The sequence below is a fragment of the Capra hircus genome, chromosome 12, assembly GCF_001704415.2.
Source record: "Capra hircus breed San Clemente chromosome 12, ASM170441v1, whole genome shotgun sequence".
NCBI classification, from domain to species: Eukaryota; Metazoa; Chordata; class Mammalia; order Artiodactyla; family Bovidae; genus Capra; species Capra hircus.
Genome location: NC_030819.1, coordinates 39,397,490 through 39,469,578, shown reverse-complemented (window position 1 = coordinate 39,469,578; position 72,089 = coordinate 39,397,490).

Genomic DNA, 72,089 nt, shown 5'->3' with positions numbered 1-72,089 from the left:
TAAGAAGAAATTCTCTTCATCATTGGAAGAAAGAATACCTAAGCAGTTCCATAGCAGTGGACATAAGACTCTGCTCTTTGCTATATTTGTGTTTGAATTTGAATGATCAGTCACTTGAGGGTCCCTCTGACATAATCCAGTCATCACATTCCCATTTTACCCACAGTGGTTTCATGACAAGTTGTCAGATATACTCAGCACCTCTTACATCATCTTGTGATCCAGCAATGCTATCTAGAAGGAAATGGGATTAGCAAGCACAGCCTTTGAATCCATGCTGACTTTTAGTGTCACTTGCTATGTTGACTAACTATTCTAGAATACTAGTAGGGACAAACTGTGGGATTATGATTTATAGATTTTAAAATACATCCTTTTTTGTTACTACAATGAGACAATCTCCCACCCATAATCTTATAACTTCTTATTTTCTCAGGGATGATTGATGGTAACATTGAGAGCACTTCTACAAATTCTTTTGACCTCAGGAAATAATGGTTCGCTCCTACAACCAGATCAGATGAAGCATGATGTAGGAATGCAGAAGAATTTCATCCTAAAGTGGTTCTGCTGGAAGACCTATAAGACCTACTGTGTGGCAAGGCCTTCCCTCAAGCCTATCCAATGAGTTTATGACCTAAAATCTGCTTCAGGAAACATATCCTTCACTGCTTTTCCTCTAAATTCATCTCTCTGTCATCTTCTCTCCTCAATGTCTATGGAGAGATGGTTTTAATGGAATGTATTAGGACACCCATTAGGGTGCATGCCACATAACACTAAGATTAAATTTCAGACATAGGGACAGAAGTGTTCCCAGGTGTATGACAATATCTGGTTGAATACGTTAACATCTTAACATGGTTGATTATGTTAACATGACTTAAGAAAAAAATATGATCCATAAAAGTGGGAGAAAGCTGGTGAGCCCCAAATGAGAAAAGGCAGAGCAACAAATGAGCGTTAAGGTCACTCATGTTGAAACTGCCCAGGGCATCGAAAGACTTCACCACTTGGACTTCATCACCATGTTTCCTTTGGTATTATCATCCATACAGATCCTATTAAGAAAACTTAACACCAGCTTGACCTTGTTTTTGTCTCATGATCATGAAGTATACTTCTGATGATTTTGCTTTCCAGGTAGTAATTTTCTACCAAGAAAAGATCTTTTCCATATCTTCTGGTATGAGCCACTTCACCAAATCAAATTCTCAATATTGAGGACTTAACATGTATCATGCATGGTTCTAAGTGTTTTGTTTGTTTGCTTGTTTGTTTTGAGGTAAGCACGATGATATTTTATTATCTCTAAACTGTTAAGTTGGCTTAAGTGTATTATTTTTCAGAAAAGCCTCAATGTTATGCCTTATTATTTCAATCTACTCTTCTAAATACATGCTTCAAATGGATTATATAAAGTATATTTAAAGTTATCTAATGATGATTAGATTTTGTGTTTTTCTTATTGGTATTTATTTATTTTACATATCCATATATCTATTCTTTTTCAAATACTTTTCCCATTTAGGTTGTTACAAAGTGTTGAGCAGAGTTCCCTGTGCTATATAGTAGGTCCTTCTTGGTTATCCATTTTAAATATAGCAGCATGTACATCTCAATCCCTAACTCCCTAACTATTCCCTCCACCCTTGCCCCCTGGTAACCATAAATTATTCTCTCAGTCTGTAAGTCTGTTTCTGTATGAATTTGTTTAATCCTTGCAACAATCCTATGAAGTACTGGCAGCTACAACTCTTCCCCTCTTTCTGCTAATCTTTTGAAAATGCACACACCATTCTTTTAAGCAGAAGGTTCTGTCTTTTTTTGCGACCTCCTTGATTTCAGCTTGTCCAGTCTTCCTGATTCACAGGTGGGCCAATCCAACCCTTCAACAAGAGAGAACTGAAGAATCTATTCAGTTCACTACTGCTGCTGTTTCTGAACACAGGCAGTCTAACAGATCTTTTTCTGTAACTGCTTTAGGCCTCAGGCTATACCAGTTTATATTCATATTTACAGTTGTTTTCCTGTGAGAGTGATAGAACGCCAGGAGTTCTGAGTCTTAAGGGGCTCTAGTCTCACTCACACATGGTGCTAGATCTGCCCTCCCTCTCAACACGTATATACCTGGATTATGCTTGGGTCATTGGATTAAAGTTTTCCTTTGGAACCATCAATGTCTTCTCAATGCTTTAATCTTAGCCACCTTAGTTCTTTCCAGTGAAACTGAAAGTGTTACTTGCTCAGTCGTGTCCAACTCTCTGCGATCCCACGATAGCCCACCAGGATCCTCTGCCCATCCATGGAATTCTCCAGGGAAGAATACTGGAGTGGGCAGCCATTCCTTTCTCCAGGAGATCTTCCCAACCCAGGGATCAATCCAGGTCTCCCACATTGCAGACAGATTCTTTACCATCTGAGCCACCAGGGAAGCCCAGTGGGTTGCCCTAATTTTTAACTGCAGAGATTTAAAAAAAATGAGGTCTCAGTCTCTTATTTTATAGAAGGTTCTTGGACCCATGTTGCAAATTTGTTTTTCCTTTCTCATATTAGTGAATGAAGTGGTATTGTGTGGGATATACCTTTGTCAGGATACAGAGGACTCAGTTATACTTCATTCCAAGTAGAATGGACAAAATAGGACCTATAAGTAACCAGAAGGCCACATAGTATCACTTCTATGAAAAAGATAGATGATTTGCTAAGTCCTTCTTAACCAAAAATGTCTGGAGTTACTTATTAATTTTTATGTAAATTTGTGTACATCACCCTTATGGACATTCATTATATTTAATTAGTGTACATGTTTCAATTTTATCCTAAGATATGGATCCACTTTTTGTGCACTAGTTTGACTGTGTGGATCACAATAAACTGTGGAAAATTCTGAAAGAGATGGGAATACCAGACCACCGGACCTACCTCTTGAGAAACCTATATGCAGGTCAGGAAGCAACAGTTAGAATTGGATGTGGAACAACAGACTGCTTCCAAATAGGACAAGGAGTACGTCAAGGCTGTATTTTGTCAACCTGCTTATTTAACTTATATGCAGAGTACATCATGAGAAATGCTAGGCTGGAAGAATCACAAGCTGGAATCAAGATTGCTGGGAGAAATATCAATAACCTCAGATCCTCAGATATGCAGATGACATCATCCTTATGGCAGAAAGTGAAGAGGAACTAAAAAGCCTCTTGATGAAAGTGAAGGAGAGTGAAAAAGTTGGCTTAAAGCTCAACATTCAGAAAACAAGATCATGGCATCTGGTCCCATCACTTCATGGGAAATAGATGGGGAAACAGTATCAGACTGTATATTTTTGGGCTCCAAAATCACTGCAGATGGTGACTGCAGCCATGAAATTAAAAGACGCTTACTCCTTGGAAAGAAAGTTATGACCAACCTAGACAGCATATTAAAAAGCAGACATATATTATTTTGTCAACAAATGTTCGTCTACTCAAAGCTATGGTTTTTCCAGTGGTCATGTATGGATGTGAGAGTTGGACTGTGAAGAAAGCTGAGCACCGAAGAATTGATGCTTCTGAACTGTGGTGCTGGAGAAGACTCTTGTGAGTCCCTTGGACTGCAAGGAGATCCAACCAGTCCATCCTAAAGGAGATCAGTCCTGGGTGTTCATTGGAAGGACTGATATTGAATCTGAAACTCCAATACTTTGGCCACCTCATGTGAAGAGTTGACTCATTGGAAAAGACCCTGATGCTGGGAGGGATTGGGGGCAGGAGGAGAAGGGGACAACAGGATGAGATGGCTGGATGGCAACACCAACTCAATGCACATGACTCTGGGTGAATTCCAGGAGTTGGTGATGGACAGGGAGGCCTGGCGTGCTGCGATTCATGGGGTCACAAAGAGTCGGACATGACAGAGTGACTGAACTGAATTGAACTGATGACCAACATAATAGTCAGTCATAGGGCTTCCCTGGTGGCTCAGAAGTTAAAGGATCTGTCTGGAATGTGGGAGACCCAGGTTCGATCCCTGGGTCAGGAAGATCCCCTGGAGAAGGAAATGGCAACTCACTCCAGTACTCTTTCCTGGAGAATCCCATGGAGGGAGAAGCCTGGTAGGCTACAGTCCATGGGGTTGCAAAGAGTCGGATACGACTGAGCAATTTCACTTCACTTCACTTCACGACTGACATAGGCCAAGGTGAAGACCAAAGCTAGAATCAAGTTGAATTGAGTAGAACGTGTATACTTTAATTACATTTAGCTGCCCTCTAGAATGTTCTAGATTCTCTTCCTTCAAGTTTCTACACATGCTGCTCACTTTGTCCTGTCTCTCTTCCAAAAGGCAGAGTCTGTAGGTCTGGTTTCCTGCCAGTCACACTGAGGATTTTGGGAGGATAGTATCTCCTTCCTGGAGGAGGGGAACATGCATTTCTTTTCTGTACTTGGATCCCTCCTGCCTGGCATGTTATCTAGCACATGGTAAAGTGAAAGCGAAAGGGAAAGCGAAGTCATTGTTGACTCTTTGGGACCTCATGGACTGTAGCCCACCAGGCTCCTCCATCCATGGGATTCTCCAGGCAAGAATACTGCAGTGGGTTGCCATTTCCTTCTCCAGGGAATCTTCCCGACCCAGGGATCAAACCCAGGTCTCCCGCATTGCAGGCAGACTCTTTTAACCTCTGAGCCATCAGGGAAGCACATGGTAAGTGACAAATAAATGATGTTGAATGAGTTAATAATCTGCGAGCTGGCAACCAGACCTCCTCTATCCATGAGATTCTCCAAGCAAGAATACTGGAATGGTTGCCATGCCCACCTCCAGGGAATCTTCTCTACCGAGGGTCAAAACTGCATCTCTTGCATCTCCTGCAGTGCAGGCAGATTCTTTGCCACTGAACCACACGGAAGCCCTAATATATATAATACATAACACATTATCCAAGGTTAAACTCAAGTGCTAATGCCTATGTGAAGACATCTGTCACTAAACCATATGAACTTATTGATTATATCAGCACCCTTATCAAAAAATATCTTCTACAGCAATTTCTCTGCACTTCATTATAGATTATCTTTTATGTTTTTCTAATTACTACACGTGACCTAGCCACTGCTTCTTGATATCAGTGAGCATCTTTAATCACTAGCAAAATATTGCACATAGTAGGTGTTCCACAGATCCTTGGAACTGTATTAGTCAACTCAGTAAATATTTATTAAATAACCACTATACATCAGGCACTAAGAATACAGCAGAAAAGAATATGTATCTACCATTGCATTCTAACGGAAGATATTGAGAACAAAAAAGGAAACAAAATTTAAAAAAAAGTTAAAAAAAAGAATTTAAGTTTCAGTGTGTGGATTAAATCACTCTGCCTTTCAAGTACAAATAGAAGCCTTTTCAATTCATGTGTTATATTTGAAAAATCTTACCTCTTTTACTGCTATCTACAAAACCAACCTCTACTTTCACTATTTTTTAGGCAAAGATTAGTCCTTATTTGTGCAAGAAAACTTTCACGAGACTTAGAATTTTCAAACCAGAATGAAACGGAAATATTATATTTAAGAATTAATTATAATTGAATATATGCCAAAAGTACATAAAGAAAAAAAGCTCTGGCATGCTACTCTGCCAGAATAGAAATAGATTTTGGACTCACTTCAGTTTCGAGTAAATTAATGTCCAAAAGCACATGAGAGCAAATGTGCACATGTTTGTAATATCACCAAAGAGGCCAGGGTGCACATGAGCCCTAGAATTTCATCTTTCCCTCTCCTCCAGAAGGTTATCTTGCCCATGGTCTCTATATAATGCTTATGAATTAAGCGTGTGCAGCTTTATTGTTTTTTTTTTATGATAAGGAACATATTTTACCCTTTTTCTAGATAGTGGAAAGGAGGCATAATGTGTTTAGTTGATTTGCCTCCATAAGAGACCCTGTAGAGGGAAATTCATTGAACTGTTGATGTTTACCAGAAAAATCATAGGGGTGTGTGTGTGTATATACATACATATATATATGTACATATATACATATGTACAAGATATATACATATCTTCTTGTTGTTGTTCAGTCACTAAGTCATGTCTGGATCTTTGCAACGCAATAGACCTGTAGACTGCCAGGCTCTGTCACTGGGATTTCCCAGGCAAGAATATTGGAGTGGGTTGCCATTTCCTTCTCCAGGGGATCTTCCCAACCCAGGGATTGAACACACATTTCCTGCATTACAGGTGTATTCTTCACCACTGAGCCACTAGGGAAGCCCTATATATACTATATGTCTATATCTATATGTGTGTGTGTGTTTTTTAATCACATCTTTTTAGGTCATAACTATGTGTCAGGCACTGTGCTCAGCTCTCAGGATGCCGACATTAGATGTTACAATTCCTGCTCAGGAAGAGTTCACAGTCTAGCGAGGAGAACAAAACCCACAAATAATTCACCGTGGTGTTGGCTGAGATGTGCCATACTAGAAACATAAATACCTTCACATTCAAAAAACTTCAGATCTGAAAGAAACCTCAGCATCCAGTGATCACCTCCAAATCAAGTGAGAGAAAAGGGGCCCACATATCCCATTGGTTCCTCAAAGGCAGATGGAACCCAGGTCTCCTGAGACCAGGAAGATCTTAGTCTGGTTCTGGTTTCTCATCTTGCCATTTGCCAGAAAGTCAATTTGTTTTCTAAAACCAGCTGGTTTGCAGAATCAACAAATTAGTTAAATGTATAAAAAAAGCTTCAAGATATATTAAAAGAGTAACACAAATTAGTTAATATATCGCAAAGCATGATGATAAATATTGTCATTTGATATGTGAGATACATTACACTATCTATTATTCCTGTCTAATTTCTTGATTCCTTCCACTATTGCGGGTTATGCAATTTATTAAATTAACTTCAGGGTTTAGTTCATACTGAACCATCGCCAAATTCTGTGACAGAAGGAAAGATATAGGAGTAGCTGTATATAAAATTACTGTTGGATAAAACAAATGATTCTTCTTCCTGGTCATAAAAAAAATGCACACTCTTCTGGTGAATTGTCTCATTAAAAAAATGAGATTCTTATCATATGAATTTTATTTTCTCTATTCCTGTATATACATGTTAAAAAGGATTTTTTTTTCCTTTTAAAATCACCTGGATTGTCCGTAATCTTGTTTGAATGCTAGTAATTTGGATATAAATGCATATGCACATCGTATGTGTTTTCAAGATCCTCCTTTGTAGTTCTATAGGACTTTGTGTTATGCTTTATGAGAAATTTAGGACTAAATTGGACCATTTTTATAATATTATATTATTGCATTAGGTTTATTTTGCTAATGCTCCTTTGCAGAAAACACTGATACTTCCTGATACCTTCTATAATTATCTTTAAATGAAGACTATTTTAAGATGATTGTTTCAGATTTTAGCTATGCAGCTTCTTATGTATTTTTAAAGTATATATATGCAACACTTCAAAAGAGCCACACAAAGATAAATGTATGTGCAATAGCACTCATATCAGAAAGAACAACAAAAAAAATTTTAAACAAACAAGGAATATCACTTATTCAGGAAACACAAAATATTTCTTATCCAGTGATAGAGATTTTTATATTTACAAAGAAATGACACCTTAAAAGATAATGGTGTTTCAAAAAATGTTTTTTTAAGAAACTAAAGTAAAACTTCAGAAACTAATTTAATATCCTATTCATTTAAATCAAGTGTCTTCTCTTTCTGTGAGATATCTAGATATCTGGGGTAATTAAAATTACCTGGGGAATGGCCTTGATCTCCCCCCTCAGTATTCTATTTTACTTCAGATTACGTAGTCTTCCTCTCCACAATAAAATTGTTTCCTTCTGTCACTCCTTCTGGGTCACTGTCAGCTCCCTGTGGAATTATAAGATTAAAGGTGTCTAGGATGTGCTAGAAGATCCCAGGTTTTAAATCAATCTGATTTCCAGATGATTTCTTGTCTTAATCAGGCAATTACCATAGCAAATCTTCTCGAATTCTGTTTTCCTAAGCAATGGAATAATGGAGTCTTGAATCACTTTCATGGTGATTTCTACATGTCACCTTTATAGTGTTTCAGTAAACAGAAGTTTCCTTAAACACTGTCAGTGAGAGTATTGGTTAAACTTATTTTTTTTTCTCATCAATTCTAAGTTAAAATGCTTCCATTTATAAAACCCTTAAAACACTTGCTTCCAATCTCTATTTTCTGTTCACTGGGACAAAACAGCAGTCGTTTGAAAGCCACAGGCACCTCTGTAACTAAATCAACCTTATGATTAGAAGTCTAGTCTTCAGAAAGTGATATTTGAAGAGTAACAAAGATCAGTTTATCCGACTTGCATAAAACTGTTCAAGTATACTCTATTTATCATATTAAAAATGCATCATTAAAATTTAAAAGCAGGTGCAGTTGCTCAATAAGCTAATGGTATAGTCTGAAGACTCTAGTCAAGATTGTATTGTTGAATTCCCAGTTGGCTAAAGGAGAGTGAGGAGGAGGGAGGGGATGTGAATGACCTTGCACCAAGGTGGTAAGGCCCTCAGAGACTGCCGTGGGCTGGGGTTGAGCTCCACTCCGAGGATCTTTACAGCACTGCATCCTGACGGCTGAGAATAAAAGTGTCCTAAACACACAAGCTTGAAAATCGCTTCACCTTAGAGCCGAAACCTCTGTCTCTACGGGCATGTGAATGTGAGCACATATTTGTATTTATGGGGAGAATTTATGGGCTGTTTGCCTGTGTGCACCAATGATTCCAGGCTCATCAGAGAACATGTTGTAGAAAACAGCATGAAGAAATTTAACAAGAAAAAAAGAAAACGGATGGAAGAAAACTTAACCTTTGTGAGAGTCGTGTCAATCTATAAACTAGTAAATGATCACCTTTATTACAGGTTGGTTTATTCACCTCACATCATCTTGAAAAGAGCTAGACAAGGTTCCTGAAATCTATTAATTAGTTTCCTTTAGCAAATATTAACTCAGCGAAATCCTATTCTTTCATTAAATATGTTTAGAATTTTAAATTGAAATATCTACATCTGTATACCTAGTCCCTGAATAGATAAATCTAACTTACAAAATCATTCTTTAATATAATTTAATGGCAAGCTTTCTAGATTGTTCCCTATAATTTTTTTAGCATATTGTGCACATCTAAATTTACTATAGTTAGTGTGTCTACTCATTGGTAATGAGAACAATAAAACGAAAAATGTAATTTTCACCTAAAATCTTCTACAGGGGAGATGACCACAGAGTAAAAATTAAAACAGGAGAGATAAAAGAAAAATAGTCAGCAATTGCCTTTTTACTCCTTGGGACATTCTTTTTTAAGTGGTAGTTGTGACATAAAATAGCTGCTATGTCTGTATGAAGTCTTTGGGATGGCATTTTCCTTAACAAACATTTTTAATATTTTATGAGCAAGATGATCTGTTCTCTCATTTCTAATAAAATCCCATGGTATATATGTCCAATCTACGAAATAGAAAAGAATAGATCTACTTTCAATTTGTTTTGTTGTAGTAGAGCTGCTTTGGCCCTCAGTAATGTTCCTCAATTATTAAAAATAAGGAAACCATATCAAAATATTTACTAAATTACTGTTTAGCCAAACTGTCAGAAATATTATTTTTTTTACTTTAGGATAAATTAATCTATATTTAGAATCCACAATACTAGGGTAGTTTTCAGGGGCAAAAAATGTACCAGTCTATAATTCTTAAACTTATTATTTAAAGGAAGAATCTGTTTTTCCAGGTAAACCTAACACTGTTTCCTGGATTTGTTGTTTTAGTTTTCACTGGTGTAATAACTGCTCTCTTCCTTAACATCTATTATATTTCCTTAATCTTTTCACATTCTTTTTCTGGTTATTCTCTGTAAGTAATTATTTACTTGTCTTTATAAGCTGATCAATAACCAACTGTGAGATAATTCACAGGTCTTATGAAATATCTATCCATGTGTATACTTTTCAATGTAATAGACTGCTGAGATATGCAGCTTGAAAGATAATATTCAGCAGATACATTTTACATTAAAAATTAGCATTGCTGGTTTCTGACACTAAACATTCCAACTACAACCATAACAGCGTTTCCTCTTGCACCAACTTTGAATCCATCTATACCTGCATTGAAATAGCAAAATATTCCCCTAAAAATCATATATATTTTATGAAATATGCAGGTTTTTTTAAAAAAAGCAACATACTGCCAGATATGAAAAGTTACAGAGAGACTGTTTGATTCTAAAGAGATATTTTTGTTGGTTATTATACTTTGTCAGTTTGCTTGCATGCAAGAGACTTGGGTTCAGTCCCTGGGTTGGGAAGATCCCCTGAAGTAGGAAATGGTAACCCACTCCAGTATTCTCTCTTACAGAATTCTATGGACAGAAGAGCCTGGTAGGCTACAGTCCATGGGGTTGCAAAGCGTCAGACATGACTGAGTGACTAATACTTTCAATAGAAATTAAGTTCTCAAAGACTCATAATAATTGATGACTACTAATTGTACCCATTTGGGCAGATTATTTAACCATGAAAAAGCAAGATTTTCACAAAGGGGGATGGGCTGAATGAACTAAATCTCATGCATTCACTTACTATGTGTGCTTGATTAACAAATTCTGATTTAGCAATTTCATTTATTTGTCAGAAGATTCCTTTAATCATATGTAATCTCAGCAGGCAGAGAAGGCAATGGCACCCCACTAAGTACTCTTGCCTGGAAAATCCCATGGATGGAGGAGCCTGGTGGGCTGCAGTCCATGGGGTCGCTAAGAGTTGGACACGACTGAGCGACTTCACTTTCACTTTTCACTTTCATGCATTGGAGAAGGAAATGGCAACCCACTCCAGTGTTCTTGCCTGGAGAATCCCAGGGATGGGGGAGCCTGGTGGGCTACTGTCTATGGGGTCGCACAGAGTCAGACACGACTGAAGCGACTTAGCAGTAGCAGCAGTAGCAGCAATCTCAGCAGGTAAGAAGAGCTGGAAATTCTCAGCTGAGATTTTGAAGTGAAATTTTAAAGGGTCTATTTACAGAGGTATGGGCAAAGTTTAGAAAAATCTACAGTGACTTTTTCAGGTCTCCAAGATTAAAAACAGTGGGAATTCAGAAAGCCATTAATTTTACCACTAGGCTTGAAGGAGCAAGAAAAAATGATATAATCAGGTGTACAGTTAGAATGGTAGCTACCAGGACATGAGGAGGGAATGTCTCCCAGTAGGAACTTCCTCTTCTGCCCATCACCTCCTTCCTGGACTTCCCATTGGCTGGACCCCAGGGAAGCCAGGAAGAAGGGAGCCCAGGTGATATGGTCCACAGGGGTCAGGCTTCAATGGCAGGACAACTAAAAGCAGAGAATGGAGGGGTGGGGGGCAGTTGGCAACTGAGAATAGCCAGCATGGTGCTGAAGATAGGATATGAATAATGATCTCACAGATTAACCAGATAGTTGGCTATGTAAATAAATATCAGGTCAGAGATCATGTTAGAAGAAAGTAATGATGCAAAACAGGTGGGGATTCATTTCCATTGATTGAATCCATGTTAGTTTTACAGTGGATCAGAGCAACCAGAATTCAGGCATCCTGATTTGAGTTCTGTTAATAGGCACAGCAGGGGACTGAGCTGCAGTGTTCTATCATGAGGGCTGAATTACAAGTAACCAAATTTAACTATAAAAGATAATATGGGCCAATCTAAAAGCCTATACTCTGAACCCTTTAAAACATACATCATTATCCTTTCACTCAAAAATATTAAGGCATTTCTATATGCCAGGTACTGTGCTGGATTCTCACAGTGCCTAAAATATAAAGATATCCGTAGATTGAGGAGGCAGAGGATGCTTTGGGAGCACGTGGCACTGACACTGGCTCTCCAAGTATCAGAGATGTCATCTAGTGATAAGTGAAAACACAAGAGATGATTAGAAATTATTCTGCTAAAGGAGGGAAAGCCTTCCAGGAAGAAGTATCTGTGAAGGGCCAGAGATGAGAGGGACAAGGGTATGGTCAGAAAACTGAAAAAGTCCAGTTTGGAGGAATATCAAGCATTCAGAATAAGTGAGCACATATTTTCTGGAGCACTTAATGTGTGCCAGGCACTTCTCCTGATTTGTCCACTTGATTTTGAACATAATACTATGAGGAAGTACTACTGTCTGCATGTTGCAGCGGAAGAAGTGGAAGAATTGAGAGCGTGAGTCACACCGGTAGTAATACTCCTAGAAGTGATACAATCAATTTTGAAGACTAGAAAGATTCCTCTAACAGCAAGAGAGGCAGGGTAGCTGAGGCGTGTAAGACAGATTGTTGGATTGTCACTAGGTCTTGTCCTACTCTTTGTGACCTCATGGACTGCAGCGCAGCAGGCTCCTCTGTCCATGGGATTTCCCAGGCAAAAATGCCAGAATGGGTTGCCATTTCCTTCTCCCAGGGAGCTTCCTGACCCAGGGATGAAGTCTGCATCTCTTGCATTGGCAGGTGTGTTCTTCACCACTGAGCCACCAGGTAAGCCTGTAAGATGGATTCTGGGAGACAAATTGGGAGATAACTGCACTAGAGCAAATGATACTTGATGAGGACTTAAAGTAAGGTGATGTGGCTTGTGCAACATAGGGGGGTAAAAGAAATGTGGTAGACAGACACAGATAGAGCAGAAGGATGTGGTCAAGTGAGAAAAGCAGGATGTGGAAAATGAAAGCTGTAGGGAGAGCTTAGTTAACTGAGAACAGAGCAATATCATTAACCAACATAAAAACATAAATAAGGAACAAGTTTGTAAGGAAAGAAAGCTGGGTCCCTTCAGAATATGGCAAAGGATGCTGGTGGGACATCAAGTTTGAAATGTACAGGAATGGCAGGCAAATGTAAAAATAAACAGTAGGAAAGCCAGACTGAGCTTCATCAGGGGAGTTACCTGCATAAGTGAGGCTCTTGTTTGATGGGAGGAGGAGATAAAATCATCAAAGAAACTTGTATCACGTCTCAGGAGAATAGTGTGTGGAAGCCTGGAGAACAGCAGTGTTGAAGGAGTAGGATGAAGAAACAAGATGAAAGCAGGACCGAAAAATGACATCAGAGACAGGAGGAATTATTCTTACTGATGCTAACAAAGCAAGAACAGAATTTCAAATAAAGATGGAGAGACATCACTGTGCCTCCTAGATGGGTTCAGAAGAGTCCTTGAGGTCTGGGAATTTGGAAGTCACAGATAAACTTCCATGTCCTATCCAGGCCAGATTTCTCCAATATGAGGAAACATCCTTTCTGCTTATTTGTGAAAACAAATCCCAAAGTCATAGGCAAGTTTTGTGGATTTCCTGAATCTGGTTCTATACCTCAGAACAGCAAGAGACACCAAGGGTAAAGGACATTTATAAAAACCTAAGCAAGCATGGTGTAGGCAAGACGAGGTGAGGAAGTGGGGAAGTGGCTAGGAGCTTTCCAGCAGCTGACTACATTCTGCTGAAGGTAAATGATCAACTTTCAAATATCCTGTGCCATGTAGGAATGCACATGACCAGATTAAAGTATAGTGCAGACCTGGGGAAAAGTTCAGAGATGCTGGTTGTCAATTGAAGCTGCCAGATCAATTCCTTAAATTCCACTTCTTCACTCAAAATTCTGGAAAATAACTAGCTTTAAAAGAATTTCCCACACTCAGGGGCTTCCCTGGTGGCTCAGTGGTGAAGAATCCACCTGCCAATGTGGGAGACACAGGTTTGATCTCCGATTTGGAAAGATCCCATATGCCGCTGAACATGTGCTACACAATTAGCAAGCCTGTGCTCAAGAGCCTGGGGGCCACAACTACTGAAGCCCTCGCACCCCAGAGCCTGCGGTGTGCAGCCAGAGAAGCCTTTGCAATGGGAAGTCTGTGCATGGCAACTAGAGAGTACCCCCTGCTAGTCACAACCAGAGAAAGCCTGTGCACAGCAACAAAGACCCAGCCACAGCCATAAATAAATAAATTAAATTATTAAAAAAAGATTTCCCTCACTCAAATGTGAGCAGTCACTATAAAAGAACCAGCATGGAATTATATAAAACCAATTCACTTAAAAAACACGCACAAAATTGTTACATACTGGCCAATAAAAATAAGCCAGCCAGCAAAAGGACATTTGAAAGAACTCTTCATCTCTGATTCAAAAATGTTAAACAGTCAGTACAGTGTAGTGGTTAATACATGGCCTTTCAGCCAGACCCATGTGGGGATTCAATCCTAGGGTTGCAGGTTATTGGTTGGGAGACCTGGTAGATTGCTTATTATTTCTGTGTTTCAATGTCTTCAGTGGTAAAATGAATAAGATAATAATACTACCTACCTCATAGATTCTTGAAAAGAAGGAAATGATGTGATAGAAGCAAAGTGCTTGGGGAGAGTATTTAGTAAATACTAAGTATAAATGTAAGCATTTGGTGCTATTCTTATTCACTTTGAAATGAAAGCTCAAAGTAAAATAAAGATTAAAAAAGAGATTATATGACAATAGAAAGAGATTGAAAGTAAAAAAGAAAATAAATAAATCATTGCAGGAATTCTAAGCTCCAAGGCAAATGCACAAGTATGGGAAATAGGTAGACCCTTTTGTCATTAGAAGTTACAGAAAAGCAATGGTTCAAACAGTAAAGAATCTGCAATGCAAGAGATCGGGTTCAATCCCTGGGGCAGGAAGATCTCCTGGAGAGGGAAATGGTTATCCACTCCAGTATTCTTGCCTGAAAAGATTCAGTGGATAGAGGAGCCTGGCAGGCTGCAGTCCATGGGGTCACAAAGAGTTGGACGTGACTGAGTGACTAACACTTTGTCATTAGAAATTATTTTCAAATATAAAATTATGAAATGTTTCAAACTTTTTAATGCAAAATGCATTTAAGGGTTTTTCTGTTTTATGTACACACAGTTGTGGAAAAAGCATATGCTTTAGATCTTTTTACATTTCTCCAAAGCATTACAGTAAATGCACACTTTGAAGCTTTTCTTTTCGATGATAATAAGCCCTTTACCTGAACCTCCATCAGCAAAATGGAGGATGAGAAGAGCCAAGGCATAATCAATCAACTAAATCCTCATAATTTTAAGTCAAACTTTATCTTTTTCATCAATGGCAGCTTATCAATGTGTTTAATTTTACTTTAACTTTTGAATATAAATTTAAGAAATAAATGAAACTAGTTCTCATGTTAACACAATAAAGGACAGAAATGGTATGGACCTAACAAGAGCAGAAGATATTAAAAAGAGGTAGCAAGAATACACAGAAGAACTATACAGAAAAAGATCTTAGTGACCTAGATAACCACGATAGCATGATCACGCACCTAGAGACAGACCTCCTGGAGTGCAAAGTCAAGTGGGCCTTAGGATGCATTACTACGAACAAAGCTAGTGGAGGTGATGGAATTTCAGCTGAGCTGTTTCAAATCCTAAAGATGATGCTGTTAAAGAGCTGCCCTCTACATGCCAGCAAATTTGGAAAACTCAGCAGTGGCCACAGGACTGGAAGAAGTCAGTTTTCATTCCAATCCCAAAGAAAGGCAATGCCAAGAATGTTCAAACTACCGCAGAATTACACTCATCTCCTACTCTAGCAAAGTAATGCTCAAAATTCTCCAAGTCAGGCTTCAACAGTACATGAATCAAGAACTTCTAGATGTTCAAGCTGGATTTAGGAAAGGCAGTGAATCAGAGATCAAATTGCCAACATCCACTAAATCATCCAAAAAGCAAGAGAGTTCCAGAAAAACATCTACTTTTGCTTTATTACTATGCTAAAGCCTTTGATTGTGTGGATCACAGCAAACTGTGGAAAATTCTTAAAGAAATGGGAATACCAGACCACCTTAAAGGCCTTCTGAGAAACCTGTATGCAGGTCAAGAAGCAACAGTTAGAACCGGACATGGAACAACAGACTGGTTCTAAATTACGAAAAGGAGTCCATCAAGGCTGTATATTGTTACCCTGCTTATTTAACTTATATACAGAGTACATCTCTGAGCAACTTCACTTTCACTTTTCACTTTCACAGAGTACATTATGCGAAATGCAGGGCTGGATGAAGCACAAGCTGGAATCAAGATTGTTGGCAGAAATAGCAATAACCTCAGATATGACATAAAGTGAAAAGGAACTAAAGAATCTCTTGATGAAAGTGAAAGAGGAGAGTGAAAGAACAGGCTTAAAACTCAACATTTGAAAAAAGAAGATCATGGCATCTGGTCCCATCAGTTCAGTTCAGTCGCTCAGTCGTGTCTCTTTGCGACCCCATGAATCGCAGCACACCAGGCCTCCCTGTCCATCACCATCTCCCGGAGTTCACTCAGATTCATGTCCATCGAGTCCGTGATGCCATCCAGCCATCTCATCCTCGGTCGTGCTCTTCTCCTCCTGCCCCCAATCCCTCCCAGCATCAGAGTCTTTTCCAATGAGTCAACTCTTCGCATGAGGTGGCCAAAGTACTGGAGTTTCAGCTTTAGCATCATTCCTTCCAAAGAAATCCCATCACTTCATGGTAAATAGACCCAGAAACAATAGAAACAGTGACAGACTTCATTTTGGTCTCCAAAATCGCTGCAGATGGTGCCTGCAGCCATGAAATTTAAAAATGCTTGCTCCTTGGAAGAAAAGCTATGACCAACCTAGACAGAATATTAAAAAGCAGCGACAGTACTTTGCCAACAAAGGTCTGTATTTTTTTTATAACCTTATATTGTTAGTCTTAGATTTGTGTCTGATTTTCACCAAGAATTTTTAAAGACTCTCCAGCTGGTTTCATTTCATTGTATGTGATGCTCTAGTTTTTAAGATTTGTTACTTAAAATGTGAATAATGGAAAACCATATATGACAAAAATATCTTTGAGATAGATCATGATCATTATTTCCCAGTAATGTGACAAACTCTGGTTCTTTATGTGTGTGTATCAGTGTGTATACAGGTGAAATTTTAAAAGCACTGGGATGTTGATATGATTTTTGTCAAAAATGTCTTTGAAAATTTTTGAAGAGTTTTTTTAGCACCCAAATGAAAATTTGCTACTTTTCTATAAATCTTGCTATTTCATAAATTGTTACTTTCTTTTCAATATAATTAAGAAAAGACAGGGGCACAAGATACATAAAACTCAGAACATCAAAGGAATAAGTTGGGTGTAAATAATGTTTGTGTGTGTGATAAGTCACTTCAGTTTTCCGACTCTCTGCGATCCTAGGGATGGTAGTCCACCAGATTCCTCTATCCATGGGATTCTCCAGACAAGAATATTGAAGTGGGTTGCCATGACCCCCTCCAGGTGATCTTCCCAACCCAGGGATCAAACCCATGTCTCTTATGTCTACTTGCATTGGCAGGTGGGCTCTTTATGTTTACAGGGTAAAATATAAATGAGTTGTAAGAGAAAACAAGTTATGTATTTAAATCGACTAAACTAACTTTGAAGACTTTCTGGAGGAAGTGAGTTTTTTTGAACTGTATGAATAAAATACAGAGAAGACACTCTTGGATTCCTGTTTACTTTCTAACTGGCATACGAATCAATGAGAGTGGGTGAGATTACCTAAGCAGAATGTGAATCGAGGGCAAATTGAGAAGTATGAATTGCAAAGCAAAATGGGTCAGTGAAACAATCCAGGGAAGAGACATATTTTTCAAATGGATAGAAACTCTAAAGAAACTAGGGGAATAGCTAGAAAAATGGGACAAAAATTGCAAGAAAGCAGTACATTGGAGGAAAAATACTAGGGCAAGAAGCATTTTGAGCAAAGAGAAAATAAGTGTTTGAAAAAGAGAACATGTTCAATTCATCAATGCTATAGGAAGTTCAAGGACAAAAATTCTCCCACCACTGGGTAATCTGAAGGACACTGGTGATCTTAACCAAAGGCAAGAGCCGTTGGTAGCGAAAGATGCCATATTTCAGGGTGATCAGCATTGGCGATTACTGGTGAGTAAAGTGGGGAGATAGAGACAGCTATTATAGACTATTTTCTCTAGAAATGTGGCTGTGAGTGGAAGGGAAAACAGAATACCAAAATCGGCTGCAAAACCTTGGAGTAAACATACAGTCACAATAATTATAATTAAACATTATTTTGGCCATCTGCAAAATCTTTTCATCATTTTAGGAAGTCCCTGAAAATGTATCATTTGCAAACAAACCCCTAGTCCTTGAGCCATGAGGAGTCCTTTCATGCCTCTAGCACACTTCTTTCATGTCAGCACAGTTTTCTCAACCTTGATGGCACATGATTTCTCTCCAGTTTTTGCTCCTTTTGCTGTTGCTCTTGTGTGACATCACCAATTCCCTTTCTTTTAAATGTAAAACATGACTTAAGTCACTGGGTCTTCTTCCTCTTCTTTTCTGATGCGCACTGTCTTTTCAATAATCTTGGTGTGTGCTGTGCTTAGTCTCTGAGTCATGCCCAACGTATCTGACTCTCTGCAGCCCCATGGACCTCTGTTCATAGAATTTTCCAGGCAAGAATACTGGAGTGGGTTGCCATTTCCTACTCCAGGGGATCTTCCCAAACCAGGAATCTAACAGGTGTTTTTTGCATCTCCTGTATTAGAAGACAGATTCTTTACCACAAGTGACCTTGTGGTAAAGAATCTGCCTGGGAAGCCCTCCATATCTTAAATTTCTGCTTTAACCACATTTCTCTGAAGTGGGAAAAACACCACTCTAATCTTATAAGTATACACAAAGAGCTATACAGTAAGGAGAAGGCATTGCAATTCCCTTGAATGGAAATGATCAATTTTAAACCATAAAACCTGACCAAATCTCATCAAACCAAAAAACTAACTATATTGTTCTGTCTCTACCACATGGACAGAGTAGCTGAGATTTTTTTTTCCTGATACGACTGTTATGTAATTTTTAACATCTTGTCTTCTCAGCATTTGAGCAGTAGATATTGGAGTAAATAATACAGCCACAAAATAGTCTGAGTAGCACGTACTGAATCAGTATTGATGGAGCAGAGAAACTTGGAAGAGCACATTAGAAGTAATCCCATGGCTTTCAGAGCACAGAATGAGAAGCAGATTGGAAATGGCTAGCTATAGATGGACTGAGAATGTATATGCATTTCTTAGATTTTGTTTTAAAAAATGTAACTTGAGAGCCTATTGTTTTGGGAGGATAATTGGGAAAGAGGAATTTTCTCAATTAATTTTTGTGTCATCTAGCAGACTGTAGTGGATAAGCACTCAATACATGTTTGGAGACTAATTTATCCTAGAAAGCTCAAATAATATATTGATGGGATGAGCAAATAACATACAGTAATTTAATATCCAGCCAATAAAGTGAAACCAAGTAAACTGAAGTTTACAAGTCCCAGACACTTCAGAAGAATTTTAGAGTCACTGTTTGATAGGCCAAGACAATATTAGCTCATTCTCATTTAAATATTGAAATCAAACCTTGTTATTTTTTAATAGACATGAAATTAAATGTTTAAATTTCAAAATTTGTTGTCATTGTTCACTAAAGAAAATTAACTGTTTCATTATTTATCATTAGTGGCCCATTTATATAATGTGACTGATTGACAGTTTTGCTTTTCATCTTTGAAAAATTAACTATGAATTTGATTCCTTTGAGGCTTCAGACTCTTATTTTTATATGCAAAGTTGTCCACAGACTCTATATTATGTTATTCTTTTTGAATAAAATCTTAAATGAACATTACTTAGCTCTTTCTTCATAAAACCTTTTTATATTCTTATAAAATTCTTATCCAGATGATTTATTCTTTGCTGATTAAAGATGAAGAAAACCATGTTTGTTAAGTTATAAGCTTATTCATTGTTAGATTTATATCTTCAACCTTAAAGTGAATGGATCAAATGTAAATCCCATATCATATGCAAATATACAATAAACTTATGTAATCTAATAATTTTTTAAGGAAACAACGGTATGTACTAAAAATTGTTTTGCAACTCACATAACATAAAATTTGCATTGTAAACCAAGGTACTGTCACTTATGCATGAGACATGTTTGTAGCCTCAAAGCCACTCTAATCTTACACATACACATGAAGAGCTTTATAGTATGGAGAAAGCATTGCAATTTCCTTGAATGGAAGTTATTAATTTTAAGCCACAAAACCAAACCAAATCCCATCACACACCACTTAAAAATCTAGAATCCCTAATGTTCAGCAAGTTTACTATCTTGAGCCTTGAATTAAACTTGTAGAATTCGTATCCTACATGGAGGATCCTCTACATTCTCCGGCTTAGACAATGTGATCATTCTGATATTGTATTAATATCACTTGAGGGCCACTGTTCTCAAAATTTTACTTGCAATTCTCACACTTTTCTCTGTCTTGGTATTAATTTTGGTTCCGTTACCTTAGAAGTAGACACAGGTGATTATTTATTTTAGATGATACCTAACTTATTTAGAGCAAGTAATTTTACACTTTATGAAAAGCAAAATATTGTGATTATGAGACTTTTTGTCAAAATCAACATCTATTGTTAGGGACACTGATATAATGTTTTATAACTTTTTAGTCATCCAGCCAAAAGGTAGTTTGTTTTCATAGATTACTATGTTAATCATCATTTTTAATTTTCCTATAATTAGTGTAGCTTTGTATTTAGAAGAGTTGGTGAACAAAATAATTATCCATCTTGACTGTAGAGCTTGTCTTTCTAACTGTCCTACATAAAATCTTTAGGCAGAAGAAACAATCAAAGCTTTTTTAGAACAAATGAATTAATTGTAAAATTAATTGGGCCATGTTTCTACTTTTAAAAATCAAGTTACATTTTAGTCTGTGAAAGCCAACTGTCAGGCTGACTATACTAATGAAATTGGCTCCCTACATTTTAGGGAAACTTTTTCTGTATCTTATCAAGGATGCTTAATATATATTATAAAGCAAAATTAAGAAAAATTACTAATAAAATAATGATGCAATATTTTACATGAGTTTCTAGAGATGAAAAACATCACTGATTTGCAAATGATACAATGGTTTCTGCATTAACTTTTAGATTAGGAGGCTCTATTTCCAGAGTTTTCACATTAAGATTTTTCATTCCCTCAAATACTGAATCCATAACAAAAGAAAGTATGCTTTGTATACAAACTGAATGATATTTCACTCATCAGTTTTTTTGCTGATTTTTTTAAACTTGCATTAATATTTGCATCACAGCACCAAAGGAATTAAGTGAGACACTGAAGAATTCTGCAACACTGTAAAAAAAAAAAAAAGAAAAAACGATAGAAGCTATTTTTTTTAAGAACAGAGTGTCATTTTTGTGCCTTGTGGTTAAGTGAATATATCATAGTTGCTTTTTAGTGATCTTTGTAATGTTGAGAATTAGAAAACTTACTTAGATATGAGATAAAGGTTACAACACAAAAGAATCAGAGTGCTTATGAAGGAAAGAAGAAAGGGAACGAAAGGGGAAGGGAGGCAAGAGGGACTTATTTTTGCCAAAAAAATTAAAAAAAAAAAACCCACTTTCCTCTTACATGGCTACATATAGGGTTTTAACTGTCCTTCCTCAAATGCGTTTTCATGTGAGTTCTGCAGGAGACATCCTCCAAGCAGCACCTTCATAACAACTTTCACCATCACTTGACCTTTAACACTCCCACAGACCCAAATGTAGAAAATAAATAACTCACTATACTCCTCACTATACTCACATAGTAAGAGTGCAACAAGTCATAAATATTGAGAGAATGAGTCGAGCTTTGTAATGGGAGTGTGGCTCTGAAATTGAGGTTGATCTGAGTTGTGTTCTGGCGTCAGGACTTAGTTACTGAATGACTGAATGCAGATTGACCATTCCCACCAGTACTTTCGGAGGCATCTCTGTCTTCTTGGTTTAATTCTTTTTCTAGGAACTGTATAAAGCCTGTCTCTGTCACTATTGGTAAAATGTATTAATGTATAAACAGTACCCAGAAGTTGTCTTCCTAGTTAGGAAAACAATCAATACCTTACCAGGTACAATGACAACTTACGGTCAATGTTTCAGAATGGACAAACCAGAGATTTCTGAGGGCGAATGACATTTCACAGTCAGGGGGACTGGACCAGCAGTATGGCTGCTTTCTCAGGCAATTTAGAGGGCTTCTTAGATGCTATCTTCATTTTTGTTTTATCTCTTACTTTTTTAGGAGTGCAAATCCAGGGAACATGAGTCCTGGACTTGAGGAGTGGGGCAGAGGAAGAGAAGGGTAAATATGAAGATGCATTTCCAATCACCCTGACCAGAACTGCTTGATCTTTCAGGAATTTCTCTAAGAACAAGTAAACTATGAACCAGATCAGTTGTATCTAAAGGAAGAAATGGGGAAAACCTAATCCACTTGCTGCCACAAGTCAGAGGAGTTTCCAAAGCTCATTCATACTCTTCAACTTCCAAGTCTGGCTTGTAGCTCTGAGTCAGACAAGCAGTAGTCTTTACTCCGACATTAACAAGGCAGCCCAATCTGTTTGCAAAAGTGTGCTTCCTGGGTTTTGGAAACTGTGTGTAAGGGGTTGAGTTGAGATGGTGTGGCCACTAGGTTGAGGCAGTCAGAATTACCGCACAGCATACTAAGATACATACCTTGGCTCTCATTTTTTATGAGACAGACAGAAATCAAATTTGGGGGATTGTGCTGCTGAGATTTAGGGGTAATTTGCTATTTAAACACAGCTTAATTTATCCCAACAAATATATAGAAATTGCACAAGGAGTGGACTGTTCCAATAACAATGAAATCAAAAGATGTGGCATTGGCTTGGCAATCAGGGCTAGGATTGTAAGGAAACACACTGAAATTTGGAAACATGACAATCCACATTTTACAGAAATAAAATATTTAGTAAAATTGTTGCTTCCTATCATCTGTAAAGAAGCATGCATGTTTAATGAACTTGCAGCATCAGAGAAAGAGTTGGAGGACAGAAGTGTGATTTTTTTGAGAAAATGACTGCACTTGGCATACTAGAAGAAGAGGTGTATTTCAGGAAAGAAATGAAAGATATTCTAGAGATTTTGAAAACTGAAAGATTTAAAATTTGAGAACAGCTGACTCCTTTGAGAACAAAAACGGAAGGCCTTTGCACAATAAAGCCTAACTAAAATCTAGTTTGGTGACAAAAAGAAATGGCCTTCCCACCTACTGTTATAACCCCAGAACAATATAAATTGACTCAGGAAAAATCAGGTTAAGGTGTAAGTTTCACTCAGAAGCTGGAAAAATCTCAGAGAAGCCTCCTTCAAATTGAGAGAGAAGTAAGGAGACAAGAAAAGAGAGAAAGAAAACAGATCTATGAGCTACTTAAAAAAGAAATATCTGTGGGTGTAGTTATTGGCTTGAGGAACTATTCAGAATCAATTTTTTGAGAGATTTATATTGTCAAAGAAACTCTAAGCCTGGACTGAGAAATTCCGTGACTGTTAGAGATTTAGGTGATCCTCAAATCCCCAACATTCCTTGAGCAGGAATTTCCCCAAGAAATTTGTTACGCTATCAGAGAGAACACATTCCCCAATACCATTACAGATGTGGTCTAAGAGGATAATAGAAATTTATATAGTTTATATAATAATAATGAAATTTATAAAAATAGTACACCCAAGTGTACTCATGAATGGATGGATAGATGTGGTATATAAAACATTCAATAAGTGCTGTGAAGATAGATTAAGAAGGATGAGAGGATGGGGCAATGAAGGGGTCAGGGGAGACCTATTTGAGATTACAGTTTATCACTTTTAACACATGTTGACACTGTAACTCTAAGTTTAAAGTTAATTTATTAATTTTCTTTTATTTTTCATAGAGATTTTTCTTAGGTATCTCTACTTCTTTATTTTCTTAGCAGTGTCTGCCTCTAAAATACTGATGACCTTGGTCTATTCTTGGCTTGTCTCCTTTCCTACCTCTGCCCTCTCTGGGCAATTGCATCCTTTTTCAATCATTTGTTGGTTCATTCATTCACTGATTCATTCCAAAACTATTTTTGAACCTCTGCTATATGCCAGGCACTGTGTAAGGCGCTAGGTAAACCATAGTTGCTCTCAGTGTTAGAGTGGGAGATAAAGCCATTAAATAAATAATTACATAAGTAATTATTTAATTGCCATTGCAACAAATGTTGCAAAGGAAAAGTGCAGGCTGTTCTGAGAATGGGGCAAGGACATCTCAAGAGGATAAGGTAGTAGGGGAGCTTTCATAGACAGACTGGACAGTCCATGCAAAGACCCTGTGGCAGAGAGAAGCCACCTTCCAATTAGCAGCCCTTTGAAAGCAAGGACAGAGGGTGTTTCTGAATCCTTTTGTATCTGCAGCAGTGTTACAGCATCTGGAGCAGCGCAAACATACAACAAATTTTTCTTAAACGAATATCTTAAGTAATTAGCAACGAGGAAAAAATAAAGCCAGTGAGAAGGCAAATGGAATAATGGAGAAATTAGCAAGGGTCATATACAATAAAATTTACATAACACAACCTGCTAATGAGATTTTGTTCATTCTTTTGTTAGGGACATATTATTATTCAAAGATGAGTGTTAACTTTATGAGTCATCCATGTGTGGTTTAGAACTAAACTAATTCTCAAATTCAAATTCAATTCTCATGGCTTATAAAAGAAATTATTTTTTCTTGCTATCTGAAATGAATGTATGTTAAGAAGAAATACGAGCTGGGTTTACTTATGTAGTACTTCTAATATAAAGTTGGGATTTACAGCCTGCATTAATTATATTAGCCATAAAACAATGGGTCTGTGCTCTGGTTTGAAAATTCACTTCCACGCCATACTAGCACCATGGGTTTTTTGCTGTTGTTGTTTCTATTTTTCGTTAAAGCCATAGGAAGAAAGGATGAATTTGAGAGTCCTTAATTTTCCCAATCTGAGTCTTGCTTATCACTTTTCATAGTATATAAAATCCACATATATTCTTTTTCATATGTTACCGGAAGGATAATACTAGTATATTTATGTCCTGTTTTATAGCTGAGTGTTTTATGGGTTCAGATGGGTCATACGATTGTCAAGGTAAATCAATATTGTAATTCTATCTTGTACGTATCTTTGAGTTCTCTGCCATTTCCACTACCCCATCCTTTCAGACAGCTGACTTTTACCTCCTAGACCTTTGGAAAATTCTCCTCACTCCTGTTCCCACAACTGGTTTTGTTGCCTCAGTAACTAGAGTGAGTCTCCTTTGCTGCATACCTGAGAATGTCATTTCTCCTCTTAGAAATGTTCAGTCGAGCATGGGAACAAGTCAGTCTGAATTGTAAAGTCAGAAAGAGGACTCCGATTGCAGTGAATTAGAAGAGAATATCATGGCAATTGGAGAAGGCAATGGCACCCCACTCCAGTACTCTTGCCTGGAGAATCCCGTGGACGGAGGAGCCTGGTGGGCTGCAGTCCATGGGGTTGCGAAGAGTTGGACATGACTGAAGTGACTTAGCAGCAGTAGCTGCAGTGAGGTAGTAAGATTGAACTGGCCGTAAGTTTGGCCAAAAAGGAAAAAGAAACAATGGGAAGCTGAAGGAAGGAAGAAATGAAGATTAAGGTGGACTAATTATTAGAAGGTCTTAGAAATCTGAAGATGTGGAAGAGAAGACATTGATGAAGGTATTAGTCTCACACAAGAATGGATAATATGTTGAATAAGTATCTTCCTGAAGGATGAAAGACAGAAGAGAAATGGAAGGTGATGAAAAGGTATTTTTTTTTAATTGAAAAGGGCAAAATGAGGAAAAATATGTTGGATAACTTTCATCTTTTCATTTAATGAGAAGGCAATTTCATCTATAGAAAAAAATGTATAAAAATTATAAATGATCCCTGATATTATATTATAGAGTCCCTAAAATCAAACAAATAATACAAGTTTAACACTTTATTTTAAAAACTGAACAAAGTGTTTTGTTATTTTGCTGCTAGACCAGACGACTTCTTCAGACATCTTTCTAGTACAACTAAGTGACAATGAGTGCAAATGATGAATATAAGACAATTGGAGATGAATTACACACCTATGCTATTACCATAGACAGATAATCACTTCAGAAGCCAAAGTCACAGTTAAAGATTTTTTGTGTCTAAATTGAAATTATGCCCAAATCAAATGTGGGACTCTGAAAAGGTCACTTAAAACAATATTTAATCATTATTCTAATAGTTAACTTGTTTTGAAATCTCACATTAAAATAAGTTATTTCCTTTGAAAAGATAAAATTATTAACATTTATGTGATGCAAAAAAAACTGAACAACAAAGTCCAAATGGTGATGATGATAGATGCTAATACAATCATTTAAATTAGCATAAATCATTGGGAAAATCTGATTTTAAAAAGACAAAGCAGTTTAGCAAATGGTCATATTTCACATCATAAATGTGAAATCTTATAATTCTATTGTCTATTCTTTTTATGAAAAGTTAGCTTCTGCAGGATGTCTTAATGAATAATAAAACTGACTTGATTTTTCCCACTGCAGTCAACTTTTCTGTCATGTTATTAATGATTAATAATGACTGTATGCTCAACCTTTTTTTCTTCTCCAGATAAAAGTAGTATTCTAACATAAGACTTTTTTTAGCTTTATAGGGGGGTAAAAAAGATACTCTGAACATACAGAGAGCTGAAATAAAAGAAAAATGTCAATCAATATCTCCAGTCTACTCAAAATAATTAACTTATAATACTTAGGCTTCAGTAAGTTATTTTATCATGTTCTAGAAGAGATGGCATATTTTTTTCATGTATTACATTATCTTCATTAGTATTTTTACATTATAATACAGTGGATTTGAACTTAGAGCTAGACTTTTTAAAAGAAGAAAATGTAATACCAATTCAAGAATATCTTAGCTGAATAAAAAAGTGACAATCTCTTTTTTTTTAACTTTAGAATTCATGCTTGTATAAATGTTTCTCTACACTCTTACAAGAACAGCATCCTTTGACAAAGGTCTAAAAATGCCTGTGAAAACCAAACATAATAACATTGTTATTCTGCTACTTATTAACAGAACAACGCTTCCTATAACAATTAGATATGAATATTGCAAACTGAATTTGATATTAAGCTGTCTTTGAAATGCCACTTTGCAGCAGGTTTTCAAATGCTTAAAGCACAGCAGGAGATTAACTCCGTCTTCAAATATTAAATCAAAACCTTTTTTTAACCTGATAAATCTTACTGAAAGCAAGGGCTTCTTTTCAAGAGAGAATTATTCAACTATCAGAAGAGAAAACTAAACCTCTCAACTATTGTTGGTACATGGTCATTTCCACAATGAAATACAAAGTTAGAAAGGTTAGATAAATGGATAGATTGAAAACAAAACAATTAATAGATAGGTAGATAAATGATAGGTGCAACAGTGATCATATTTCTGAATTGGTGTCAATGAACACACGTTTTCAGGTACTCTTTTAAGACTGCAGCCCAATGTTTATTTCAAAAGGATAATTAAATATTTCATCACTTAGTTTTTGTTGTGTTTATATATTACTTCCCATCTGCATACGCTCTTTGAAGGTCTCAAATTTCTTTGTATTTGATAACTCTTCATAAGATGTTACAAATACCTCTATGCTCAGGATAAAGATGCCTACAAAGTAACTGTCTACCTACATACCTATTGATAACTCTTCATAAGATGTTACAAATACCTCTATGCTCAGTATAAAGATACCTACAAAGTAATTGTCTACCTACATACCTGCCTTCCTTTCTACCCATCTATTTAATTAGCTAATTGCTACCTACCTACACATCTATCATAAATTTCCCCTTCTTTGCAAAGTGGAAATTTCAACCAAAGTCACAGTACTCAGTTCTCAAATTCATCACATGAACTCTTAAGAGTCAACCATCCATTGTGTCGCACATGTGTCAAAGGCTAACTGTCTTAATGCTGACTGGCAGCCTGATGTGGGTAATGCCATTTCTCCACATTAATTAACTCTCTGTGGAGCTGAAATTCTCTTCCTAAACTACTCCTACAGAAAAAACTACCTGGAAACTTGAAGTAACTCTTTCACTTGCATGATAGAAAAATGCAATAACCATCCAGAACAAACATATTGTCAAATATGTCTAAATATCTTAACTAAAGAGTCATACCTAATGCATTTGGATTTAAGGAAAATTGTTAATATAATGTTCCTAAAAATAAATGACACTATTTTACTTTCTCTGCTTTTGCTAATCATTACCTTTAATTTTTTAAATTTATTTATTCATTTTTTTTAATTTCTTTAAATTAAAAGAAGTATAATTGATTTACAATGTTGTGTTAGTTTCAGGTATATAGCAAAGGGAATTAGTTATATTGTTCTTTAGCTGGTAAGTCATGTCTGCCTCTTTGTGACCCCATGGACTAGAGCACACCACACTCCTCTGCCCATGGGATTTCCCAGACAAGAATACTGGAGTGGGTTGCCATTTCCTTCTCCAGGAGATCTACTTGACCCAGGGATCAAACCCTCATCTCCTGCTTGGCAGGCAGATTCTTTACCACAAGCCACCTGGGAATCAATTATATGTATACATATATCCATTATTTTTTAGATTATTTCCCCATATAGGTTATTATGGAGTATTGAGTAGAGTTCCCTGTGCTACAGAGTAGGTCTTTATTCAGTTCAGTTCAGTTAAGTCATTCAGTTGTGTCCAACTTTTTGCAACCCCATGGACTGCAGCACACCAGGCTTCCCTGTCCATCACCAACCTTATTAGTTATCTATTATATATATAGTAGTGTGTATATGTCAATCCCAATATCTCAATTTATCCTTCCTCCCTCCTTTCCTCCCTGATATCCATAAGGTTCTTTTCTACATCTGTGACTCTATTTCTGTCTTATCAAGTTCATTCATATAATTTTTTTAGATGGACGTGAGTTTGGGTAGGTTCTAGGAGTTGGCGATGGACGGGGAGGCCTGGCGTGCTGCGGTTCATGGGGTCGCAAAGAGTCAGACAAGACTGAGTGAACTGAACTGAACTGAACTGAACATATAAGTGATACCATATACTTTTTTTCTCTGACTTACTTCATGTAGCATGATAATCTCTGCTTACCTTTAATTTTTTTCTAGCAGAGAAATGCCCAAATGTGGGCCAACTGAAGAAATTATTTTTAAGTAGATGTTTATTTCCAAGAATTTATAATGAGATGATCACTTTTATTTCTTAAATCCAAACAGCTCAGTGATAGATAGTAGCAACTAACCCTTAACTCATCAAACAGAGAGAGGCAGATTCACTCTGTACACATGGTTATTTGCTTTCTCTGTTTTATGAGCATTGCCACTCTCTTTAAAATTGAGTCTATAAATAATATATAAGTGGAAATCTATCAGATGCTGCTTGTTTACTTGTATAATACTAATAATTCAAGATTTATATCTTGTTTTTTAACTGAAAAGATCTGATTAAATCATAGCCCTACTGAACATAATTTTTCAATTCTATAGATTTGGCTAAAAAATTAAAGTTATAGAGACAATAGATTTACTGGTTGAAATAAAATGCCATAGTGGAAATATGAAAGTGGTTTTAGAGAATAATAAACATGATTCCAAATCCTAGGAAAGCCACTTACCAAAAAGCGAGTATCATGAGTCAGGTTCCTTAACCTTCAAAAAACCTCAATTCCCTTATCTCTAGAACTGGGGGACCAATCATATCTACCTCATGGTAAAGAGGTAAAAATTATCAACTTTAAAAAAGCTGATAATTTTTTTAATAGAATGCTGAATGGGGTTTTCTTTTACATGTCCTGGAATTGATCATTCCTGCCCAAAGTTCAGATGGATAAGATACTCAAAAGTCTACTTTCTCAAATCCACTAATGCTGACGAAGGAAGAGATAGAGTGGGTTCTCCCACCAATATCACAATTTCTCTGTCTGTTTAGGAACAGGCTACAGAGGAGAAATTAGTTGTATTCTGCATTATAAATTGTACAGTGTTTGAAATGAGTAGCTTCTATTCAACCCTTATTCTGAGGAAGCAATGTGGGGGTGACCTTCATCTCCACCAAGTCACATTGAGAAGGATTTCAAGAAAATCACTCCTAGAAACCAGGACTTTCTTTAGTCATGGAAGCTATTTGCCTGAATGCACACTAAGCTGAAATACCTGCTGACCCACTCTGATTTTGTAATCACTAGAGGCCTTCTGGAATTCCCTTGCTTTTTCTATGATCCAACAGATGTTGGCAATTTGATCTCTCTAGTCACTAGAGGCCTTGAGGGGCTTTCTTGGTAAAGAATCTGCCTGCAATGCAGGAGACATTGGTTGTTTCTCTGGGTCAGGAAGATCCCCTGGAGGAGGGCATGGCAATCTACTCCAGTATTCTTGCCTGGAGAATTTCATGTACAGAAGAGCCTGGCAGGTTATAGTCCATGGGGTTGCAAAAAGTTGAATAGACTGAGCGACTTTCACTTTCAGAGGCCCTAGAAGAGTAGATGATGTGCCTCCAACCTCCACATTTAGAGAGAGTAATAATTGTGGTACTGCTGCTGCTGCTAAGTCATAGAGTCGTGTCTGACTCTATGTGATCCCAGAGACGGCAGCCCACAAGTTTCCTCTGTCCCTAGGATTCTCCAGGCAAGAATACTGGAGTGGGTTGACATTTCCCTCTCCAATGCATGCATGCATGCATGCTAAGTCACTTCAGTCATCTCCGACTCTGGACGACCCTATGGACAGCAGCTCACCAGGCTTCTCTGTCCATGGGATTCTCTAGGCAAAAATACTGGAGTGGTTGCCATTTCCTTCTCCAAATCATGGTACTAGTATCTGCTTAGTGTCTGGATTTAAGAAAGACATCGGGTCATGAAGCGAGAAGCAACTAATTTATCAGGTAAGGAAAGAAAATACTGTTGACCTCTATCCTATCTCAGTATTCCCAGAAAACAAAGAAAGAAAACATTATTCATGATTTCTCTCCTGCCACCAATAAAAGCACAGAGACCAGAGGAGGAGGGAAGGGTTGTAGGACTGCTTGGGAGATTTCATCCAGGCGCAGAAACTGCCTTCGTGGGGTGTGTATGGGGAGCTTAGGGCAAATAAAAATGCCTTCTGGCTGCCTTCTCTTCATAGACCCTTTAAAAATATATATATTTATTTATTTGGCTACACTGGGTCTTAGTTGGGGTATTTGGAATCTTTTGTTTCAGCATGCAAACTCTTGGTTGCAGCATGCAAGCTCTAGTTCCCCGATCAGGGATCAAACCTAGACCCTCTGCATTGGAAGTACAGAGCCTTAGCCACTGGACCACCAGAAAAATCCCTCTCCATAGATCTTAGATTAGCAGAGACCAAATGAAGAAATGAGACACAGTGTAAGTAAAGCCAGATTATTTAACAAAAATCATTTGAAACCTTCACTTGTTATGCAGTAATCCATTTCAAAACTGATAAGGATAGGAAATTGCGAGGAAAGAATAGTGTGGGGAGACTAGTATTTGGGTTAGTCCAGCAACAAAGTGTGAGACACTTTCAGTGCAAACTGCATGACATCCACGTGGCAGACATATCCACCTTAAACGTGCATGTGTTAAGTGTATGTAATGTCACCATTCAGAGAACTAACAATTACTAGTTCCTCATTACCAAAACTAGACATTTTAGATTTCATTGTTTCCATATTATTATTACTATTTCATGCTTGCTATCGTAAATCAGGCATTTTGCTAAGTGCTTTAGTTATATCATTTTACTGTTTTTACTGTCTTCATTTTTAAAGATGAAATGAAAGTGTTAGTTGCTCAATCAGGCTAGTCTGTCCCTTGTGTTTCCCAGGCAAGAATACTGGAGTGGGTTGCCTTTCCTTTCTCCAGGGGATCTTCCCGACTCAGGGATTGAACCTGGGTCACCAGAATTGCAGACAGATTCTTTACTGTCTGAGCCACCAGGGTACTTGGTGAGGATAAGAACAGTGTCCAAGATTGCACAGTTATTAAGAGCAGACTCAGAAACTAAATTCATGCAATTCAAAAAATCCATGTTCTTAGCCAAGATGTGTCCGGCCTCACAATTTTTTTTCTCTTAACCCTTAAATTTAACCCTCCTCAGAATCAGACCAGATTTAGTACTGATTACTGTCTCAACTTAGTTCATGCTATTCCTTCTACCTGAAATGTCATTTCCCCTTCTTATATACAGTGCAAATATTAGCCATTACTCAAAGCTTATCTTAAGCCCCATTGTTCTTTTAAAACTATTTATAAAGCACATATATTATATATAGAAAGTAAGATGGTATATATTTGTACATGCAAAAATATATATGTATATTTGTATATACACATACAAATATATTCAGAAAATATATATGACTGATTCTACAAAAAAAAATTCAATTGTTTCCTTTCACATTAAATTACATTTTTCCCATCATCTTAAATCCTTTTCAGTCTTACTATTTTTTCTATATAATTTTGAAATTTCTGATGTTCACTAATAGCTTTCTGATTAACTGGTTTTATGTATTCTTCTGTTTGCAAGAAATTTCTTTTATGGGTTCTCCATTATTCAGAAAATTTTATAGACAAGGTTATAATTTATGAAACAGGGAGATCATTCTTGAAAAAGACTGAACAGATTTTTAACTACTTCATTAAAGCAATCCATAAATAAAACAAAATACAATGCCAAGATAACTTTTGTAGTTGAGTTTTTAGCAATTACCTTTTTTCCCTTTAGTGGTACTGATGTAATATAAAAGATATGATCTTCTTGTTTCATCTCTTTGTAATTCTTTTCTCATAAATATGACTTGCTATCCAAAGTTTCCATATATGATTAAGTGTCAATTGACTTTGTTTCTTAATATCTCCTATTTCCCCCCAGTCCTTGAAACAGAGAAACTGATGGTGGGAAGCTCAAGAAATAAAGCAAAGTCCTGCTCCATTGCTGTGCCAACATGTCCCACTTATGTGATCTTGGATCAATTTCTCCTACCTTTGTGTTTCTGTCTCAAAATAGGGGTAATCTTACTTAATTCGGTTAAATTGTTGGGAGGTTTACTGAAGCAATATGAAGCTTCTAGTGGATTGTTTATCTCATGAGTAAGAGCTTACTGTTTATTGAATCAAGAATAGCTCTAGTTCTCAGATATTTTCATCAATTTCCTCACTAGATATATGCTTGCATTCATTAGTCACCAGTAACTTAATTGCTTGATTCCTTAAGGCTTAGATCACAGGATATTTGCATCATATAACAAACATGTAGCCCAGCTAACACTTTTTCAGTAGTTGCAAAGTGCTAAGCATTGTAGAAGCACTTCTTATGGATTTCTGTTGTTCAGTCGCTAAGTAGTGTCTGACTCTGCTAGCATGACTTAGCGACTGACTATATTATCTTATAGATAATCTTATTTAACCATCATGATAATCCTAATGAGAAAAAACTGGCAGAGGCTACTAATAAACACAAAAAATTCATCTCCCTTTCTTTCCAATCAAATATCTTCCCAGATAGATTTCATTTTCCAGACTCCTTTTAGTTAAATATGACCTCATGGTGAAGTTCTTTGACCATGTGGTGAAATTCTTGCAAAGGGATTTTGAGTAAAACTGATGTATATATATCAGATTTATAGGATTTTCCTCCTTCGTGTTATCTTTCACTTTTTTCCTCACAGGCACTCGGAAATGGCAACTACTCTAAAAAGAGAAAACATCAGAGGTGGGGGGTTTCTGGCTAAACAACTTGATAGGGTTCTTGCTGGAGTCAGGCCAGGGTGATGAGTTCCTAAGGGTAGGGGATGAGGAATTTGATGATAACAACAGTGGGAGGTTTTCCCAAACTGATCCAAAAGATTCTGGCTAAAACTGTATTAAGGGTGCCAAGGACAGAGCCTAAAAGGATGAGATTTGGTTCAGAAGGGAATTCAGAAAAGCCTGGCTAAAATCTGGCTAAGGAGTCTTTATCACTACCAGTCAAGTAGTTTGAGTGTGTGTGCTATGTCGTTTCAGTCGTGCCCGACTCTTGATAACTTCAGGGGCTGTATCCACTAGGTGCCCCTGTTCATGGGATTCCCCAGGCACGAATACTGGAGTGAGTTGCTATGCCCTCCTCCGGGGAATCTTCCTGACCCAGGGATCGAACCACGTCTCTCACGTCTTCTGCATTGGCAAGCAGGCTCTTTACCAATAGCACCCCCTGGGAAGCCTACCAATCAAGTAGTTTACCTGTGTATTACCAACTTTATGGTTGAGAAAATAAGGCTCAAAGAGGTTACATACATTGTCCACTTAGAGCAAGAGACTGAAAACAATTTCCAATCAAGTCAATTTTATTTCAAAGTCTGTGGTTTTTCTGCCATACAATGGTGCTCTCAAGGACCAGGGAGAATTAAACATGTAAGTATGTGTGTGTGGACATGCATGCATGTGCACACGTCCTATTAACATGAATATACGTCCAGTCCAGGTCCAAAGTTTACTTTCATTTTTTTCTAACTCTTGTCTTAGAGTATCCCCTCAATCCATGGACTGATTTACATTGTAATTTGAAGGTAAAAATTATGAGATCTAATCCTATAATTGTGCATCTCATTTGTGAATATACATTACCTCTTGTGTCTAGTTATACAATAAAAAAATTTAAAAAGATAAAACAATGAAAATGCAATTTGCCACTACTTGAGTAGCCAAAATGTGTAGATTATATAGAAGAAATAAAGCAAATATCAAAACATAGCATTCTAGATGCTTCCTAGGTAGCTCAGTGGTAAAGAATCTGTCTGCAATGCAGGAGATATGGGTTCAGTCCCTGAGCTGGGAAGATCCACTGGAGAAGGAAATGGCAACCTGCTCCAGTATCCTTGCCAGGGAAACTCCATGGACAGAGGAGCCTGACAAGCTACAGGCCATAAAGTCATATGACAGCAACTGAGCATGCATGAGAAAGCAAACAGTTTGCTTTCTACTCTCTACAGAGTCCAGAAAATGGGACTCCCTAGATGCTTCTTGAGCTATGAAAAAAGAAACATATATGTTTAGGTACTATTCATACAAAATAACTCCTCCCTGCAGCTTGCTGAGTTCTTTGCAGAGGCAAGAGAGAGGAATCAAACATCAAACATCAGAAAGCTGTAGGCTCATCTCAGCAGCGTTTGCGTTTTTATCTTCGCAAGGAACTTGTCCAGACTTAAACTTCTTTCTCCTGCCACTTCCCTGTCTGCTCAGGGGAGATCATTCAGAAAAGACTTCACAGCGTTTCCACTGCTCAGCCTTGCTGCTGCTGCTCATCTCAGTACTGGGGATGATATTTGCCCTGAGAGATTCCAGAGGCCAGTCAGGGACCCAGCCTGATGACCCTGTTTTGGTCTCTGAAGGAACCTCATTGGAGCTGAAGTGTAACTATTCCTACGGTGCAACTCCCTATCTCTTCTGGTACGTCCAGTACCCCCCGCAAAGACCCCAGCTGCTCCTCAAGCACTTTTTGGGGAACACTGTGATTCAAGGCATTAGAGGCTTCGTGGCTGAATTTGAGAGCAGTGATTTTTCCTTCAACCTGAGGAAATTCTCAGCCCATTGGAGTGACTCAGCTGAGTACTTCTGTGCACTGAGTGTCACAGTGCCTGGGACTGCAGGAGGAGTTGCACACAAACCTCTCATGGTAGTGGAGTTTTCAGACACTCACGATCGCTTCTCATTTTATTGTAAACTGTCTTTTGCTATATGATTGCAAATGAGGCAAAGAGAGCTGAGCAGACAGAGGTGCTTTTATATAAGCCTACAGTTCCATGTCTGGTAAATTTTATTTCGGGAACTTTTTACTTGCTTTAGAAACCACGTAACAATAAATAGTTGAGATCCTAGAATGTTCTTATCATGTGCTAATCAGATGCTTAAGGACTTGCCTTGAGGTTGACTGTTTTAAGGGATTGACTGTATGGGTTTTCATTCACCACTTGTGTCTCACTCAAGAGAGAAAACTAAAGATGAACTGCTCATGTTCTCTTCCTGAAAAATTGCCTCCTTAACTTGGTCATTCACAGACAATTTTCTTGAAATTTTCTTTCCCCCTGGGTCTCACTGCGTTGGTCACAAAATGTTAGAATATTTTCTCTGAATATTTATTTCACTTAGTAGGACTTCTGAAGTTGGTTCACACTAAGAGATTGATTAGAATCTTACAGGGCTTAGAAAACTGTTATAGTCATATTAGTTCTGGCAACTCTTTAAGAATAGTACCTAAGAAGAATGGAGATTTAGATAATTCATCATAGCTAAAGAATTTTTCTCAGTTATAAAGGCAGCTTCTCATTCTGTTGGTATTCTCTTAAATTCTATAAATCTACATCAGAAATTTGTGAATATAACTCCTTTGCTGCTTTCTTCCAGCTATGGACATTTTTCCCCCTGCCTTGCTTTCACCCTGTTCTTGTATGATTTCACTGTTAGAATGTTAGAGTTTGATTCTTATATGTTAAAATTGTCATAATTAATCAGGTAGTAAGTTTAGCAATTCAAACTCTGCTAGAATATTGATAAGAATATTAATGAATACTTGGATTGGAGAAGGAAATGGCAACCCACTCCAGTGTTCTTGCCTGGAGAATCCCAGGGACGGGGGAACCTGGTGGGCTGGTGAGTTGAACACGACTGAAGTGACTTAGCAGCATAGTTTAAACAAAGGCAATGAAACCAAGGTATAAACCTAATATCCATAAGAACAAAATAAAACCAATGCAGTCTCTAATTAGCTATAGATGTAAGTCTTCCTTTTAGGGGCACGTTGTAGAGAACAATTTTGCAAAGAGGTTAAAAGAAATTTGGAATCACACTTTTCTGAGTTGGAATCCTGGCTCTGGCTCTCCAAATAACTGGCAAATTATTTAGTTTCTCTCAGTTTCTTTATGTGTAAAGTAAACTTGTTCCAAGTATTTAATAAGATGATATTGATAAAAGACCTAGAATAAGGCCTGGTGTATAGTTAACAATAAATATTGATGGCTGTGCTGTTATTTATGGCAATGCCTACTGTGCTCCACCCAATCTTCCTTCAGATATGATCTCTCTAGTCTTTCTACTTCAGCTTGGGTGGAGATATGCATGCGTACACATACTAAGTCACTTCAGTCATGTAATGACTCTGTGCAACTCTATGGACTGTAGCCCACTAGGCTCCTCTGTCCACGGGATTCCCCAGGCAAGAATATCAAGTAATCTGCCATTTCCTCCTCCAGGAGTTCTTACTGAACCAGGGGTTGAACCCACATCTCTTATGTGTCTTGCAGTGGTAGGCAGGTTCTTTACCACTAGCACCATCTGGGGAGATAATGTCTTCTGAACTAAAAATGATCCTATATTTTCATTTTTAAATTATCATTTAAATTATCACCTTTCACCTCCTTTTTTATCAGCTATTTTCTCTTTTTAAAAGTAAGCTCTTTCTCCCTTAAGGTATTACTTTCCATTATCATAGAAGGGAGGGGCTGCTCATTTACAAGCAAAAGTAAAAAAAATAAAATAAAATATATTCTGTTGATGTCACAAAAAGAGAGGCAGTCAGGCAGCATCCTGAACTAGATATGGTCGCTAAATCCACTTATCAGTATATAAAGACAGAGGACAGAGGAACACATCAAATGATACCATTAAGATGCCATCTGTAAATCAAGAGATACAGGACAAGGCTTCTTCAACAAATAAATTACAAGACAAAAGAAAGACATGGATGGAGATCCATAGATGAAAAGACACTTATGGTACATGTCAATCATTCACAATGCATGGACTTCATTTGGATTCTAGTTGGCTAAGGTTTTGTCCTTCTTTATTCCATAGGATGGTTCTAATAGTGTTTAGTTATCTTTAGCTTCATTCAAAACAATTTTGTTAGATGCTGTCATATCATCATGCATTTAAAAAAAAAACATGGAAATTGGTGAATGTTTGTGTAGACATTTTAGTATTGAAGATGGAAGAAAAAAACATTTTCAGTGTTTGTGCTTTGTCATTTCAAGAAAGGTAAAAATGCAACTGAAACAAGATTTGTACAGCATATGAGAAAGGTACAACAACTGATAGAATATGTCAAAAGTGATTTGCCAACTTTCATGCTGGGCATTTCTCACTAGATGATACTCTCACACAGTCAGGTAAACCAGTTGAAGTTGATAGTGATGAAATCAAGATATTAATTGAGAACAATCTGTGTTAACCACTCGGAAGATAGCTGACATACTCCAAATATCCAAATCAAGCACTGAAAATTATTTGCACCAGCTGTTTACACTCATCTCTTTGATGTTTGGGTTTCGTATAAGTTAAGTGATAAAAGCCTTCTTGACCACATTTCCCATGTAATTCTCTACTGAAAAGTAAGGAAAACATTCTATTTTAAAAATAAGTTGTGATGGAAGATGAAAAGTGGAACAGAAGAGATCATGGGGAAAGTGAAATGAACTACCACCAACCACGCCAAAGGCCGGTCTCCATCCAAAGAAAGTGATGTTGAGTATACAATGGTATTGGAAGGGAGTCCTCTATTATGAGCTACTTCTGAAAAATGAAACAATTAATTCTAACAAGTACAGCTCCCAATTAGACCAACTGCAAGCAGCACTTGGTGAAAAGGGTCTGAAATTAGTCAATAGAAAATGCACAAATCTTAAATCATGATAACGCAAGACCACAGATTTCTTTGACGCCCAGGCAAAAACTATTACAGCTTGGCTGGAAGTTCTGATTCATCCTCCATATTCATCAGATATTGCACCTTCAGATTTCCATGTCTTTGTCTTTACAAAACTGTCTTAATGGAAATATATTTAATTCCCTGGGAAAATGTACATAGAATAGTTCTTTGCTCAAAAAGATAAAAAATTTTGGAAACATGGAATTATGAAGTTGCCAGAAAAATGGCAGAAGGTAGTGGAACAAAATGGTGAATACATTATTCAATAAAGCTCTTGGTGAACATGAGAAATGCGTCTTTTATTTGTATTTGGAAACCTAAGGAACTTTTGGCCACCCCAGTATGAATGTGGTATTTGCTTAAATTAGGTATGTGGTGAGAAGAAAAATAAGTGAGAGATAGATGAAGCAAGCTTGGCCATGAGTTAATCATTGTCACATCTTGGCGATGAATACACATGGGTTTATTGTACTCTTTTGTTTACTTGTGTATATGTTTGAAGTTTTCCATTGCAAAAAGATTATTTAAAGGAAATAACTTCTGATCTTATAACAATGTAGCATAATTTAAGGTAAAAATCATTTCAAATTTAGAGGATTCTCTGGTTTCCTTGATTAGAATTCCAAGACATGTTGGAGGATGGCCAATCTAAAACATTTTATGCTGATATTTTGAAGGATACAATTATATGCTGCTGCTGCTAAGTCGCTTCAGTCGTGTCCGACTCTGTGCGACCCCACTGATGGCAGCCCACCAGGCTCCCCTGTCCCTGGGATTCTCTAGGCAAGAACACTGGAGTGTGTTGCCATTTCCTTCTCCAGTGGATGAAAGTCAAAAGTGAAAGGGAAGTCGCTCAGTCATGTACGACTCTTTGCAACCCCATGGGCTGCAGCCCACCAGGCTCCTCCATCCATGGGACCTTCCAGGCAAGAGTACTGGAGTGGGGTGCCATTGTCTTCTCCATATATTGTATCTCATTTTTCTAATTTTTTCCAATATTCCTGGATGGTCAGGTATAAACTAGTGAAGGGAAAGATCACTTTTCTACAACTCCCAGACATTATTGATAACCTACATGTAATAGAAACTATCAAAGTGCAGTAAGAGTTAGGTAGTTTAGTATGTTACTTTTCTGTTTAACTTCAGCAATATATTCAATATAGTTGTTGAAATGCATTCTGAAACCAAAACTCAATTATATGATAATTACTAATCATTTTGAATTACCTTCAATTACTAAAAACAATTTGGGGAGTAAGAATAGAGATAAGATTTAATAGAACTTAACTAAAAATATCTTCTGTAGAAGACAGATCTTGGGGCAGGTTTTGAAAATAAGACATAGATTCGTGAAACAGAAAAGTTGAAGAATGTTTATATATACATAATATAAATGCTTAAATTACTGTTTAAAGATGAAGTTTCTATGAAGCTAAAATTAATTATTTTAATTTTACAGGATGTATAAACTTTGTTTCTACTTAATTAAAATTTGAGAAAAATTCAGAAATTTCCTTATTATCCAGACATGTATAAATCAGTTTCTGATCACTGCTCTAACAAAATAACACAAACTTAGTGGATTAAAAATGACACATATAATCTTACAGTTCTAGAGTATAAAATGGGTCCCATTGGGCTAAAAATCAAGATGTTGGCAGAGTTGTAATCCTTTCTGGAGCTTAAGGAAGACTCTGACTTCTTGTTTTATCCAGCTTCTAGAAACTGCCTGCTTATTTTTAAAGCTACCAATGGCCAATTGAATCTTTTACACATGGTAACACTGTCATCAACACTTTTGTTTCTCTATTAGACATTTAGTCCACCTGTAATTAATTAGGAGGCTTCCCTGATAGCTCAGCTGGTAAAGAATCTGCCTGCAATGCGGGAGACCTGGGTTCAGCCTACCTGGATAAAGCAGAATAATCTATTTTAAAACCAACTGATTAGCCACCCTCATCCTGTTTACTAACTTAATTCTTCCTAATTTTTCTTTGCCATTATTTCAGTCAGTTCAGTCGCTCAGTCGTGTCCTACTCTTTGTGGCCCCATGAATTGCAGCACGCCAGGCCTCCGTGTCCATCACTAACTCCTGGAGCTCACTCAAACTCACGTCCATCGAGTCAGTGATGCCATCCAGCCATCTCATCCTCTGTCGTCCCCTTCTCTTCCTGCCCCCAATCCCTCCCAGCATCAGAGTCTTTTCCAATGAGTCAACTCTTCCCACGAGGTGGCCAAAGTACTGGAGTTTCAGCTTTAGCATCATTCCTTCCAAAGAACACCCAGGACAGATCTCCTTTAGAATGGACTGGTTGGATCTCCTTGCAGTCCAACTAGAACCTAATATATTCACAGGTTCCAGGAATAAAAACACAGATGTGGACTGATCTCCTTTAGAATGGACTGGTTGGATCTCCTTGGAGTCCAACTAGGACCTAATATGTTCACAGGTTCCAGGAATAAAAACACAGATGTGGACATATTGGGAGAGGAGGCCATTTAGTTAACACATAGCCTAACTAAACTCCATAAGATTTAAACTTTCGCTTTTCTTTTTAATGTGAAAAACAGACACTTCTTTTTCACAAACAGGTTACATCACTATTTTGTTGTTGTTTAGTCACTAAGTCTTGTCGGACTCCTGTGACCCCAAGGACTGTAGGCCACCAGGTTCCTCTGTCCATGAAATTTCCCAGTCAAGAATACTGGAGTGGGCTGCCATTTCCTACTCCAGGGGAATCTTCCCGACCCAGAGATCAAATCTGCTTCTCCTGTACTGCAGGCAGATTCTTTACCATTGAGCCATGAGGGAAGTCCCATGTTCTTATTTTACTGGTTTACAATAAAAAGATTGCTTAAAATTAATAGTACTGAGTTCTTTCAGATGACTCACTCAGATCAAAAGATCTATAAAGGCCATTTTGAATAGATATCCAAGCCCTGAAGAAATGTTTACTGTGTTTTCAAGTGACACGTCTATAGTTTCCAAATACCGAAGAAGGCACTGTGGACTAAGGAATACCCTTACCTCAGCAGAATTTGTTTATGACTGAGGCATAATGTGTGATGAAATTTCTAAGCTGTGTGATCTATCCAAACATCTAAGAGGAAGACATAACATTGCCAGAAGCCTATTCTAGAGTGTCAAAGCAGATTCAGGTCTTTGCTTCAGTGGCTGACAATCTTGGATCTTTTGCTGCAGAGGCTGTCAGAGCTTTTCAGAACTTGCTCTTTTAACGAAATTCACTACACACAACAGAATGTCTTTTAAAAAGTGATGGAGAAATTCCCATTAGTCCTCAAGATAAAAAGACCAAAGTTATACACAACTGCTTTCTTTAAAATTGTTATTTTTTTTCTAGGTAGCTGTATGCAAAATCATAAACTATATCATGGATTAAATTACCTTCAGAAAACTAGGTGATACCCAAATTAAGATGGGTACACTTAGACTTCTACCCACTTTCTTATTTAGACAGGATTTTCTATAACCGTTCATTTTTAGACTCAACAGTCATAACAACTGCTTTCTGATATCTATTTTTTAACATGGACCCACCCAACAATCTCCTCCTAAAGTACTTGCATTTCAGTGATAACTCCTACAGGTCATTTGATGAAGTACAATCTAAAAACCCATTGTATGTTCAGCTAAACCCACATTACGCATTCAGTATATGGGTGAAATACAGAGTAAACTAGTGGATATTCCACTGAAATGAAAAGTCCTCTCAATCATTTAGTCTTGTCAGCTACTTCAGGACACCAACGTCCATTCTGTTTATTTTTCCTGTTTTATTCTGGAGAAATCTATCTGATTCGTGTTCTGAATATACTGTTCAGCTATTCATAGTTATGCTAGCTATTGAACAAAAGCAAATTAAGAAAATTATCATTTAATGTAATATATTTGAATGAACTCAACCTTTTGGCCTCACATTTCTGTCAATAACACCACAATTCTCTCAGTTCCTGGGGTGCAAGATATCATTCCTCTCTCATCTCCCTATCTCTTCTTCCCTTTTTTTTCCTCATATACAGCACTAATGAAAAATGATGATCACTGCCATCTCTATTCTAGATACAAAGTTGTATATTCTCTCTAATTCATACAATAGTGCAGGTGAGATATTATTATTGTTTTTTGACAAATGAGGAAAGTAAAGATCAAGAAGATGAAATGACTTGCTTACAGCCATGTCACTGGGTCACACTGGACCTAAGATTGAAACCCACCAGGTCTGTTTTGTTCAAAGGAAAAGCCACATATGTTGAACAGTGATGCCTCCAATTAGTCAAGTCACATCAATTGTCTCTCTAAAGTTTTGTCTGTATCAGCTCCTTCTTCTCTAGACTGTTTTCTCCCCTTGTCCAGACCTTTATCACATCTTATTTCAACTCTTGAAATAACTCCTCCACTGGTTTCTGCAGTTCCAATATTTCAATCCTTAAAAGTCAGACTAAACCACTTTGATCATGCCCATGCCTTGTTCAAAAACCTCCAAAGGTGCCACATTGCCGAGAGGTGGGTTTTCCAGCAGGCTGATCACAGACCTTTGCCAGATGGATCATAAAACCACATTACCACATTGTGGGCTTCCTCCTCTCCACTGTTGTTGACTCATACATTTGAAATGCACAGGGAGGGCTGCCATGCCAGTCACTTACTTGCATTTCAAATGCCCCAGATTAAAGAGAATATGAATGATTAGAAGCTTTCAGCATGTCCCTCTTCTCTGCCACGTCCCATTCATTTGGGGGAGTTTGCTAGAAACCACACAGACTGAAATACCACAGGCAGCCTGCAAACTTCTAATTCTTCCCTTGATCCTTGTGGGATTCTGACATCTTCCCTTTTATCAAAATGTCTGATACTTTTCTCAATTTCTTTCCTTGAGCAAATATTTAAAAATATCAGACTGCCCAATTCAAAATGCATGCCCCCAGATCTCAGAGATGTCGGTTTACAAGATACAATGCAAACTCCTTACCCTGTATTCACACTCTTTGTAATTTGGCACCATCTCCCATTTAGCTTTATTTTCACTGCTTTCCCAACATTCACCCTGGACTTCAGTGATCCCTGACTACTGGCTAAAACTTACCAGGTGGCTCAAGTGGTAAAGAATCCACCTAACAATGCAGGAGACTCAGGAGATGCAGGTTCAGCCACTGGCTACAACCTCACCATCATTCTCATGCATTCATACTGCAGCATTTATTCAAAGCATCTCTTCTGCCTAATTTGTCATCTGCATTGTTCTGTATTTACCTGAATGTTAAACAACTTTCTGCTTAACTCAAGGTTAAAATAGAAAACTGAAGCTTCCAGTATTAGCCCAAATATTCTCTGTAGTTCAACCCAGAATATGAGTTTCTAACCTGAGTGGGGAGATACCCAGGTGAATATTGTCCAGAAGATCACTCCACTGAGAATAGCTGGAGCATGTCATGTTCATGAACTTAGTGATACAATTTCAGGATTACAGAGCTTAAAAAATATTAGAGATGATTTTGTCCAATCCTCTCACTCAACTGATGCTTATGCTATAATTCTTTGCATTGATAGTTCTTGCATGTATGTGTGTGAATGATCCCTCATTTAAGGGAGAAAATGTCGTATACATTTTTGCATTTCCTGGTGGTAAACATTTGTGTGTGTGTGCATGCTAAGTCACTTCAGTGGTATCCGACTTTACAACGCTATGAACTGTAGCCCCCCAGGCTCCTCTGTCCGTGGGCATTCTCCAGGCAAGAATACTGGAGTGGGTTGCCATGCCGTCCTCCAGGAGATCTTCCCAATGCAGGGACTGAACCTGTGTCTCTTTGTTTCCTGCATTGGCAGACAGGTTCTTTACTACTAGCACCACCTGGGAAGCCCAGTGGACATTACTTGATATATGGTATATTGACTAAGTGAAAAATTCAAGATAACAGGGCTGACTAAATATTGTCAGAAATTATGTAAAGTGCTAAATTTAATTTAAGAGGGAATTGTGGATACAATTAAATATGAAAGTGGCCAAGAAGGAAAACTGCAGGGAAATTAATTTCAAAGTTTCTCCAAAAATATCTGGGCATAAGAAATATACAGTAGAAAGCATATGAACAAAGAGTTAAAAAATAATTTTTTAATTAGATTATTTTTTCTGAGATAAGACATTAGGTACAATCACTGAATAACATCAAAATAAGACAATAAGAGCATGACTGTAGAAAAATTCCTAGTATAGAACCTGGAAAAACATTAAAAAAAAATAAAGTAACTTTATAAAGGTTGAAATTATAACAAAGCCACACACTAAAACGTCTAGAAGCCATTATCTATAATTTTCCCTAAACTGCTTATTTTGAACAAATAGTTGCTATTCTAAGATGAATTAATTAGGAACTATATTTGTTTTCGTTGGATGTACAACTGCAATGAAGTCATGCGTTAAGTTTGTTAAAGCTCAGTAATTTTTTTCAACAGCACTTCAGGCTCTATATTCACTCCAAATACACATATACCAAAAATATCCACCTCTACCTCAAGTTTTAAGTCTCTAAAAGGCTATGACTGTACTTCATTCAACGTTTGTTAAATAAACACTAAAAATTTGATTGTCAAAGTTATTATCTTATAAAGAAAAAGAAGCTGATATTTTAAAGACAGAGTGTTCCTAATATTGAAAACTAACCAACATAGACTTATGCATCTTCTTTCACCAAATCCTAAATATGGGATACAAGGTAGCAATTCCCCTTCCTCTTACTTATGCTGCAAGGAATTTTGCACTTGGAAAGATGAGCCAAGAAGAGAGCAGCCACCACTCCCAAGATCAGCTGGACAATTGCTATCAGAGTCACTAGGAAAAGAGATGGTGACTACACCCCCTGCAATTTTACGAGCTGAGTTCCCATCTCCTGAATCCATACAATGGTTAGATTACAATACTTGGCAGCTTTTTTGTTCAGATATTCCTAATTTCATCCAACAAGTTCAGGTGCAGTGATGTTGCCTGACCTGAGGAGTTTCAATAGTGTAAATCTGGGAGTCTATGTAAAATTTCCAGTTCGTTTTATTAATATGGCAAAAATAAGGTTGATTGGTTTGTTAACAAAGCTCCAAAGCTTCTTGATCTTTACTTTCCAAAAATAAGGTTGATTGGTTTGTTAACAATGTTTGAGAATTCCAGTTTCTTGCCTCTCTTGACCATGTCTGGTGGTGTGCTAGTGTGGAGGGATGCATTTATTTCACAACCAGTGGGAGTGTTCCCACCTCAACTACAATGTACACATAAAATGTAACTTTCAGGATTCTCAGTAATTAATTTCTTCTTGCTCTAGACTCCTCTCCCTTCCCTTACCATTTTAACTGAAACTGTTGAAATATTACACAAGAACCACCTGATGGTTCAGTGGGTAAAGAATCCACTGTTATTCTAGGAGTCACAGGAGATGCAGGTTCAGTCCTGGGGTCATTCCAAGATGCCCTGGAAGAGGAAATGGCAACCCACTCCAGTATTCTTGCCTGAAAAATCCCGCGGACAGAGGAGCTTGACAGGCTAAAGGGTCACACAGAGTCAGACACTGCTGAGTGACAAAGCACAGCATAAGCATCATTACCACTGCCACCTGCCTTGAGAGAAACATAGTCTTTTTTGAGAAACTTGTGATATTTTGAAGCTCTTTATGATTCCTTTCTTTGTTTCTCCTCTGATGGCCTCCAGATGGCACAGGGAAGACTTGTGTCATCTCACTGTGGGAAGGAAAGAGTGTCTTTCCTCTGTGTGGTCCCTCTCTACAGGCTGTTACTTATCTCCACTGGAGATGTCATCTTCTGGACGGCTCTATGGACATCTTCCCACAGAAATTACAGCAATTCTCTCTGTATGAACTAGTGTATGGCTTCTGGAAAACTCAGTTGTTCTATGTTGAGCCCCTTGAAACTCAACTAAGTCTTGTCTAGTCAGATTTGAGAGTGTCCACCTCAGAATATTTGCCATGGGGTTCACTTGCCCCACATGGTGACTTCCTCCTGGCTGACACTCCTTCAGCACCCCAGGACAACCTGTGAATCTCTTTCATGACAGTTGAAGGTCATGGGGAATTAAGGAGTGCCCTGTGGCAGGCTCTTTCATGCTCTCTACCCCACCATGCCATTTTTGGTTCAGGCTCACATATTGGCATGGGACCTCTCAAATTAATTTAGGTTTTCTCATTCCATTGTCTTGAGGTCAGAGGAACTATTTCTGGAATAATCCCAAACCATTCTTTTTATTGTTTGACAGACTTCACCGAAGTGAGTAAAGGAATCTAGAGCAAGACATTCATGGCTAATTGGTTATTAGCCTATCTATCTATCTATCTACCTGTCTCTACCTCTGTCTCTCTCTCTCCCCCTCCCTCCTAGTTAAAAAAAGGCCCTCTATGCCCTTCCTGTCAGGGAAGGATTTTCTTTGTATTGTTTTTATTATTATTTTCTTTATGTTCTTCACCTTTGCCTTAAAGGGAGAAAAGCCTACAGGAAAAGTTGTTAAATTGCTGAGAAGGGAAAATATATGAGGAAATATTTCAAACATATTACTTTCATTAAACATATCTGGGGAATTACAAGTAGTTTGGTATAGCGACCAATTAATTCCTAAAGGCACAGACGTCTGAAATGGGAAATAATGTGCCCGGGCTATTTCAGCTGCTACAATCAGGAAAATAGCCTCAAGAGTGACACATTTTCTTGATTTAGGGAGATAGTTTCATGGTTAAGAATAAGAACTCAAAGGCATGTTGTCTGGGCTCAAATTCCATATCCACTGCCCACTTACCATGTGCCCTTGGGAAATCTACATCCCCTCTTTTTGTACTTTAGTTTCCTCATCTATAAAAGCAAGAGTTTGAGTATCTATTTTGGATGGTATGTATAAAAACTCCAAAGAATGTTTGGCATACTGGACAAACTCAAAAAGGATTATACTTATTAACATTGTTGTATTGGAAATAAAACCTCTTATTTTCTAATCTAGTGAGAAAATCCATCACTACTTATGGTGATTGTGCAGTGGAATGAATCCTTGATCACTACATTTATCCCTTGAAATTTTAGCCGTTTTATTTTAGCAGAATAAAAACAAATGGTACTATGCCTAGTCTCATTGCTATTTAATCATACAACCTGAAATGACAATGCTTAGTCAATCCCTGTTAGATTTTAGGTAATCGGTGTGTGTTTATTTCCCTAAAAAGGCAGCAATCAATACAATCCTTTCATTTTCTCCTTATTTCACTTGAAAATAATTTTTTTTTCTGATGTTCATTCATAAATTCCATTAGAGTTCATGAAAATCTTGGGGTCAAGCCAGAAGACAAAATTTGGCCCCAAGGGACATTTGGCAAGCTGCCACAACAATTGGTTCATACAACTTGAACAATTATTATTATTGAACAGTTTGTTCCCCAGATGCTACTACAACTAGTGAGGCACCTTGAAGTTATGCTGCAAATTATGTTTTAACGAAGATCTGAGTTTGACTTGACTCATCCATATTTGGTCTTCCCTCATAGCTCAGTTGGTAAATCATCTGCCTGCAATGCAGGAGACCTGGATTCGATTCCTGGATTGGGAAGATCCCCTGGAGAAGGAAATGGCAACCCACTCCAGTATTCTTGCCGGGAGAATCCCATGGACAGAGGAGCCTGACAGGTCCATGGGATCACAAGAGTCAGACATGACTTAGCGACTAAACCACCACCACCACCACCACCATCCATGATTATACTTTAATTTCTCTTTACTACTCCATTTTCTACATGAATTTAGTTTTGAAATCAACCAACTTTTTTCATCAGCAAACTGTAAGAAATTGTTTGTGACAGTATTTTCAAGCATGTTGCTCTCTGAAAAAATGAGAAATGTATTTAATGAAATGTCAGTATGAAAACAAATAAAAAAGCTTAATGGCCACTCAGAAGCAAACATGGAAAAATGTGATGAGAAACCCCTAAGATGGTCATAGTTAAAGGAAGACAATTAAGTGATGCAATTTACTTTAAAATGTTTAATATAATAGTGATTGGAAAATTAAAAGCCAACAAAAAATGTCAAAATAAATACAGTGTATCGAAGGTATATTGAAATTAGGAAACTAGGCAAGTATGATACTTGAATTATCTGTAACAAAATCCAGCAAGCTAGAGCACTCCAACCATAAACAATAAAAGACATTAAGATATGTGAAGCCAAACTTTAAACTTGTAATTGCTGTAAAAACCTAAATTATTTCTAGAGAATGGATGATTTGCTGAATAAAAGATTTACTGGGAAGAAGTAGCCTTATGTGAACTTAAAGAGGTTTCAGCATGGTAAAGTTCTTTCATTTCCACAGAGAGAAATGAAATTCTCAGATTTGACACAGCAGGTTTAGGGTGGGCTGCTCCCAAAGTGAACTTTCTTGTCTCTGAATCAGTTTTTTTCCTTTCTTAGCATATTTTAAGTGCAACTAAAAGCCTTTGAGAAAGCTTTGTATTTGCTTATGTGAATACTAAAAATTGCCATGTAAAAATGACATAAAGATTACTACTTCAATCCTTGAGCAGGAAATCAGACTCTTCTTCACTAATATAATTGGTAATGTATCAGAAATAATAATATAGCTCTATGCTTAGTAAAAATAACCACATCTGAAGTGTTTTTGAATGACTGAATGAATGGAAGATATGCATTAAGTTATAGGATATTCATAGTTATAAAATTTAATATCAAAATGCAGAAATATCAAAATAAGCCACTTCATTTAGAAGATCTACAGGTAACTCTACAAAATTGGAACTCTAGAAATCAGAAATATTTTTTGATATGTGCCATGAAAATGCTACATGCTACCCTACTTAATGAGATAGAATGGGCCAATGAGGCATCTTGTATAACTTAACAAACTAATAAATAACTTAAGTCAAAATTTTGATTAATGTCTTAGTGTTTGTAATATCCTGCGAGTTTGTATACAGTTTCAAAGTGGACCGGGCACTTATCAAAATATGAGTATGTCAGAACTGATGAAACTGGAAATATCTACTTTTTTTTTCCAGCTACTTTCTTACCACTTTGCTACTCCTATTCCAAAAAACAGTGGTACAATGCATTGCATAAAATTAATGCTCAAATCAGATAAAAAATCTAATATAAAAATATTAGCTAAAATTTTTGCTTCTACCTGTCTATGTGTGTTCCCCTATAAATTTACATATTATTTTTAAACCCAAAATATAGCACTTTATATGTCAGCCATATACTTTATTCTATAAGCACTCACTCTTGTGTAACTTCTTTCTCATGCTATCAGCGGTAATTTCAAGAGTCTTAGAAAAGAGGAAGATATAAATTAAAAAAAAGACATACATGTGCATGAGCAATGCTGACTGAAAATATCACTCTAAAGAAGTTTAGGAGCTAAAAAACATAGGAAAAAACTTAATTCAAAAATCATTTCTCTTTGTAACATTATTTTTATTAGAAACTGTCCAGAAATACTTTGTAATCTAATGCAACATCAGATAAGGTTTTAAATTTACATCAGGAAAATACCAGTAGAGCAAATTTTACAGAGCAATAAATATTTACCAACAGTACAACTTTTCAAATTCAGACTAACAGGAAGATGCAGAACAAAGGTGTAGGCAAAACAATGAAACAATTTGTTATGCTAAGTTTATTTGCATTTAAATCTGAAAAGGGTAATTAAAAGAGTAATGAAAGTTGAAGGAAAACACGTCTAACACTTTCCTTCCATTTGAAATAATTTTTCTATATTGCATTCAATTTCTGTGAAAAATCCTCTCTATACATTCTAAACACAAACAAACTTGACTGTTGTCCCAAGGTGACCATTTTTAAGCGTGTAAAAATTAATGTTTTTAAAACTTTTCTTAAAATCGTTTGTTAAAACAGTCAAAAACACTAGGAATTATTTCATTGGCTAATCACGCTAACCTTACTTTATATATTACCGCTTGGACTAACCAATCAAAATGCAAAATATTAGCAAGGTCATAGTAGTATAACAAAACATACACTATATTTCACAGATTACAAAAGACATTAAAATTCTGATACCCCATTCATAAGGAAAAGATTGTAATGAGAATAGAAAATGGCACAACATTAATTCATTGTGTGACAAAGAATATAATGAGAATGGGAAATAGTACAAACATAACTCATTCTTGTTACAGTTTTAAGATTGTAATGTCATGGTTCATATCACATACTTAGCAAGAAGGTGGTAGTCAATGTGTTGCAATATTCAATGGCTATTCTGAATTTAGTAACAGCATTATTTTAAATACACGTATGTATCTATACACACAGTATTTTAAATTGTGTACTTCCAGAAATGGGTATGTTTAAAAATTAAACAATGTTGCTAAAAAGTTTTATTTGAAAAGATAGCCTGTGTATGATTAAAATATGAAGAGCACTATCATAAATCCACTGGACAAGTGAAAATGTGAAACTAAAATGTGCTATTGGATACATTCAAGTTAATATTTTACAATGGAATAAAATCTATTGGTAAGTAATGGCTTTAAATCATTTTATAAACCAATGCATGATTTCATAAAATATTTAACTATTACATTGCAAAGTCAGGAATGTTTGCAGCGTGGTTACAAGTTTTCACCCAATAATCAGTTCTGCTCTCTGACTTTCCTGAACACAAATATGGTCTCTAGAATTACTGGAGATTATATTCTAGGAACTGTGAAACACCGAGAAAGAAAAGCTGATATTTTGTAATAAAAATACAGTCTTTAATAGTAGCATAAAAAGACTAATGAGCACTTTTTAAAATTTTTATTGACGTACAGTTGATTTACAATATTGTGTTAATTTCTGCTTTATAGCAAAGTGGTTCAGTTATACATATATATATTGTTTTAGATTATGGCTTATCACAGGATATTGAATATAATTCCCTGTACAGATGTACAGTCATACCTTGTTGTTATCCATTCTATATATAATAGTTTGTATCTGTTGATCCCAAACTCCCAATCCTTCCATCCTCCTCTCTGCTTTCCCCTAATGAGCCCTTGTGGCTGAGAAGAGATGTTTTCAAAAAAGTCTAAAAACCTGCTTATTTAAGTTAAGATAAAAATGATAACTCCATTTAATCAGCTTTAAATTATCCACCCCAGTAGGAAGACACATGGTGGATCATCACAAACATTGCATATGTCTGTGTGTGTCTGTGTGTATACTGAAAAATGCATTCCTATTTCCCCCCTAGTTGATTCTATGTTTTAATTACATAAGCAGTAGCTAACATTAAGACTCAGATTTAAACTTATTTGCATTTCTTAAATAAATATCCAATAACATGCTGGGATATGGGGTCAAATTTAATTAACCCAGGATTTTAAAATTGACATGAATTATCCCCAAAATAGATAACCAACACATTTTTAATTGAGTAGTTGGCATGGGAATATTCCACTTTTAAACATCTTTAGTTCATGGGGAAAGTTGAATGTAAAAAGAGTTTTTGTAAAATGAATAATTACCTCTATTAAAAATGTGTTCAATGGGAAAGAAGTGCTTGTTCCATTATTAAATCAAAATTCACGCCTAAGGAGGTGCCTAAAACTATATTAAATTTTTTTGGAAAATACAGTTAAATAATCTTTTCTAAAATTTTACAAAATGTGAAGTTCTGATAACTTTCAAGATTTCAGTTATTAGCACAATGAAACAATGTTTAAAATAATGCCTTTGTTATACAAACTAGATTTCTTTGATATTAGAAAATAATATGGAAACATAGAAAGAGTGTGTGTGTTGTGTGTGTGTGGGTTAGTTGCTCTGCTGTGTCCGACTCTTTGCGACCACACAGACTATAGCCCACCAGGCTCCTCTGTCCATGAGATTTTTCAGGCAAGAATACTGAAGTGGGTAGCCTCCTTTCTCCAGGGGATCTTCCCAACACAGGAATCAAACCCAGGTCTCCTGCATAGACAGGTGGATTATTCACCCTCTGAGCCACCAGAGAAGCCGGAGAAAGAGAGTTTATTAGCTATTAATAAGAATATTACTGATTAGTTATTCAGTAAAACTATGAATTGGTGAAACTCACTGGTACTGGTCTAAAGGGAATAATGTCTTAATAGATTTTATAAGATTTTAGAAGGGATTATATTATTTAAAACATTGTGTATCCAAGGGATGGTCAGACTGTCTTTCTTAACAGCTCATTTTATGGCACAGAAAACTCATATTTAGATTAATTGCCCCACCCATTCAACTCCAACCACTGTGATTTTTAAGAAATTAAAGGAAAACTGAGGCATACTACATTAGATGAGCTTCTTATAATTATCTCAAAGTTTTAACAAATTCTAAAACATGACATGATTCCAATATTTACCATATCCTTTGGAAAAGTAAATATTTGGTTCAAAAATTTTTAATATAACATAGTATATTCACCTGCATTTTATAATTTATTTAAACTAGAGAAGAAAAAACTCACTTTTAAAATTTTCTTTAAATTTTTTTAAAAGAAAAATATATTAAAGTTTACTGTGTGATGAATTTAAACAACTGCAACTAGATCTGGAAATAGAAAGGAAAATTTCAAAGTATACTTACAAAACTTAAAAATAAATGTGCTGTTCAAAATTTACCGAGTGCATGTGTTTTTGACTTGCTGTAGATAATTGGACAATTGCTTTGTACTGCAACATATATCTAAGATTTTTATTTCAGTTTTCCCCATTTTTCCAAATAAATGTTTCAGGATGTGTTAATTTAATGCAGAAAACAATGTGATGCTTTCTTAAGCATGGAATATTGTGCTATAGTTTATGCACACAAGCAACTTTATGTATCTAACGTGATTTTGGCTCTTTAACTTTTAATGCACCAATTAAGATGTTAAAACCTCAGATTTAAATAGCTGTCTATGACTGCTGTCGGTTGATTTATTTCTTGATAATCACTGGAGCTGCTAAATGAAAAATCAGAGAAAGAATTTCTTTAAAAGATTCTTCTGTGTTGCACTTGCTGAATGCAGACTTTGTAATTGTGATGGTGGTAAAGGGTTAGTGTGACATTTAAAAAATCTGAACACACAATTCTCTTTCTTGTATAATTGCTTTTCATCATCTAACAAGCTTTTTCTGGACCAGTTTTAATCTACTAATCATTGCATGGACTTTGTAAGTTCATACTGAACTTGTGATCTTGAGATTGAAGATATTCTACAAGTTTTTAAAATTTTCAGCTAGGGGATGAAGATGGTAGTGCTGAGAAATCAACTTTTCACAAAGAAGCAACATGTATTCATCCCCTACCATAGGCAGAAAAATAGTCCTCCAAAGATGTCCACATCCTGAACCCCAGAACCTGTGTACATATTACCAGACACTGAAAAAGAGACTTTTCACATGTGATTAAGATAAAGGTCTTGAGATAGGGAGAGTCTTCTGGATGAGCTAATGGAAAGGGAGGCAGCAGAGTCAGAAAAAGATCGGAAGGTGCTGCTGGGCTTCCCTGATAGCTCAGTTGGTAAAGAATCTGCCTGCAACGCAAGACACCTCGGTTCTATTTCTGGGTCGGGACGATCCGCTGGAGAAGTGATAGCCTACCCACTCCAGTATTCTTGGGCTTCCCTTGTGGCTCAGCTGGTAAAAAATCTGCCTTCAATGAGGCAAGCCTGGGTTCCATCCCTTGGTTGGGAAGATCCCCTGGAGAAGGGAAATGCTACCCACTCCAGTATTCTGGCCTGGAGAATTCCATGGACTGTATAGTCCATGGGCCCCAAAGAGTTGGACACACTGAGCGACTTTAGCTTTCACTTTCACTGGCTTTGGAAATGGAGGAAGAGGAAGGAGCCAGGGAATGTGGGAGGCCTCTAGAAACTGGAAAAGAGAAGCAAAAAGATTCTTCCCTAGAGTCTCCAGAAGAAAGAGCCTGCTGATAGCTTTGTTTTAACCAGTGAGACCGATTTTGGACTTCTGACCTCCATAAGCCTTAAAATAATAAACCTTTGTTACTTCAAGGCACAAAGTTTGTGGTTATTTGTTACAGTAGGAATAAGAACTAACACAACTCCCCAATACTTTTTAAAGACTGGGTGTAATTTAAGGGCCAGTTTCAACATACAACTTTTTAAAACCAGACAAACATATAATTATTTTTTTAACTGCAATTGCACAACAGCTATATTAAAACAACTGTACAAAAATGTTTTGCATTTTCAAGACAAAAAATTTTTGGAGTTCAAAAGTGATTTCAAATTAGGTATATTTTAAAATGTCTTAAGCAAACCAACTTGCAACTTTACAATGCCTTCTATTTCTCTTTTAGCATAATTATTGAAAGATAATATAATAATAAAATAAACCAACTAAGAAACAAGAGTGTCATTTTTAATTCCTTGGTAGCTGACAGGACTGAGAAGTTTTACTATCTTACATACGTGTTCGTTGCAATAATCTTTAGCAAATATGTCTCATCACCTGATTGTATTCTTGGTAAATTTCTTTATTTTGCAGTCTTTATAAGAAGAAAGATACCCATCATCATAAATCTTAAATATCTTTGCAAGCACAAGTGAAAATACAAGCCTATATATGTTAACAGCTGTACAACTGCCTCTTGGGATAAATGTATTATAGATGTAGAACAGTCATAACAGCAGAGACAATCTCATTTTTCCCGTTTCATAGGTTTTATACCTGTGCCATCTGGGTAATACACCTGGATGTACAACAGGATACTAAAATGGCCTGGCTTTCTAAATGGCTTTTCTTGGCCTCTGATTTTTGTGTGACTCTTTTAATTGTTTGATTCACACTAAACCTGAGTGCCTTACATGATGTGTATAAATGTTAGTATTAGAAGGAAACGCATTTTGTGATTTTTTTTAAAGAATATGGGATATAGTTTTATGAAACACAAATGAATAAGATCAACCACTTATTTCTTCTTTCTCTTCATTAACAAAGAGACTGTGGCTGAGTCATTTTACTCATTTCCTGGCTTCCTTGGTGACTTAGACAGGAAAGAATCGGCCTGCAATGCAGGAGATCCAGGTTTGATCCCTGGGTTGAGACGATCCCCTGGAGAAGGGAATGTTAACCAACTCCAGTATTCTTGCCTGGAGAGAATCCCATGGACAGAGAATCCTAGAGGGCTACAGTCCATAGGGTCACAAAGAGTCAGACACAACTGAGCTACTAACACTCTCACAACACTGAAAACTGGAGAAATAATTGAGGTTATTGCTAGGATTAAAGGAGATATATATGCCTAGAAGGTATATTTTGCAATACTGTTTACATAATTTGTTGTATCATTTTACTGGTGAGATATCTTCAAAATAATTAAAATATAGTTGAATAGAAGAAATACTTTTATCTTTTTTGTCCCTTTCTCTTTTACTCTCTTTCTTACTCTTCTTTCATTGATTTTTTTCCCTTACTTGATAACGGCATTACTACTATGTCAGTTTTCTTATTTTGGGTAGAAAAATTACAGTGGTTAAAATACAGGCTGATAGACTGAAGTCAACATAATTCACCATAAAATAATTCTTTGTCATCTATTCTTGTTTACCTCCTTTGAGAGAAGCAACTCTATAACCTTCAAAGATAGCTGGTCTCTGGAAATGTCTAGTGCATCCCAACATAATTGTTCTAATAGCATCACCATTTCAGTGACACTATGCCAAGAATGACAAAGTCATTCATTCGAACAAAATTGGTCTACAGTGATTTTCCCCCTCTTCTTTGGGTATTCCTATTCTTTTGCAGAGCATATACATCTTCTGGTGCCAATGTCCTCCAACTGTCCTTGAAATATAAAGTTATGGCATGACTGTCCACCCAATCAGTCTTCCTGGAAGCATTCTGTTTTTATTCATTCCCCCAGAATAGCTGCATTAACAGATCCTGCTGGAGAAGACTGGTTCTTCAAAATGCTAATTGATTAACATGAAATGTGGCTTATGAGTTATGTCCAATCTCATTTCAAGTCTCGGATCCTGGCATGACATATGACCAGTTTTTCCCTACTGGTAATGATTTTAATAAATGTCCTCTAATTCCTAGAGACAAGAAACAATAATAAATGGTGAAAAGTCAGGCTAGTCTGTTAACAAATTACAGGTAGATTAGGGATTCCCAGGTGGCACGGTGGTAAAGAATCCACCTGCCAATGCAGGGGATGCAAGAGATGTGGGTTTGATCCCTGGGTAGGGAAGACCCCCTGGAGTAGGAAATGGCCCCCACTCCAGTATTCCTGGAGAAAGAAATGACAACCCACTCCAGTGTTCTTGCCTGGAGAATTCCATGGACATGGGGGCTACAGTCCATGGGGTCACAAGAGTTGGACATGACTTAGCAAGTAAACCACCACCACCAGTATTCTTGTCTGGAAAATTCCATGGACAAGAAAAGCCTGGCAGGCTACAGTCTATGGGATCACAAAAAGTTGGACATGACTGAGCATACATGTATGGATAGATGGATAATTAAGTAGTATGTGGGTGGAGGAGAGTACACAAATAAAAAACTGAGTCACCATCACTGCTTTAGTGACGCATATGTATGTATTAATATATATACATAGTTTTAAATCCAGGTTTTAAAAAGGTATTCACAGAAACACCATTAGATGCTTTTAAAATGTTTACCTTCAGGACATAATGCTCAGATGAGAGTCAATCCTGACACTACTTTTTTTTCTCTGTGCCCCACTGGTTGGGGATGCAATTGCTGGTCATCCTCTCAACCATCTGGACACTATAATGCTGGAAAAAAAAAACCCACACAACTTTTATCCCCATTATGTGCAGTTAAGTTCCTGTTTGCAAGTGTTATTTATAAGGAAGGCAGCAGGACTGGGAAACAAACCAAAGAAAATAATGTTAGCATAAATGCTTCGAAGGAGACATGTGTCGCTAATGGCTTTTCAGAAACCATAGGGAGTGAGGGAGTAACACTTCCACTCCATTGATCTGGCTTAATTTTTTTAAGCCATGTGAACTGTTTGAAGAGCTTTGCAGAATTTCACTCCTGAATCAGGACTTTGTTGCTTTGCAAGTGGCTATTACTATTCTAATATAATAACAGGAATGGCAATAAGAAAATACAAAGACAAAAACATTCAAGATGCAACTTCTGGAAATGCATCTGCCATTTTCATGGTGGTCAGGCATACATCCAGAGCAGCAAGCATTCTTCCATGGTGATAAATATAAAAGACGACTTTGAGGAAAACTATGCATGTAGATGAGGTTCACACTAGGACAAAGTCATAATTTTACGTATAGCTTAGGAAGAAGGTAGTAGTTCAAACTTTCTTCGACACCTCTTTTTAAATGAATATACACCATCCAAATCAGTCCTACAAATCATAAAGAAAGGGGGATTACCTTTATTCAATCTTTAATGCTATTGTAGTTAACATATTTAACTCAGGTGAGGTCAGTTCATGAGACAGTAAATTTTAATCTTTTGCGTGTGGTGCTTATACTTAATATACATTGCATGAGATCTACCTGTTTATCAGCAAGGATGTTTGCACACATTTTACAATTTATAAGAAAGGCATTTGTGCTGAAAAGGAGTCAGGAGTGGTGAAAAGGTGAAAAGAAGTCCTAAAGAACTGCCGAATGAACACACATACCATGAGCCAATGGTCTTATTCTGAGTGAGTCAATTAGTTCTCTTGTTCTGGATATTTTCATCTGTGAGATAAACATTTTTAATTCAGTTACCTGTAGCCTCTCTTCCACCTTAAGAATTCTATGGCTATTATAATAAAGTTACTGTTAGAGAGTAGTATAGAAGCTGAATTCAGGTCTTCAAAGAATAAGTTCAGGAAAAAAAAGAAAAGAAAATCTTTTGTCAAGCCCTTACACATAAAGAAGCAGGGTAAAACTCTTTACCTCTCCTGTTTCCCTGGTCCTAGAAATCTGGACTAATACCACCCCCCATCCCAGCTCTGTCATTATTGTCTGTGCTTTATACATCTTGTCAGGTAGTTTAAAATAACAGTTATTGTTGTAACTCTCAGTTTTTGCTGTGACTTCCCAACAGGGATTCTGAGACGTACATTATTTGAGCAAAAATTTCAACTTATTTCTAGCACAGACAGTTAATTTTAAGAATTCTGACTGGCTAGCCAGGGTTGTTGTTGCCCTCAAAAGCAACTTTCCTTTAGAATAGGGGAAAAAAAAAGAAAAGAAAGAGAATTATGGAAAAATCAAGTTAGTTTGTTTATAAGTAACCACAGTCTCCTCACAGTCATATATAATCAAAATGAACAGCTTCTCAATTTATTTTAAAGCAAATAATTGAGCTGAAAACAATTTAACCTCCTTAGCCCCAGATACATGGTGTATTAAAGAGATCTGCAGCCCAAAGGTACAGATTTTTATCTCATCCATTCCCCCAGAAATGCCTGCAGCTTTGAAGTGGGCAGTTCTTTGAATAATCTGGTAACTAACTAGTAAGGCTTTCCTGAATATTCCTTTTGACTTCCAGGTCATTAGTTCTCAGCACTCTGTTCTCAGATACAAAGTCAAATCTGGTAATGGTTATTAAAAAAAAAAAAAAGATAGTCTATCTGAAGTTCAAGTGAATATGAACTTTTATGCTTTTATGGAGTGTCTGGAATTTCCTTTTAGTGTTATGCAATGTCAATAATGGCATGCTGGGTTCTGTTAAATGGAAGACAACTGAAGGTATTAGAAGAGTATTTATTCTATCTGGGCTGTGAAAGCTCAGTCTTCTAATCCAAGAAGTGTTTTGATAGTTTGGTGGAACGTTGGGAGCATTTACTTTGGGAGATTTTAATTGAGCTTCTCCAGTTGGGTCTACTGAATTTTGCATTTTCCCCCAGTCTCATAAGATCTTTTGATCTTATGGTTCATATTGTTTCCAGAAACTTTTGATAAAGTCAACACTAACTTGTTCACTTGCGTAAATTATTCTTTCCTTTTAATAAAACAAAGGGATTTCCCCAAATCAAACAGTTTTTAAAAGATTAAGAACAAAATGTGACTTTAAAGTTTCACATATACGTTAGTGATTAACAAAAATAAAAATGTAAAGTAGAATTACTTTGTTGAGGTTTAGGTAGTTTGGGTTTTAAATTCTACATAAATGAGAGCTTTGGAGCTGAAATTCTATTTTGAAGCAGATACTATAATACAGTGATTTTAAGTGGGAAGGGATGGGGTGAAATACATCCTTCCCAGAGCAGTAAATGGAAGGACAGCAGAATCGTTCAAGTTTCATACACTTTTCATTTTCCTTTCTAATGTTTTCATACATCTCTCTTTGGGCATCTCCCACCATCTACCTCAGAATAGAACCCCATCCCTAAGAAGAGTCTGTACAGCTCTCAAGGCTGAGGGTGGAACAGGACAATTACCAAGCTCCACTTTCTATGGTACTTGCACACCAATGCCTGTGAGAACTAAAACTATTTTAGGAAGGATTTGGGGAATGGAAAATGAAATTTTCTCTTGAAATATGATTTTGTTTTTCCAGTTTTGAGAGACCCCCAGGGACAAGAAGTTTTTTTTATTTTCTCTTAACTTTACCATTTAAAAAAAACACAGTAGTGAAAGTATGAGGGAAATGAGACTTGCCACTCAGTCTTAGACTTTCAGACCTAATCAATTCAAGGTGAACTGAAGGACAAATGTCCTGTCTAAGGAAGGGCAGCTGCTACTCATTTCCTCGTAATGGTTACCATAAGGAAATACTGGCTGAGGATTGCCTGATATATATTTTCTCTGAAATGATGCTATTAATATGTATTCTTCTGTGAAATCTCATACATTTTAAAGGTTGACTACTTATTTAGAAAATATTGGAATAGTGTGAACCAAACAAAGCTCAGTTGGAGCTTACCCATTTGGAACTTCTGGTCTGTATTTTTCTTTTGTTATATTAAGTATAGGTATATAGGTAGTAGGTAGGTTATACATCCTCAAAATCAGGGACCACGGACCAAAGAAATATTATATAAGAGAAAAGCAAAACCAGAGTTTAAAAAATTGATCTAGGGTATGGATTATCTTAGACCAGAAACAACTTTCTGTGCCTTGATTTCCTCTTCTATAAATGAAAGAGTTGATTTAATGACCTTTAAGCCACAAACCACTCACAAAGGTCTATAATTTTAACATCCCTGGGGAGTTCCCTACAATCATTTAGAAATGCATGAATGTCTGGGTGAGTGTAAATATGGTAGGTCAGGATTTACAACCATAGATATAGTTACAGATGTAATGGATAACTGCTATTGGCCCAAACTATTGTTTTTTTTCTTTGTTTTAACCAATGTTTTATGCCATTTAGGCCCATAATCTTAACTCTATGCTATAATACATTGCCTGCTCAAGCATCTGTGGAAAATAGAGCTACTTTCGAAAATACATCGCTCTGGGGCACAAACCAAAAGTTATTTTAGAAAAAATTTACTCTGTACTTCATTCTATATCCTACATTAAATAACTGCAATATTTTAAAAAAACATTTTGTGTATCATTGTTTTAATTTATGATATTTGTGTATTGCTTTAGAACAACTACCCAGAAATTCCTTTGAAATTTCATTTCCACCTAACAAGTCCATTTCTTTTCTTTCAAGTACAGCTTCTTCAACAGAAAAGCAGAAAAGTAGAAAGATTATGACTCTGAAAACCATAAGAGAGTAAAAGTGTAGTCAGTTCAGTTCAGTTGCTCAGTCGTGTCTGACTCTTTGTGACCCCATGAATCGCAGCACGCCAGGCCTCCCTGTCCATCACCAACTCCCAGAGTTCACCCAAACTCATGTCCATCGAGTCAGTGATGCCATCCAGCCATCTCATCCTTTGTCGTCCCCTTCTCCTCCTGCCCCCAATCCCTTCCAGCATCAGAGTCTTTTCCAATGAGTCAACTCTTCACATGAGGTGGCCAAAGTATTGGAGTTTCAGCTTTAGCATCATTCCCTCCAAAGAACACCCAGGACTGATCTCCGTTAGAATGGACTGGTTGGATTTCCTTGCAGTCCAAGGGACTCTCAAGAGTCTTCTCCAACACCACATTTCAAAAGCATCAATTCTTTGATGTTCAGCTTTCTTCACAGTCCAACTCTCACATTCATACATGACCACTGGAAAAACCATAGCCTTGACTAGACGGACCTTTGTTGCCAAAGTAATGTCTCTGCTTTTGAATATGCTATCTAGGTTGGTCATAACTTTCCTTTCAAGGAGTAAGTGTCTTTTAATTTGCAGTGATTTTGGAGCCCCAAAAAATAAAGTCTGACACGGTTTCCACTGTTTCCCCAAAAATTTCCCATGAAGTGATGGGACCAGATGCCATGATTTTCATTTTCTGAATGTTGAGCTTTAAGCCAACTTTTTCACTCTCCTCTTTCACTTTCATCAAGAGGTTTTTTAGCTCCTCTTCACTTTCTGCCATAAGAGTGGTGTTATCTGCATATCTGAGGTTATTGATATTTCTCCCGGCAATCTTGATTCCAGCTTGTGCTTCTTCCAGCCCAGCATTTCTCATGATGTACTCTGCATAAAAGTTAAATAAGCAGGGTGACAACATATAGCCTTAATGTACTCCTTATGGTTGTTCTATTAAAAAATAAATATATTTAATTTGTATCACTCTTTGTCTAACCTAATGGCTCTCAAGGCTTAATATACAAAGTGCTACTAAAAATAAAAACTATTGGGCCTTACCCCTAGAGATTCTGTTTTCTGGTTCAAGATGGAGAAGCCATTACCCTAATTTAATACCTTTATTTACAGATGACGAGTTGGTTTTGCAGATACAGTCAATGATTTGAAGGTATGAATTGATCTTTAGCTTTTGACTTGTGCATGTTGTAACTGGACAAGCTGAAATCAGCTTTTTGGGACCTGGGTTAACTTCAAATTCAAATGTTATCTGGACTTCTTTCCAGTTGCTTTGTTTTTTAGATCCCCCACATTAATCCTTTCCAAATGCATCATTTTTAAATGTTACATGTAACCTCATTGTACTCAAATGCTTATGGATATTATTTGGTGTCATAAAAATTGACAAATATAAAATGTATTTATTATGGACTTACTACTCCCAAGATTCACATGTTGAAACCCTAACTTCCCAGTACCTCAAAATGTGAATATAGTTGAAGATAGGGTCTTCATATAAGTGATAAAGATATAATGAGGTCATTGGGCTATTCAATCTGACTAGTGTCCTTAAAACAAGGGAAATTTGAACACACAGACACCAGGGATACACAGGCACAGTGGAAGGACGATGTGGATACACAGTGAAAGGAGAAAGTTCTCCAAAGAAACCAAACCGGACAACATTTTGGTCTGGAACTTCCAGAATACAAATCTGCTATAAAATGAATTTATGTTGCTTAAGCCACCTAGTCTGGTATTTTGGGGGGCCAGCCCTAGTAAATTGGTGTCATGTCCTTAGGTAAAATCAACAAGGGACACATATATAAATTGTCTTCTCTATTTATCACAATTTTCCTGGGACTCTGAAATTATATTTTACAAAAATACAATTTTAACATTGTAAGGACTCAATATAAAATAAAGAACTCAATATATAATAAAACATAAAGCAAATATTTCACAAGGCAAACAAAGGCAACATCACAAACAAGGCTGGGCCAGGGTATGTGGTTGACAAGAATAGAATTCCTCTGCTTGAGATGCAGATAAGGTCAGAACCAACCAATCTACATGAAGGATTTTTAGCCAATTTGTTTTTCTTGAAGGGTGTGATATTTTCTTTCTATAGGGATTCTCGAAGCACTGAAATTAACTTGTACTACTTTGAAATAGTAACTTTGTAACAAAAGCCAAAGCATTCTAGAGGTAGAAGATGGACTACTAGGTAACTGATTTAGAAACATTTTGTCTCACAGATGAAATCAACCAGGATAAGAATATTAAATGAATTGCATGGAGTAACACCATCAGTTTATAGCAGATGAATTCACCCAGCAAATCTTTAGACACTGTCTCGTGATTACTCATTTAAATATATTCTTCATTTCACCATATACATTTTCCTTCCTTATAAATATTTTGTAAAATGGGTACCAATATCTTCCTGATAAACAGTCAACTTCTATGTAACTTACATAAAGCAACAGATACAGGTTCAAACTTATAATCCCATTAATGGGCCACACCTAAATCAAAAATGCTAATTATAGTTGCAAAAAATGATTTTTCCCTCTTAGAAGTATTAATAAATTCCATTGCACCAGAGATGAACTTGCAGAGAAATAACTTAGGTGAAAAACATCCTTGTCTGTCCCCTGGGCCAACCAACTTGTTGATGCTTCCTCTTGATAGGTACAAGAACAAAACTAACACAAAGTACCACCAACTCTGGCAGTCGACTGGTTAGGACTCTGAGCTTCCACTGCAGGTGGTGTGGGTTTGATTCCTGATTTGGGAACTAAGATCCCACATGCTGAATGGCACAGCCGAAAGTTAAATATATATAATTTTTTTAATAAATAAAAAATTTAAAAATAAAGGTGCTTGGAAAAAAATATGTGCAGAATGGTGAGAAACAACAAATTGCTTTGTTCCAAGACTCTAAGTTTTGAGTTACTTTGTTACACAACAGAGACTAAATGAAACAGGATTTTAAAAATTTTATAACTAATACCCTCTTAAAGATAGCAGAAGATATTTGACCATTAAATAATAAAAATGTACTACTGAAAAGGATAATCATAGAATAATAAAAAGTTCTTAGAAGTCATAAAATAACCAAAGTGAAATATTCAATGGAAATTTTGGAAGATAAAACTAAACACACAGAACTAAAAAAAAAAATAAAAAGTGAAGGAAAATTGGAAATAAAACATAATGCATGAATTAATTAGGTATTAATTACAGAGGTCCTACAATTGATTTTGTTAGATGTTCTGAAAAGATAAGACAGAAAAGAAGCTACCAATGAGAACTGCAGAAAAGCTTTCTAATAAGGAAGGACTCATTTCTCCAGACTGCAGAAGGATCACACAATTAATAATAATAATAAAGACCTATGCCAAAAGCTTGGCTTCCCTGGTGGTGCTAGTGGTAAAACACCATCCTGCCAATGCAGGAAACATAGGAAACGTGGATTAAATCCCTGGGTTGGGAAGACCCCCTGGAGGAGGGCATGGCAACCCACTCCAGTATTGTTGTCTGGAGAATCCCATGGACAGAGGAGTCTGACGAGCTACAATCCATGGGGTCACAAAGCGTCAGGCATCACTGTGGTGACTTAGCACACATGCGTGTCAAAAGCTATCACCACCACTTTTCCTAAAAGCCTCCAGAGGGGAAAAAAAAACAAAAACAAGTCTTATACACAGAATTATTGATCATAATGACTTCAGATTTCTCAATAGCTACTCTGGAGTTTGAACTTTGATTTTGGAACAATATGTTTAAACTTTGGAGGAAAAGCCATTTTCAACATAAAATACTATATATATCAAAAACTTCAATCAAAAGTGAGAGTCAATTAAACACAGGTTAGCATGCAATGGCTAAAAAGTACCTTGTGCTCCTTTTATTAGGCAGCTGCTAGAGGGCATCTTTTAGCAAGTAAATAAATAAATAAAAATTCAAAAACCACCAAGGAGGACACTATGGGATTTAAGAAACAGGAGCTCAGATACAGAAGATCAGCAAGGAAGATGCCAGGATCTCCACACAGACACAATCTGGAGGTCAGAAGGTTGTAGGAGGAAGATATCTGGGAGGAAAAATAAAATGGTAGAAATCATTTGATTTCTTTGAGCACATGGAAATGGGACTCATAATTCTTTATTAGATCTGTGGGCCTTAGAGAGCCACTTCTAATGAACAGAAAAGTGAATGTTATGGTCTGTGGTCTCTCACCAAATTCATTCATATGTTGATGGTATTTGGAAAGTAATTAGGTTTATATGAAGTCATGAGCGTAGAGGAGACACAGGAGACATAGGTTTGATCCCTGGGTCAGGAAAATCCCCTGCAGGAAGAAATGGTAACCCACTCCAATATTCTTGCCTGGAAAATCTTATGGACAGAGAAGCTAGGTGGGCTACAGTCCATAGGGTTGCAAAGAGTCTACTGTGAGGAGAGACCTCATGATGATTGGATTAGTGCCCTCAGTGGAAGAGGAAGAGAGACCAGTTTCTTCTCTCTGCCACATGAGGATACATTTGAGCCAGGAAGAGAGTTCTCAGCAGAATCTGAACATGCTGTACCTTGATCCCTGGCTCTAGAATTCTGAGATGTCATGTTGGGTTGCTTAAGCCACTCAATTCATAATATTTTGTTACCACAGCCCAGGCTGATGAGGACATGGTTGCCAAGGCTAGGTCAATGCCATTCAACTTCCTCCTGACTTTGTACCCCTTTCTTAGAATGTATCCATTGGATTCTGAAGCTAAAATGTATGACATCTGGCTATCCTGAGGCTGCCATGCTGGAAAGACCTGTGGACAGAATACATGAAAACAGAAGTGTGCCTGAGGAGCATCAGCTGTTTTAGCTCCAGCGGTTGAAGTCTTCCCAGCCCAAGTGCTAGACTTATGAATGAGTGAGCCTTCAGGGGTTCTGATCCCAACCTCATAGTTGCCTCCTCTGAAACCAAGTGGAACAGAGATGACCCATCCCTACCGGGCCCTACTCAAATATCAGACCCATTAACAAAATAAATGTGGTTAATGTTCTAAACGAGCAAGTATTGTGGTAGTTTGTTGCACAACAATAGATAACTGCAATGTTGTCTGTGCCTTTGATCTCAGCAGCCCTCATCTTAAGCAGAGAAGCAGACAATGAAATTTTGCATTAGAAGAGGGTAAGGATGCACTAATAATAAACCCACAATGTTCCCCTATGAATAAGTGTATGACATTTGTGTCTGAATTTTTCAGTCGTGATTTAGATTTTCTGGAATCCTTTTAGCTTGTATGCTAGATTTTCATTTGTTTTAATTTTCTGAGGCATATGGCTGAGTTCTAGATAATAAAATGGCAATATTTTTCTCATTTTCTTTTTTTTCACAGTATTCCATTTTTCACACAATACATTTATGATAGTTAACAAAAGAGGGGGAAAATTTGAGAGTGATTTTTTTAATGTAAAAATAGCCTCATGAGAAGAATAATTCCTTAAATATTAGAGCCCACTCAGATGATAATTCTTGCTACCTTTGATTTTTGAAGCAAAGTTCCCTCAACAAGGCTGCAGTGCTGAGAGTAGTGAAACCCTTGCTTTTATTCAATTAAGCCTCTTTAAGGACCCGGTTAAAACATGAAAACAGACTAAGAAAAAATAACTTTCCTGTGGGACTCAAGCTCTCCACAGCAGAGTCATTCACTTTTTATGATCGTTATAATTATTAGTAGTGATGGTGATAACAATATATCATTTATATAGCACTTTAGAATTGCACAGAGCTTTCCTACCATCATTTATTAGCTAATCTTCAGAACACTCTTCAGTAATAAGTCAATATTTCTGCCTCCATTTAACAGGTAGGAAATTGAGGCACCATAGACTTGAGCCACTTGTCAAAAGTCAATCAAAAGTCAGCTTGTGGCCTGAGTTGAACAGTCAGTAATGCTACTAAGAGCATCTTCCTCTTAGACCAGCCTGGATCTCACTCAATAACTCTTGCTCGCTGCTTCTAACAGATGTGACTGCAAACTTGATTTTTTGAAACAAGTTCTCTGATATTTTAGAATGCAGTCTTAAGAAAATTCTCCCAAAGTGAAAGTTCTTTATTGCAAGGATCATTTGAAGACTTAAATGAATGTATAAGTTATACTTCTACCTGTATAAGTTACATTACTTCATAGGTAAGCCTTTCAAGGTGGATACCAGAACTCTTGAAAATAGGAAAGAGCTGAATTGTGCACCTAAAATGTATCAGGTATAACTTTGAGAGGTCATGAAATTAACCACCTTAGTTAATTTTAGGAATGGCCTACCCTTCAATGGTGTTTCATGTATAGCTAAATGATACATAACTTTAAATAATAAGATTAAACAGGCGATGTCAAATTCAATAGGAAATATTAACATATTTTCCAGATCCATACCAAGAGGCAAACTTAAAAATCTCTGCTGTCAGAGGTATGAATGCCTCAGTTCAGTTCAGTTCAGTCGCTCAGTCATGTCCGACTCTTTCGACCCCATGAATCACAGCACGCCAGGCCTCCCTGTCCATCACCAACTCCCGGAGTTCACCCTATATTTTACTAATACGGTGACATGGCTGTTAGCCTAATTCTTCATTTCTCTATCAATTATGACGACATCACAGGTACTATCTTGGGATATATCTCTCCACAGAGAAGACTTTGCCTCTCCCCTATGTCTTATCCCTTTATCCAACCACTGCAACATGAGCAGTGACTAGGCGAGTGGACCACCTTGGTTTTCCCAGTAAACAGATATTTGTTCGCAAACAGTGCAATAGAACAGAACATCTTAATATGCTCTTGCAAAATGCATTGAAACTTGGCGTTTGTACTTTTAGCACAAATATGGCAAACCAAGGACCCATTCTTGTGGGCTTCCTTTAGAGATGCCCATCACCCAGCATCCATTTCATGTCAAGTCCTCCCAATTGTGCCCTGTGGCCGACACTAGCCCACACACACACAAGTATGGCACAGTCTGGAATCAGAGGACTTCTTTTCTTTTGCTGGCTTCTTCATCCTTTGAACAAGAATTCAAATGTCAATCACTTTTAGTTAGATTTCATAGAGCAGCATCATAAAAATGGTAACCAATCCAATTGCAAATCATTTGATGAATCTTCTTTGAAGAGTTGCCAATAATGCTAATCATCAAATGGTTGAATCCAGCTTTGTAAAGATGCGTTTGTGAAGAACAGCAATCTCCGTGACTTTGACAAAGGAACTGCTGACTTGCATCACTGTTTGTCTTTTGATGTGAAAGAGCAAATCGATTTATAGAGCTTTTGCTTGCAGATGTAGGATATGATTAGTATGCAGAAAGACCTTTCCACAGTGTCATTTGTTTATTTAGCTGCCTCTGCACTCAGCTCTGATTGTGTATACCTAATTAATGTATACAAAGCTAAGAGAAATAAAATCACAGATCCACAATCACAGGATACTACAGAGCATGTCATTTGTCACGATTGGGTTGGGGGACACTCCAATTTTACTAACAGCCCACCATATAAAGCATGTAGATTTATAAAAAGATAATAATAAAAGTGCAAGCCTTTTCCTCATCAAAGTGATTCCTAGCTATTTCAGCTAGGTGAATTAACCTGCATAAATATGAAAAGGATGTAATTTCTTTCCTGTGTTGCTATTTGAATTTTTATTCAAAGCAGTTGTTCAGTCTTTATGAAAAGTACCCGTGATTTCTTCCAGAGGTCAAAGTACTTTGTAAAACATCCTGTGAGACCTGAATCATCCCGTTCTTCAAGGCCTCCCTGTTCAGAAGCTTGGAAATTTTAGCTGAGAAGGAGTTTCAAGCGAAAAAGTAAAGACGCTAGAGACCTTCATGTCAATAATGAATGATCAATAGAAGTCACACTCTCGAAAATTGACATTCCGTCAGCAGTTGCCTGTTATTCATGCACATTTCACATTGTCTATTCGGGTTTTGAAAGAGACACTGGTAGCAAAATGGCAAAGCTGCTGAAATCTTCAGACCACCAGATAATGAAATCCAGAGTGACATCTAGTGACATCCTACATCAGAAGCACTTGCTTTGCATCTTATAAACCCAGCACCATCACCTAGTTAGCCTTTCCAGTACAGAGACCAGCACTTTCTGTCTAGTTACTGAATTCTAAACGAAACTCTACAGTAATTTTCCTAAGTACGTGATACCTCCAGTGGTTGCCTCGCTTTGATACAAGGTAGCTTATTTTTCCACCACCAAACTATGAAAACTTCAATCATTGGCTCAAGTTTAAGGAGCTTTTTTGCGTTTCTCCACAGCTATTCCATCCATGGCAAGGCAGCCTTTTACTCTTCCCCGCACTGCTCTGTCTCTGCTTTAGTGCGAACAGCATGCCAGAATCACTGCCCTAAATCATGCCAGGGAGCTGCCGGAATAGTTCAGACCTCTCCAAGAGCAGAAGCCAAGGGAGCTGTTATCTCATTGCTGAAACCCAGAACATGCTATTCCATCTAAATCACTGGTGTCATGGTCTCATTTGCAAAGAAATTTCTTTGATCTTTTTTTCCAGTGTATTGGGGGATTTTTTTTTTCAGGGTGGGGGTGGGTGGTTGTTCTGAATAATGTGTACATTTTACAAACAGAAAACAGAAAATTTAAGTAGAAAAGATGAAACTAACACAGTGTTTAAAATAAAAATTCAAAATAAAAGTTTTTCATAAAATTTAAGTATTTTATAAGGACTCTCACCTGGTGTGAACCTCAGCTGAAATATGGCAAAGGGTATCCAATGAGCATCTCAATATAATGAATGTTTTTTTTTTAAGTAAGTCCCTTTTAAATAAAACTGTTCTCTTTTCCCTACGTTTCTCCTCTAAAGGGACATGAAGAATGTGTCACATATAAAATTAAATAAATAAAATTCCCAAATGCAAAGAATAATGATTTGTAAATGGGACGTTTCCTGACATTGCCATAATTAAAAATCAAATGATGTAAATCTATCTTGCAATTCCATAATACAAAAAGAATTAAACGGTACCTCCTCCTAAGTATCATAAAATTGTCAGATGAGGAAGACTGTAATGTTATTAAAAATAAGATTTCTCTAGGTTTTCAAGTATGCGATACATGTGATAATTCATAGTAATATCCCCCCTGGTAGGTGCTGAGGGTAAAAGATGAAATAAGCCACACAACATTGTAAATCAACTATACTGCAATATTTTAAATGATTAAAAGGGAAAAAATATGGAATAAGCCAGTCAAGCTCCTTGAATTTCTGTCTTTTAGCTTAAGATATCTCAAGATATCAATTCCTGACAGAACTCCCATCAAAAAAGAATATCGAGACTGACTAATGAGCCTCAATTTACCTTTCTGTGAGCTCCTTATTTCTGTTTTGAATTTCATAACATTACACCTCACTTCAAGGAGTCATCCTAATGTTTTTCACTCCACTTCATTTCATTGAATTCCTTTGTTCTATAGATGAAGAAACAGAGGTCTGGGAATTTAAACACTTTCCCCTAAGGCTGTAGTTTTAGCAAACAGCAGATCAGGTGAGAATTCAGGCTTCCTGATTTGCTATCAATATTTTCCCCCCTGTAACACTGTTTCCAGTTGTTACAGGCAGAAAGCACAGTGATCATTGTCAGTAATATTAATAAAAATTTCACAACATTGATAATCTCTTAATTTCTTGCTCTTTTCTGAACTTCATTGGAATTAATTTCTAGATAACATATTTGAAGCAATTCATATCTCTTCTAATTTGAGGGGGCAGTGTTTTATAGGGGGAGCATATTGTGAAAATTAATAAAGGGAGTTCTAGGGATGAGGAGGTTCTCACATACCTATCACTAATAGTCAGAATAGATCCCAACAGGAAGAGACTACCTCAAATCTCATGCAGGAAGTGATATTACCTTACCAGCAGGAGAAAGATTTTCTCCTTGTCTGCCAATAGCTTAGCCAATGAGAGCCTGTCACGTCTCAACCAATGACAAGCCACTACCCTTCACATTCCCATTTTCCTCCAATGGAACTTGTCTTTATAATAGCCTGGCCCAACTTCCCTTTCTCCTTTCTGAGAGTTACCTCCCCTTGGCTTTATCAGACTTGGAGGAATTTGTATGTGGTTCACCGTGATTGTATGTCCTTAATTGCAATTATTTTTGCTCCATTTTGCTGGTAAAATAATTGGCTGCTTTATTGTTTTCAGTTAACAATACTAACATGAGAGAAAGAGATACTTAGGTCTTTATTCTTATCTATTTTAGTAAATATTTGGGAGATTCTGAATATCGGCTTTTATTTGTTCAAGAAAAAAGAAATTTATGCCATGATCTCTAGAGCTTCTTCTAGCTCTAAAAATTTTACTTAAGGTATAAATATTATTCTTGTCATACCTAAACAACATTTGTTAGAATATAATTCTGTCATTAAGCGTCTGCCTCCAATGCGGGAGACCTGGGTTCGATCCCTGAGTCGGGAAGATCCTCTGGAGAAGGAAATGGCAATCCACTCCAGTATTTTTGCTTGGAGAATCCCATGGACGGAGAAGCCTAGTAGGTTACAGTCCGCGGGGTCACAAAGAGTCAGACATGATTGAGTGACTTCACCTCACCTTACCCAGTATACAAAAAGATTGTTTTCTCACGTAATTAGGCAATGGATTTAAATTTTATACCGTACACTTAAAAAT